Source organism: Cenococcum geophilum, assembly GCF_001692895.1.
Source record: "Cenococcum geophilum 1.58 unplaced genomic scaffold K441scaffold_52, whole genome shotgun sequence".
In the NCBI taxonomy this organism is placed as follows: domain Eukaryota; kingdom Fungi; phylum Ascomycota; class Dothideomycetes; order Gloniales; family Gloniaceae; genus Cenococcum; species Cenococcum geophilum.
The window spans coordinates 196,630-266,791 of NW_027137610.1; the positions used below are offsets into that span (position 1 = coordinate 196,630).

The 70,162-nt window shown below is 38.2% G+C and overlaps 8 protein-coding genes across 8 annotated transcripts in view; 1 reads left to right on the plus strand and 7 right to left on the minus strand.

The window, feature by feature from the left end:
- Positions 1-25,255: 25,255 nt before the first annotated feature.
- Positions 25,256-26,930, minus strand: K441DRAFT_444585 (uncharacterized protein; the record flags this gene model as incomplete). Its single annotated transcript, XM_067641679.1, has 4 exons — positions 25,256-25,386; positions 25,441-25,546; positions 25,655-26,404; positions 26,457-26,930. Coding segments are annotated over 4 exons (1,461 nt in total), but the record flags the coding sequence as incomplete, so codon positions are not given.
- Positions 26,931-29,106: 2,176 nt separating this feature from the next.
- On the minus strand, positions 29,107-30,936 carry K441DRAFT_581984 (DnaJ domain protein; the record flags this gene model as incomplete). The annotated part of the gene is made up of 6 exons (XM_067644437.1): positions 29,107-29,280; positions 29,374-30,394; positions 30,461-30,515; positions 30,566-30,659; positions 30,730-30,773; positions 30,831-30,936. 6 exons carry the CDS (start codon positions 30,934-30,936, stop codon positions 29,107-29,109), a joined length of 1,494 nt encoding a protein of 497 aa, XP_067499370.1.
- Positions 30,937-32,231: 1,295 nt separating this feature from the next.
- K441DRAFT_582138 (eukaryotic translation initiation factor 4E) lies at positions 32,232-33,144 on the minus strand (the record flags this gene model as incomplete). Its single annotated transcript, XM_067644448.1, has 3 exons — positions 32,232-32,720; positions 32,790-32,861; positions 32,920-33,144. 3 exons carry the CDS (start codon positions 33,142-33,144, stop codon positions 32,232-32,234), a joined length of 786 nt encoding a protein of 261 aa, XP_067499371.1.
- A 1,442-nt stretch (positions 33,145-34,586) lies between these two features.
- K441DRAFT_266609 (farnesyl-diphosphate farnesyltransferase) lies at positions 34,587-36,340 on the minus strand. Its single transcript, XM_067640849.1, has 3 exons — positions 36,119-36,340; positions 34,947-36,006; positions 34,587-34,885 (listed from the first exon to the last, which is right to left on the minus strand). The coding sequence occupies exons 1-3, from the start codon at positions 36,184-36,186 to the stop codon at positions 34,691-34,693; spliced, it is 1,323 nt and encodes a 440-aa protein (XP_067499372.1). The 5' UTR covers positions 36,187-36,340; the 3' UTR covers positions 34,587-34,690.
- Positions 36,341-37,709: 1,369 nt separating this feature from the next.
- K441DRAFT_266628 (uncharacterized protein) lies at positions 37,710-41,065 on the minus strand. The gene is made up of 4 exons (XM_067640850.1): positions 40,114-41,065; positions 40,040-40,054; positions 39,157-39,979; positions 37,710-39,097 (listed from the first exon to the last, which is right to left on the minus strand). The coding sequence occupies exons 1-4, from the start codon at positions 40,756-40,758 to the stop codon at positions 37,905-37,907; spliced, it is 2,676 nt and encodes an 891-aa protein (XP_067499373.1). The 5' UTR covers positions 40,759-41,065; the 3' UTR covers positions 37,710-37,904.
- An 8-nt stretch (positions 41,066-41,073) lies between these two features.
- K441DRAFT_708022 (NAD(P)-binding protein) lies at positions 41,074-50,763 on the plus strand (the record flags this gene model as incomplete). The annotated part of the gene is made up of 5 exons (XM_067653757.1): positions 41,074-41,320; positions 41,386-41,630; positions 50,025-50,052; positions 50,086-50,367; positions 50,440-50,763. The coding sequence occupies exons 1-5, from the start codon at positions 41,249-41,251 to the stop codon at positions 50,761-50,763; spliced, it is 951 nt and encodes a 316-aa protein (XP_067499374.1). The 5' UTR covers positions 41,074-41,248.
- Positions 50,764-63,691: 12,928 nt separating this feature from the next.
- K441DRAFT_582006 (DUF125-domain-containing protein) lies at positions 63,692-64,706 on the minus strand (the record flags this gene model as incomplete). The annotated part of the gene is made up of 3 exons (XM_067644439.1): positions 63,692-64,027; positions 64,227-64,494; positions 64,582-64,706. The coding sequence occupies 3 exons, from the start codon at positions 64,704-64,706 to the stop codon at positions 63,692-63,694; spliced, it is 729 nt and encodes a 242-aa protein (XP_067499375.1).
- Positions 64,707-68,330: 3,624 nt separating this feature from the next.
- The window catches only part of K441DRAFT_266698 (uncharacterized protein), a 2,183-nt gene continuing 351 nt past the window's right edge, over positions 68,331-70,162 (minus strand). The window contains exons 1-6 of the mRNA XM_067640851.1: positions 70,090-70,162; positions 69,938-70,035; positions 69,006-69,882; positions 68,722-68,791; positions 68,536-68,673; positions 68,331-68,459 (exon numbers count right to left, since the gene is read on the minus strand). The exon at positions 70,090-70,162 is cut by the window's right edge and continues 351 nt beyond it. Of these exons, the coding sequence (XP_067499376.1) occupies positions 68,598-68,673; positions 68,722-68,791; positions 69,006-69,882; positions 69,938-70,035; positions 70,090-70,162 (1,194 nt within the window). The 3' untranslated portion in view covers positions 68,331-68,459; positions 68,536-68,597. The remainder of the gene's footprint in view (positions 68,460-68,535; positions 68,674-68,721; positions 68,792-69,005; positions 69,883-69,937; positions 70,036-70,089) is intronic.

Sequence of the window (70,162 nt, forward strand, 5' to 3'; positions counted from 1 at the left end):
CGGTGAGCAATTCGAATGAGCCCCTCTCTGCCACCAGGCCTCTATCGCGACTCCCTACTTTAGTGTAGCAATAGAGCCTCCTCCTCGACCAACGCCCTCTCTGCGATCGACGTTTTCTACATCTTTGCCCGCCTCCCGTAGGAGCTGTAGTAGAGCTATAATAATGCCCGCGACGCCTTAAAACAAGCTTATCGTGATCACGAAGGCTAGAATAATAATATTATATAAGGTATATAAATGCGACGGTAGTATCGCGATTAGGGTGTTTGGAGTCGCCATATTATAAGAAGTCGTTACTTTGGCGCGTATGCGAGGGCTCCAGATTAATATGGAATATGGAACCGGAGCTCGAAGCTCCATATTGAAACGGTGCCAAGAACCTCATTACAACTACTGTATATAGTATAGCTTGCAAATTTGACGCGCTTACCGATATGGAGGAGCTCCATATTCAAAAGTCGTCAGATTTACCGAACAACACCCTCATATTCATATTTGAGCTCCATTTCCGTTACAATATGGAGCCTCCATATTGAATATGGAGCTGCAACCGAACATGCCCTTAGTCTATATTACGTTGGCAAACCTATCTTTATAACAACTATCCTCTTACTTAAAGTATACTAAAGCAAATATTTATTTATCCTACAATATTTACTTTACCTTTAATACTAAATATACGTAACCTATTACTTTTAATAGTTATCTAGTTCCCTAATTAATTTATCTTAAGGTTTTATATTTAATCTACTACTACGCGGCTAGATAGTAAACTATCTTAAGCCCTTACTAAGTTAAAACGTTCTTAGGATGCAGAATAAAAGGCCCTAGATACTTACATCGCGGTATCTACTTATTTACTCCGTCTTAAGAAGGTTTATAAGAAGGTCCGTTTTAAGAAATAGAAACTTATAAAATAGGGTCTATAGGAACTTAGTAATAAAAAAATAGATTCTCTTTTAATAGAGAAGGAAATAGATCTAAGTAGCTCGGCAACTACTCTTCTTAGGTCCCCCTTAGGTAACTTATTCTTTAGCAATCCTTTTTTATTAATACTACCTAACCTAATTTCTTCTAATACTTTTATACCTTTCCTATAGCATTTTTTAAATTCTCTAGTAGCTCTTAGGTAGTCTTAGTATAGTCTATTTACTTAACCTTATACTATATTTTATTGTTAATATCCTTATAACTAATAATCTTTAAAACTTACTATTTATCTTCTTCCTATCCTTTATACGTATCTACTTCGTAAACTAATAGCTTAATATTTTTATATACTAGCTCTGGTATTATAATATACTATATAGGGTAGATTTTTATCTTAGCTAATAAGTTTAACTTAAACGTAACTAGTAAAATCCTTTACTTAATTTTAAAAGGTCCTAGTCTAATATAGTTTAACTTCTTACTTAGTTATTAACTCTTAAAAATTTTATATAGTAGCTATACTTTATCTCCCTCCTTAAGATCTAGTCCCTTAAATCTCTTAGCATTATAATACCTTTTTATTCTTTCTTATACTTTCTTTACTAATTCTATAAGGTCTATATAAAGATTTATTAATATCTTTATTCTCTCTTTAGCTATGCTACTTATTTTCTTTACTTACTATAGTAATAACGATATTCTTAGCTTATATCCGTAATTCGCCTTAAATAGTAATATACCTATACCTTCCTATGGCGTTATATTATATATAAACTATATAACTAGTAATAGCGATACCTAATTATTCTATGCGTAATTAATATAGTATTTTAGATACTACTCTAGTGTCTAATTTAATCTTTCTATTTAACTATCTATCTGTGGATAATATATAGTAAAAGTTACTGCTCTAACTCCTTATTTCGCTAAGAATACCTTTTAAAATACTACTATAAATCTTAAATCTCTATCCAATATAATTTTACTTAGTGCTCTATATCTTACAAACACTTCTTTAATATAGATTCTAGCAATATTTTTTGCTAAGATTTCTTCTATATATACTATAAAGTATCCCCGCTTTATAAGCTTATCTACTATTACTAAAATCGTGTTATAATCTTATCCGGTAATAGGATCTTTTAATTTTAGTAATTTAATAATAAAGTCCTATAATATAACTTCCTATAGTCTCTTTAGTATTTTAATAGGTTATAGCCCTCTATATAGCTTATACCTTATTAGTTTATTTCTCTAGTAATCTAAATATTCTCTTATAACCTTTCGCGCTAAGCCCTAAATTCTATTAATAATATACTCCTTCTAGAGTCTTATTTCTAAGCCTATAGCTCTATTATATCCTTAAGTTAATTCTTTATAAAAGTTTTCTATAAATTATTCTGCTATACTTCTTAGGATATACTTTACTTCTTAATTTTTATATATATCCATTTATAGATCTTCTAGCTATACCTTTAGAATTCTTTATACCTAAAAGCTTTCTAGTATCTTATAGACTCTATCTAGTTCTTCTTAAGTTGCTATAATTTTTAAATAATTATATCTAATTAATCCGTTTATATCTTTTTATAGTAAAGACCCTAATAGCTTCTTATTATTTTATAGTTTAGCCTTTTAACTTAGAGCGTCTGCTCTTATATTATTTGTACCCTTAATATACTAAATCTTAAAATAGTATTCTATAAGCATTTTTACCTATCTAACCTATCTTTAGTTTAGTTTCTTTATTATTAGGAATCCTATTAGGTTTTTATAGTCTATCTTAACTATAAATAGTTTTTCTATACCTTATAAGAATGCTCTTTATTCCTTTAATACTATAACTATACCTAATAACTCCTTATTATAAATGTTATAGTTTAACTTTAGTAGTATTATCTTCCGACTATAGTATACTACTAGGTACTATCCGTCTTAATATCTTTATATAAAGTATACCCTTAGTATATAGTCTAATATATCTATCTCTATAACCGTCTCTAATTCTAGTTAATAGATCTTAAGAACTGGCTCTTAGGTAAATAACTCTTTAACTTATTTAAAGAGTTTTCTTTATTTCTCTCCCTATGCCTATAGTTCTTCTTTCTTCATTAATCGCGTAAATGGTTTAATATTTTTTAACTATTGTGNTATAAACCTTCTACAGTAATTATAAAACCCTAAAAATAATCTTAACTATATAACGTTCTCTAGTTCTTACCAATTTACTATAGCCTTAATCTTCTCTAGATCTATACTAAGTTAGCCTAGTTTAATAATAAATCCAATAAAATTAGTCTTTGTAAAGGCTCAGTCAAAAGAACAGAATCTATTGGTAGCCAGTGAACGAGAATTCCAAGACGAGGTCTGGAAGAAGGTCGAGGAAAGGACACGTCTATATACATGGCGCCAAGGCTCGGCCGAGCCCCTGACTAGGGTCTGTATCAGTGCCGTAACAGTCTTCTTAGTAAAGAACTTATATTTCTTAATTACTACTAGCATCTATTCTTCCTATAGTCTCTTTAAAACCCATTTAACGTATTCTCTATATTCTTCCTTAGTTATTAAGTAGATAATAATATTATTAAGGTATATTATAATAAATTTATCTAAGTATTCTTTTAATATATTATTAATACGCTTCTAGAATATTGCTAGTGCGTTTATAAGCCCGAATTATATAACTAATAGTTTATATAGTCCTTCCTTTAACCTAAAGGCTGCTTTTTATTTGTTGCCTTCCTTAATTTTAATCTAATAGTACGCCTATCTTAGATCTATCTTTATAAAGATTTGCGCATTACCTATCCTATTTTAGATTTTGCTAATTAAGGGTAAAGGATACCTATCCTTCCTAGTAATGCTATTTAACTATCTATAGTTAATACACAGCCTTAGTTTACTATTCTTTTTTGGTATAAACAGTACTAGATAACCCGCTAATGACTATAATAGTCTAATATATCCCTTTTATAGATTTTCCTAAACAAACTCTTTTAATACTCTACCTTCCTTTTTAGTAAGCTTATAGATTAGAAAGAACCTTAAACTTATTCCTAGTTCCAATTCTATCTTATAATTCTATACTATATACTCTAATAGCTTTTTACTTTTTAGTGACTATAGTTTCTTGCTATATTTTATGGTATCTCCTTAGTATATAGCTTAGTCCTTTTTCCATTTCTTTATAGGTTGCTCCTACTTAGTATTATACTAACTTAGCTTATTATCGCATTTTATAGTATTAAGTATTTCTAATATTAACCTAACCTATAATCTAATCGATCCTTAAATTATATTCCTGTAACTAAGGCATTCCTAATACTGCCTTATTATTCCCTAATAGTAATATATTAAAAGACATCTTAATTTATCTCCCTTTAATAGTTAACTAAATAGGTCCTATTTTAAGATTAATAATCCCTTCTTTATAGGCTATTAGATCTCCTAAAATTATTACTAATAGGTAAGGGTACTCCTTTTTCTTGTATGGTAACCTTATTCTTTTAACTGCTGCTAGCGAGATATAGTTCCTTATTACTCCACTATCTATTAATGCCTTAAACTATTAATCTTACCACTTAACTTATAAATTTAGGTGTCGTCCTTAAATTCCTTTAAGGGTCTAAGGCTTTACTACTGGCTCCCTCTAGTCCTATAGGCCTTTACTTTTCCTAACTATTAGCTACTTAATCCTATCTATACTTAGTCTAACTTAGGCTAATACTTAGTTCGCTTTTTGTCTTTAATATACCATAGATATATATTCTCTAGGTATTCCTACTACTATTATTTATCTAGGCATTCTTCCGTAAGGAATCTTCCTAGTTAAAGTATTAAGTCTCCTAACTTCTAAACTTCTATTAGATACCAGCCGTATATATACTTAGCATTCCTATATTATTACTTATCTATTATCCAATACATCCTTATAGGGTATTTTTAATTCTTTTTCTTTAGATTCTTATATATATTATATATATCGTCTACGCACGCAATCTATAATAGTGTGTAGTGTGCTAGATACTTTAGGTCAACTCTTAGTTTGTCTTTATCCCTAAGTTTAAACCTTTACTATATTAATCTAAACGTTATAACTTTATTTACAGGTACTAAGATACGCCTTTTACTTCTCTAGTCCTCTAATTGTTCCTCTAGATCCTTTAATATTATAATTAAGGCTCCTTTAATATAAGTTATAGCCTTCTCTATAATTAAGTGGTCCTAAATAACTTTCTTATCTAACTATATATAGAAATCTTCCTACTTGTCGTTATGCCTTTATCTATACCACTTTTGGTATAGCTACTAGAGTATATACGGCTTATCCGTAAGGAAGTATCTTTTTATTACTATATTATAACAGCCTTTTATATGTCGTTCCTTAAACCTAGTAGGAATCCCTAGATCCTCTTTTTATTCCAGTTTAGTAAGCCACTTAGCTCTTAGTGTGCCTGCCCTAGGCCTATTAGTAATTCTTTATACTAGCGCTCTATCCCTTATATATCCTAATATACTAGATTTCTTATCTAGTTTCTGTTCTTGCTATAAGGTAATTCTCGCTCTAAATTCCTTTATGGTTTCTTTCCTTTCGCGTCTTATAAGTAGATCCTTAAAGTCGTCTTACTTCTTAATCTTAGTATTAACTTTTTAATTTTTAGGCCAAACGCTATATTCTTCTAGTAAGTCCTCTAGGTCTATATATCTGTCTCCTAGTTTAGTTACTATTTATACTATAGATTCTCTAATCTATAAAGAAGCTCCTTGCTCCTTGCTTATAGGTGCCTTTATTTATACTCCAAATCTTTAGTCCCTTAGATTCTTTAATCCTAAGCCTACTTTTAACTTAAGCTTTGCTCTAGCCTTAATCTAACTAGGCTTAGGTATTCTTATCTTGTTTTAAGAGTCTTAAATCTTACTTATCTTATCTTAAGAGTCTTATACTGTAAGGCAGTATTGCTAGGGTATACGGTAGGGAGCAGGCAAGCCGAGCATAAGTCACATAGGGAGTCGATGGAAGAGGACGATATAGTAATAAGGGTAGGCAATAGCCTTGTACTAAGAGACGAACCGATGGGGGAGGAAGGAGGCTGCAAGCCCGAGGAGCTTATAAGGGGTGGCTAAGACCTAGCCGAAGGCTAGCCTTGGCAGCCCCTGAGAGCTCCCGGGATGTAGCTGAGTAAGGGACCAAAAGTACCCTTATATTGCCCCCCCCTTGGTTAGGGCTGGCCCCCAGCCCGTATCCTAATAGATTGATTCTATGTATAGAAAGGTAAGCAGTGCAGAAGCTTTGCTTATATAGGGGAATAAAGAAATAGGGGAAAAGGACCAGCTAAGCAGCCTTAATAAAAACCTTAACCTATGGCCAAAACCCAGTAGGAAAAAGGGCCTATTTTAGGTAGGAAAAGAGCGTCTGCTAGTAGGTAAGACTTGATCGTATTAGTCTTGGAGACAATCGCCTGCGATTAAGTCTTGACAGCTCTATGGCTGACAGCCAGATAGTCTCCACTTGGAGCCGGCTTAATTGTAAGAATATCCCTTATATTCCCCCCCCCTTCTTGCGGTCAACCCCCTCTATTACCTTACGGTAGCGGGAGATTATAGAGGGCTCGTCCTGGAAGGGTTCGGAGAGATGTCGGGTCTTATAAGCTTTTGAAGTAAGCTAGAGCTCTTAGAGCAACCAAAGCTTTGCTAAGAGATCGCGTAGGATCTTTATAAGACGTAGCTCTTTTTTAGAGACTTTAAATTGACGTCTTAATTACCTTCCCCCGGCCGCGTAATCAGTTTTTGTAAGGAAGTGATAGCCAAATAGCTATACGCGTGTTTCCTTCCTTCTGAATTACACTGTTATTACGGAGTAATATTGGTAATAAGAAGAGATTACGTAGGATCTAAGAGCTGCTGCCATTCTCTTGGGCAAGCTGTAGCTCTTGATGCAGGCTGGAGCTTCTTAGAGCGACTAAAGCCTTGCAGAAAGATGATCGCGTACGATCTTTGAGCTGCTGCTATATCTTTTGGGCAAGCTATAGCTCTTGATGCAAGCTGGAGCTCTTAGAGCGACCGAAGCCTTGTAGACAGATGATCGCGTACGATCTTTGAGCTGCTGCCATATCTTGGGCAAGCTGTAGCTCTTGATGCAAGCTGGAGCTCTTAGAGCGACTAAAGTCTTGTAGAGAGATCGCGTACGATCTTTGAGCCGTAGCTTGAGGACGAGCCGTAGCTCTAGGAGACAATCGCTTTCGGTTGAGTCTCGGCAGCTCTATGGCTGACAGCCGGAGTCTCCGGGTCGGGCCGTAGCCCTAAGACGAGCCGTAGCTCTAAGACGAGCCGTAGCTCTTGAGGCAAGCAGTAGCTTGCGAGACCACCTACAATCTCGATGAGCCGTAGCTCTTGAAGCTGTAGCTATGGCTTAAGGATGGCATTTAACCGCAATAGGATCTCATAAGCTGAGCTTATAACTTCAGAAGAGACAATCGCGTACGATTAAGTCTCGGCAGCCCTTTGGCTGACAGCCGGAGAGTCTCCGGGTCGGGCCGTAGCCCTAAGACGAGCCGTAGCTCTTGATGCAAGCTGGAGCTCTTGGAGCGACCAAAGCCTTGCAGAAAGATGATCGCGTACGATCTTTGAGCTGCTGCCATTCTCTTGGGCAAGCTATAGCTCTTGAAGCAAGCAGTAGCTTGCGAGATCACATAGGATCTCTGAGCCGAAGCTCTTGAGGTAAGCCGTAGCTTAATGAGACAACCGCCTACGGTTTAGTCTCGGCAGCTCTATAGCTGACAGCCGGAAAGTTTCCGGGATGGGCCCTAGCCCTTGAGCGATCGCGAACGATCTAAGAGCTATAGCTCTTTGCATCTCTTTAAGGACGTTCAACCTTCCAATCTCTGTTGGTGGGACCTCTGTCGCGAGTGAACCGCGGTTGGCCTAGAGAGCGTTACCAATCTCCTTAGGAGGTGATCGCGTCCGATCTGGTCTCCCTTCTCTAATCCGTATTCCATAACCGTTATCAGCGGACGCGATCCCAGATATCTGCTGGTGTACCTGCTTGTTGCAGTGAACTAATCGGCCTAGGTAAGAGGGAAAGGATTGAGAATTCCTTTTTTCTCCTGATCTGTATCTACCAACCGTAATATGCGGATGCGATCTGCCAGGCGTCTGCTGGTGTAGCTGCTCTGCAGCATACGCGATCGTCCTAGGTAAGGTAGAGGACTCGATCCGTATTCCAATGAACCTTTGTATGCGGATGCGATCTGCCAGGCGTCTTGCTGGTGTAGCTGCTCTGCAGCGTACGCGGTCGTCCTAGGTAAAAATGGAGGATCGTGAAATGCTCGAGGGCGAAGCCCTCGGCTTGCTGCAGGCTACCACCCGCGAGGGTGTAGGATCGGTTCGAATGTAAGGCAGTATTGCCAGGGTGTACGGTAGGGAGCAGGCAAGCCGAGCATGAGTCACATAGGGAGTCGATGGAAGAGGACGATATGGTAATGAGGGTAGGCAATAGCCTTGTACTGAGAGACGAACCGATGGGGGAGGAAGGAGGCTGCAAGCCCGAGGAGCTTATAAGGGGTGGCCAAGGCCTAGCCGAAGGCTAGCCTTGGCAGCCCCTGAGAGCTCCCGGGATGTAGCCGAGTAAGGGACCAAAAGTACCCTTACATATACCTATAGGAAACTCTATCCTAAGCTTATTTGTATATCTTTAAACTAAGCCGCTGCTCTACTCTATCGGTTATCGTCTATTATAGGTCCTTAAGCTTGCCTTATCTTGTCTTAAGAATCTTAGTTATCTCTTATCTTATCTTAAAAATCTTAAGCCTTTAGCCTTTTGCCTTTATTAAGTGCTAAAGTAGTTTATTATCCTACTTCTCTTATATCTTATAAAGCGATAGACATCGTATCTAGTGGGGTCTTAATCCCTACTAATATTCCCTATTCTGTAGTGGAATTATCCTCTGCCTTTTATATAATATCTCCGATGGCTATATATTTCTAGTAAACCGCACTTATTACCTTATCGTTATAAAATGTTTCGCCTACGTTAAAGTTATTATCCTTAATATCCGATCTGTGAACTAGTTTATTGGTTCCTTTATACTGTATAGATTTTAGCTTCTATAGCTAATAGCTTACGCTATACTTAGCGTCTTTATAAATTTAGTATGCGTTATTATAACAAAACGTAAAACTTCTAATTAAACATTTTTTTGTTCCTCGTAGTATACTATTATCCCTCTATATATGTGTGTCTTCTACTATTAGTCTAGTTCCCTTTATTATATAGTAATTCTAACTATCTTTATAATCCCTTATAAAGTAACCCTATTTTCTACAATTTATACAAGCTCTATCTTTAAACTATTAACTTTATTATAGAGTCCGCCTAAACATCTTCTACTACTAAGATCTCTAGTTTAGCCTCTGCTCCTTAGTCCTATAATTACTAGATCCTTAACCTCTAGGTTTTTATAGTTTCTTACTCTATCTCTTATAGGCTTCTTTAGTACTACTTAGGTCTATTAGCTCTGCGCCATACTATAGTTTCTAACTTAGCTTTAGTTGTTACGTATTCTACGTCTTATATAACTATAGAACTCTATCCTAACCTCTCTTAGTCTGTTCCCTTTAGCAGATCCAATTATTAATCTTAATCACTTAATCTATTAGTTCCCTTAGGGTGTCCGCATCTTCTATTAGAATAATTACGTCCTAGACTTTAGCCTTAAGTCCTTACTTATACTATACTATAAGCGCTCTATTATTCCACTTAACTTATATTGCTAACGTCTAAAACTACATTATATATTTAATTGCTAAGGTTCGCTACATAATGTCTTAGAGTTTTCTTTTTGCTATAGTTACTACCTTTAGGTCTCCAAATATTTATATAAGTCGTTCTATAAATCCATTTTAGCTTAAGAACATAAACCGTACTTTTTAGTTTATAGTTGTTATTCTATTTACCTAGATTTCTATAAGGTAAGGCTTAAACTATTTAAGTACTCTTCCTGTTAAGAACAATCCTACATACGCTATTTAATCTATAGGTATTACCAGCTTAGCTCCTTCTTGCGCGACCTTAAAGTACATTTACGTAAAAAATCCCTTAAGCTTTAATCTTTCTCCTAAAAATCTTTTAATCAATAGTAACTTAACCTTTACTACGCCTATCCCATTAATCCTAGTTTTGAGTACTACGTTATTTTCCGTTAACTAGTTAACTATCTCCTATAGTTATCTAACCGTTATAGGTTGCTATAAGTTAGTATTTACTATATTAGTGTTACCTAACCTTAAAGTAGTTGCCGCCGTTAATAGCGTTATAGTAGCTGCTTTTAGTGGCATGTTATTTAGCTTTCTATATTAATACTATAACTAGGTAGTAATTGTGTAACAAAACCTTATAGTAAGAACTACAATAGGCTCGTTATTAGGCTAGGTATATAGGAAATATAAGTACAAAAGTTAATAACGTAATAACAACTAGTGAAGTGGTTGCCTAATAGATTAACTCTAATTATATTCTAAGAATCACTATAAAAAAGGAACTATTTAGGTAGGGATTAAGGGTCCTTAAATACATAACCGTACTCCTATAAAATCCTTTTTATATATAATATACGTCTTATATATAAGGTACGTAAGTTCCTTTTATTCCTCTTATTTAATACGTAGTATGTTATATAACCTTAGTTACCATTCCTCGTTATATAGTTCTACCGGCTCTATCCTAGACCGTACCTAAATTAACTAACTAGCTTCTTCTAACTCCTCTCTAAGTAGTTATAATATTGTACTTAAAGCGTCCGTAACAGTCGTGCTCGTACTATTACTATAATATTATCTCTTAGTAAGATTATACCATCTCCGTATTCTCGCTATTTAAAAAAGGGGTTAGTTTATATTACGTTAGCGGACCTATCTTCGCAACAACTATTCTTTTATTTAAAGTATACTAAAGTAAATATTTATTCATCCTATAACGTTTACTTTACCTCTAATACTAAATATACGCGATTTATTACTCTTAATAGTTGTCTAGTTCTCTAATTAATTTATTTTAGGGTTTTATATTTAATCTACTGCTATATAGCTAGATAGTAAACCATCTTAAGCCCTTACTAAGTTAAAATGTTCCTAGGACGCGGAATAGAAGGCCCTAAATACTCGTATTATAGCGTTTACTTATTTACTTCATCTAAAAAAGGTTTATAAGAAGGTCCGTTTTAAGGAATAGAAACTTATAAAATAGAGTCTATAAGAACTTAGTAATAAAAAAACGGATTCTCTTTTAATAGAAAAGGAAATAGATCCGAGTAGCTTAGCAACTACTCTTTTTAGGTCCCCCTTAGGTGACTTATTCTTTAGCGATTCTTTTTTATTAATACTACCTAACCTAATTTCTTCTAATACTTCTATACCTTTCCTATAGCGTTCTTTAAAAATTTTAATGGTTTTTAGGTAGTTTTAATATAGCCTATCTACTTAACCTTATACTATATTTTGTTGTTAATATCCTTATAACTAATAATCCTTAAAACTTACTATTTATCTTCTTCCTATCCTCTATATATACCTGCTTTATAAACTAATAACTTAATATTCCTATATACTAGCTCTAGTATTATAATATACTATATAGGGTAGATCTTTATTTTAGCTAGTAGGTTTAACTTAAATATAACTAATAAAATTCTTTATATAATTTTAAAAGGTCNTAGNCTAANNTAGTNTAACNTNTTACTTAGTTNTNNACTNTTAAAANNTTTNTATAGTAGCTATACTTTATCTCCCTCCTTAAGATCTAGTCCCTTAAATCTCTTAGTATTATAGTACTTTTTTATTCTTTTTTATACTTTCTTTACTAATTCTATAAGGTCTATATAAAGATTTATTANTATCTTTATTCTTTCTTTAGCTATACTACTTNTNTTCTTTANTTATTATANTNATAANNATATCCTTAGCTTATATCCATAATTTACCTTAAATAGTAATATACCTATTCCTTCTTAAGGTATTGCATTATATATAAACTATATAACTGGTAATAGCGATACCTAATTATTCTATATATAATTAATATAATATCTTAGATACTATTCTAGTGTTTAATTTAATCTTTCCGTTTAACCGTCTATCTATAGATAATATATAGTAGAAGTTACTACTCTAACTTCTTATTCCGCTAAGAATACCTTTTAGAATACTGCTATAAATCTTAAATCTCTATCTAATATAATTTTACTTAGTACTCTATATCTTATAAACACTTCCTTAATATAAATTCTAGTAATATCTTCCGCTAAGATTTCTTCTATATATACTATAAAGTATCCCTACTTTATAAGCTTATCTACTATTACTAAAATTATATTATAATCTTATCCGGTAATAGGATCTCTTAATTTTAGTAACTTAATAATAAAGTCTTATAATATAACCTTCTATAGTCTCTTTAGTATTTTAATAGGTTATAGCCCTTTGTATAGCTTATACCTTATTAGTTTATTTCTTTAATAATCTAAATATTCTTTTATAACTTTTTGCGCTAAGCCTTAAATTCCGTTAATAATATACTCCTTTTGGAGTTTTAATACTAAGCCCGTAGCTCTATTATATCCTTAAGTTATTTCCTTATAAAAATCTTCCATAAATTACTCTACTATACTTTTTAGGATATACTTTACTTCTTAATTTTTATATATATCCATTTATAGATCTTCTAGCTATACCTTTAGAATTCTTTATACCTAAAAGCTTTCTAGTATCTTATAGACTCTATCTAGTTCTTCTTAAGTTGCTATAATTTTTAAATAATTATATCTAATTAATCCGTTTATATCTTTTTATAGTAAAGACCCTAATAGCTTCTTATTATTTTATAGTTTAGCCTTTTAACTTAGAGCGTCTGCTCTTATATTATTTGTACCCTTAATATACTAAATCTTAAAATAGTATTCTATAAGCATTTCTGCCTATTTAACCTATCTTTAATTAAGTTCCTTTATTATTAGGAATCCTATTAGGTTCTTATAGTTTATCTTAACTATAAATAGTTTCTCTATACCTTATAAGAATACTTTCTATTTTTTTAGTGCTATAACTATACCTAATAACTCCTTATTATAAATGTTATTGTTTAACTCTAGTAGTGTTATCTTTTAACTATAGTATGCTACTAGGTGCTATCTATTTTAATATCTTTATATAAAGTACGCCCCTAGTATATAGTCTAATATATTTATCTTTATAACCATCTCTAGTTCTAGTTAATAGATCTTAAGAACTAGCTCTTAGGTAAATAACTCTTTAACTTTTTTAAAGAGTTCCTTTTACTCCTTTCCCTATACCTATAGTTCTTCTTTCTTTATTAATTGCGTAAATAGCTTAATATCCTTTAACTATTATACTATAAACCTTCTATAGTAATTACAAAACCCTAGGAATAATTTTAACTGCGTAATATTCTCTAGTTCTTACCAATTTACTATAGCCTTAATCTTCTCTAAATCTATACTAAGTTGGCCTAGTTTAATAATAAATCTAACAAAATTAGTCTTTTTAGTAAAGAACTCGCATTTTTTAATTGCTACTAGCATCTGTTCTTCTTATAGTCTCTTTAAAACCTATTTAACGTGTTCTCTATATTCTTCCTTAGTTATTAAGTAGATAATAATATTGTTAAGGTATACTATAATAAATTTATCTAAGTGTTCTCCTAATATATTATTAATATATTTCTAAAACGTTGCTAGTATATTTATAAGCCCAAATTATATAACTAATAGTTTATATAGTCCTTCCTTTAACCTAAAGACTGCCTTCTATTTATTGCCTTCCTTAATTTTAATCTAATAGTACGCCTATCTTAGATCTATTTTTATAAAGATTTATATATTATCTATCCTATTTTAGATTTCGCTAATTAAGGGTAAAGGATACCTATCCTTTTTAGTAATGCTATTTAAAGTACTAGATAACCCGCTAATAACTATAATAGTCTAATATATCCCTTTTATAAGTTTTTCTAAATAAATTCTTTAAGTGCTCTACCTTCTTCTTTAGTAAGCTTGTAGATTAAAAAGAACCTTAGACTTATTCCTAATTCTAATTTTATTTTATAGTTCTATGCTATATAATCTAATAGCTTTTTACTTTTAGGTAACTATAGTTTCTTACTATACTTATAGTATCTCTTTAGTATATAACTTAAGCCTTACTTAGTCTCTTTATATATTATTCCGACTTAGTACTATACTAACTTAGCTTATTATTATATTTTGCGGCGTTAAGTATTTCTAATATTAACCTAACCTATAATCCAATTAATCTTTAGATTATATTTCTATAACTAAGGTATTCCTAATACTACCTTATCCCGTCCTAATAGTANGATATTAAAANATATCTTAATTNNTCTNCCTTTAATAGTTATTTAAATAGGTCCTATTTTAAGATTAATAATCCCTCCTCTATAGGCTATTAGATCTTCTAAAATTATAACTAATAAGTAAGGTTATTCCTTCTATTTATAAGATAGTTCTATTCTTTTAACTACTATTAGTAAAATATAGTTTCGTATTACTCTACTATTTATTAGCGCTTTAAACTGCTAATCTTATTACTTTATTTATAAATTTAGGTGTTGTTTTTAAATTCCTTTAAGGGTTTAAGGCTCTACTACTAGCTCCCTCTATTTCTATAGGCCTTTACTTTTCCTAACTATTAGCTACTTAATTCTATTATACTTAGCTTACTCTTTAGCTAATACCTAGTTCGCTTTTTATCTTTAATATACTATAAATATGTATTCTTTAGGTATTCCCACTACTATTATCCGTCTAAGTATTTTTCCGTAAGGAATCTTTCTAGTTAAAGTATTAAGTCTTCTAACTTCTAAACTTCTACTAGGTGCTAACTATGTATATACTTAGCGTTTCTATATTTTGCCTTATCTAATAACTAATATATCCTTACTAGGTACTTTTGGTTCTTATCTTTTAGTACTCTATATATATTATACGTATTATCTATATATATAATCTATACTAATATATAATATGCTAGGTATTTTAGGTTAACTCTTAACTTATCTTTATTTTTAAGTTTAAACCTATTTTATATTGGTTTAAGCGTTACAACTTTATTTATAGGTACTGTAATTTACCTTTTACTTCTTTAGTCCTCTAATTACTCCTTTAAATCCTTTAATATTATAATTAAGGCTCCTTTAATATAACTTATGGCCTTCTCTATAATTGGGTAGTCTTAGATAACTTTTTTATCTAACTATATATAGAAATCTTCCTACTTATTATTATATCGTTACCTATACCACTTTTAGTATAGTCCCTTAAGTATATACGGCTTATCCGTAAAGAAGTATCTTCTTATTACTATATCGTAATAGCCTTTAGTATATCGTTCTTTAAACCTAGTTAGAATCCCTAAATCCTCTTTATTTTCCAGTTTAATAAGCTACTTAGCTCTTAGTATACCTACCCTAGGCCTATTAGTAATTCTTTATATTAGCGCTTTATCCCTTATACATCCTAATATACTAAATCTCTTATCTAGTTTCTGTTTTTACTATGCGATAATTCTTTATCTAAACTCTTTTATAGTTTCTTTTGGTTTATATTTCGCAGATAGATCCTTAAAGTCTTTTTACTTCTTAATCTTAGTATTAACTTTTTAATCTTTAGGCCGAATACTGTGTTCTCCTAGTAAGTTCTCTAGGTCTATATATCCATCTCCTAGTCTAACTGCTATCTATATTATAGATTCTCTAATCTATAAAGAAGCCTCTTACCTCTTACTTATAGGTGTTTTTATTTATACTCTAAATTTCTAACCCCTTTAGATTCTTAATCCTAAGCTTACTTTAGTCTTAAGCTTTACTTTAGCCTTAGTCTAACTAGGCTTAGGTATTCTTATCTTATCTTAAGAGTCTTAAATCTTACTTATCTTATTTTAAGAATCTTATACCTATAGGAAACTCTATCTTAAGCTTATTCGTATATTTTTAAACTAAGCTATTACTCTACTCTATCGGTTATCGTCCGTTATAGGTCCTTAAGCTTACCTTATCTTATCTTAAGAATCTTAGTTATCTTATATCTTATCTTAAAAATCTTAAGCCTTTAGCCTTTTGCCTTTATTAAGTGCTAAAGTAGTTTACTACCCTACTTCTCTTACGTCTTATAAAGCAATAAACATTGTGTTTAGTAGGGTCTTAATCCCTACTAATATTCCCTATTCTATAGTGGAATTATCCTCTACCTCTAGTATAATATCTTTAAGGTCTATATACTTTTAGTAAGCCGCTTTCGTTACCTTATTATTATAAAATATTTCGCCTATATTAAAGTTATTGTCCTTAATATCCAATCTACGAACTAGTTTATTAGTTCCTTTATATTTTTTTAAATATAGCTCTTATAGCTAATAGCTTACGCTATACTTAGCGTCCTTATAAATTTAGTATACGTTATTATAATAAAACATAAAACTTTTAATTAAACATTCTTTTATTCCTTATAGTATATTATTATCCCTCTATATATATATATTATCTACTAATCTCGTTCCCTTTACTATATAGTAACTCTAACTACTTTTATAGTCTTTAATATAATAACTTTATTTTCCGTAATTTATATAAGCTCCTTTTTTAAACTATTTTTCTTATTATAGAGTCCGCCTAAATATCTTCTGCTACTAAGATCTCTAATTTAGCCTTTACTTCTTAGACCTTTAATTACTTAATCTTTATCCTCTAGGTTTCTACGGTTTCTTACTCTATCTTTTATAGGTTTCTCTAGTACTACTTAGGTCTATTAACTCTGCGCTATACTATAGTTTTTAACTTAGCTTTAGTTATTACGTGCTCTGCGCCTTATATAACTATAAAACTCTATTCTAGCCTCTCTTAGCCTGTTCCTTTTAGTAGATCCAATTATTAATTTTAATTACTTAATCTATTAGTTCCCTTAGGGTATTCGTATCTTCTATTAGGATAATTACGTCCTAGACTTTAGCCTTAAGTCCCTATTTATACTATGCTATAAGCGCCTTATTATTCTACTTTACTTATATTACTANNATCTAGAACTATGTTATATACTTAATTACTAAGGTTTATTATATAATGTCTTAGAGTTTTCTTTTTACTATAGTTATTAATTCTAGGTCTCTAAATATTTATATAAGTTACTCTATAAACCCTTTCTAGCTTAAAAACATAAATTATATATCTTAATTGGTAGTTATTATACTATTTGCTTATATCTCTATAAGGTAAAACTTAAACTATTTAAGTGCCCTTTTTAATAGGAATAGTCCTATATATACTATTCGATCTATAGGTATTAGCAGCTTACCTCCTTCTTACGTAACTTTAAAGTGTATTTAGGTAAGAAACCCCTTAAGCTTTAATCTTTCTCCTAAGTACCTTTTAATTAGTAATAACTTAATCTTTGCTGCTCTAATCCTATTAATCCTATTTTTTAATTTTCTATTATTTTTCTATTATTTTCTATTAGCTAGTTAACTATCTCTTATAGTTATTTAACCGTTATAGGTTATTATAAGTTAGTGTCTGCTATACTAGTGTCGTTACCTAACCTTAAAGTAGTTGCCGCTGTTAATAGCGTTATAGCTAGTGCTTTTAGTGGCATATTATTCGACTTTCTATATTTAATACCGTAATTAGGTAGTAATTGTGTAACGGAACCTTATAGTAAAAACTACAATAGGCTTATTATTAGGCTAGGTATGTAGGTAATATAAGTATAAAAGTTAACAAGTAATAATAACTGGTGGAGTGGTTGCCTAATAGATTAACTCTAATTGTATTCTGAGAATTACTATAAGGAAGGAACTATCTAGGTAGGGACTAAGGGTCCTTAAATACATAACCGTACTCCTATAAAATCCTTCTTATATATAATGTACGTCTTATATATAAGGTACGTAAGTTCCTCCCGTTCCTCTTGTTTAATACATAGCATATTATATAACCTTAGTTACTATTCTTCGTCACATAGCTCTATCGGCTCTATCCTAGACCGTGCCTAAATTAACTAACTAGCTTCTTCCGACTCTTCTCTAAGTAGTCGTAACATTATACTTAAAGCGTCCGTAATAGACGGATTAATTAGATATAATTATCCAAAAATTATAGTAACTTAAGAAGACGACGAACTAGAAAGAGTTTATAAGTTACTAGAGAGCTTTTAGGTATAAAGAATTTTAAAAGTATAGCTAGAAGATTTATAGATAGATATATACGAAAATTAAGAGGTAAAGTACATCCTAAGAAGTATAGTAGAATAATTTATAGAAGAATTCTATAAGGGATTGACTTGAGAACATAATGGAGCTATAGGCTTAGTATTAAGACTCTAGGAGGAGTATATTATTAATAAAATCTAGGGCTTAGCGCGAAAAGTTATTAAAGAATGTTTAGATTACTAGAGAAATAAATTAATAAGGCATAAGCTATATAGAGGGCTATAACCTATTAAAATACTAAAGAGACTATAGGAGGTTATATTATGGGACTTTATTATTAAGTTGCTAAAATTAAGAGATCTTATTACCGGATAAGATTATAACGTAATCTTAGTAATAGTAGATAAGCTTATAAAGTGGGGATACTTTATAGCGTGTATAGAAGAAATATTAGCAGAAGACGTCACTAGAATCTATATTAAAGAAGTGTTTATAAAATATAGAGTATTAAGTAAAATTATATTGGATAGGGATCTAAGATTTATAATAGTATTCTAGGAGGCATTTTTAGCGAAATAAGGAGTTAGAGTAGTAATTTTTACCGTATATTATCCGCAGACAGATAGTTAAATAGAGAGATTAAATTAGACACTAAAGTAGTATTTAAGACACTATATTAATTATACATAGAACAATTGGGTATTATTATTATTAGTTATATAGTTTATATATAATATAATACTATAAGAAGGAATAGGCATATTACTATTTAAGGCAAATTATGGATATAAGCTAAGAATATTATTATTACTATAGTAAGCGAAGAAAATAAGTAGTATAGCTAAAGAAAGAATAAAGACGTTAATAAATCTTTATATAGACCTTATGGAATTAGTAAAGAAAGTATAAAAAAGAATAAAAAAAGTACTATAATGCTAAGAGATCTAAGGGACTAGATTTTAAGGAGGGAGATAAAGTATAGCTACTATATAAAAATTTTAAGAGTTAACAACTAAGTAAGAAGTTAGACTATGTTAAACTAGGACCTTTTAAAATTAAGTAAAAAATTTTACTAGTTACGTTTAAATTAAACCTATTAGCTAAAATAAAGATCTACCCTATATAGTATATTGCAATACTAGAGCTAGTATATAGGAATATTAAGCTACTAGTTTACAAGGCAGATATATATAGAGGATAAAAAGAGGATAAATAGTAAGTTTTAAAGATTGTTAGCTATAAAGACGTTAATAATAAAATATAGTATAAGGTAAAGTAGATAGGCTATAATAAGACTACCTAGAAACTACTAGAGAACCTAAAAAATGCTATAGGAAAGGTATAGGAGTATTAGAAGAGATTAGGTTAGGCAGTATTAATAAAAAAGGATTACTAAAAAATAAGTTACCTAAGGGGGACCTAAGAAGAGCAGTTGCTGAGCTACTTAGATCTGTTTCCTTCTTGGCTAAAAGAGAATCCGTTTTTTTATTACTAAGTTCCTATAGACCCTATTCTATAAGCTTTTACTCCTTAAAACGGACCTTTTTATATACCTTTTTAAGACGGATTAACTAAGCGGACGATATAAGATAAGACTTAAGGGCCCGTTACTAAGTATCGGCAGCCTTTTATTCTGCGTTACAGAAATAGTATAACTTTGCTAAAGTAACGGATAGTTTATTATCTAGCCGCGTAGTAGTAGATTAAATATAAAACCCTAAGACAAATTAATTGGGGAACTAGATAACTATTAAGAGTAATAAATTACGTATATTTAGTATTAGAGATAGAGCGAATATTATAGGACGAACGAATATTTGCTTTAGTATACTTTAAATAAGAGGACGGTTATTATAAAGATGGACTTACTAGCGTAATATAGACTAACCCCTTTTTTAAGCAACGAGAATACGGAGACGGTATGATCTCACTAAGAGATAATATTGTAGTAATAGTGCGGGCACGACGAGCGGTCGAAGAAGAAGAAATTGCTTTAGGTATAATAAGTAATAATATTAACTAAATTAATTAGATGGATATTATACCTCTAGTAAACAACTTAGAGATATTAGGAATCTTTAAGGACGAAGATAAAAAGGAGGGAGATAGTATTACGAACGCTTTAAGTACGATATTATAACTACTTAGAAAGGAGTCAAAAGAAGCTAGTTAATTAATTTAGGTATGGTCTAGAATGGAGCTAATAGAACTATATAACGAGGAATAGTAACTAAGGTTACGTAGTATAATCTATATAATCTATAATAGAGCAGATAAAGTGTACGTTTATTATATATAAGAAGGATTTTATAAAAGTATGGTTGTGTATTTAAGGACCCTTAATCCCTACCTAGATAGTTCCTTCCTTATAGTAATTCTCAGAATATAATTAGAGTTAATCTATTAGGCAACCACTTTACCAATTATTATTACGTTGTTAACTTTAATTTACATTACCTATATACCTAGCCTAATAATAAGCCCATTATAGTACCTGCTATAAGGTTTTATTACATCTATATTAGGCCCTAGTTATAGTTAAGAGAGATATACTACTAGGGCTTTAGGTTTTCTAAAAGCCGAGCTAACTTTTCTTTATTAGCCTACTTCTAGTATTCCTTATAGCAGCTACCTATAGTCCTTTAACTTGCCTATATAGTACTAGCGTCTAAAAGGTCCCCTAAGCTATCTAGCTTTTAGGTAATCTCCCTAGGAGTTTACTTAGAAAAACGTCGCCCTTTTTAGGTTCTATTCCCTAAGCCTAAGTCTATAAAGCCTATACTATAACCGCGCTTTATACATAATAATTTACTACTGCTACTTACGCAATTTTCTGTAAGCTTTATAGTATTAAGTAATTGCTTTATACAGCGGATTTTGTTAAAGAGGTCTTTAGCGGTTCTTACCCATTAGGCGAAGTTCTAGTAGAAGAGCTCTACTTATAGGTAGGCTGGGAGATATAAAAACTAAAAGTTTACCTATTATTTAGGATTAATAAAAGGGGTATAAGGGAAGAGGTCCTCTAAGCTACGTATATAGGCTAGAAAGATATTAAACCTCTAGTTCTCCTTTATAATAGCTATATAGTATATTATAGCGTTATTAAAGCGTCTTACTATAGGGTTCCTAATCTAGTCTTAGACTATAGTCTTAAACTTATCCTATAGTAAAGGGCTCTTATTCTTAGTGCCTAACTAGTAGTAAACTAGTTAGGCAATTATCTTTTCTTTTATAAGACCTTTGATGGCCTAGCGCGTGCGTCGCTTATAGTTATAGTTAGCGTTATTAACCTCAAATTAGTTCTTAACTGTAGTAATCTACCGGTTAAAATACTGTTAAGTAGTACCGCTAATATTGGGTAGTAACTTCTTAACTAGGGCGTTAAGATTTAATCGGCGTATATATTCGCTATATAACTTATACTTTTTACTAAAGAGGTAATAAGAGGGCTTTATTAAATTAATAATGCTCTATAAGTTAGCTATTTTCTTAGCTAGCTTATCTAGCTCCTTTATATTAGCGGTATTAGGTAGGACACTAGTAACTTTACTAAGCTCCTATTAAGCCTAGGTATATAAGTTAAACTAGTCTCTAGCGTTTATAGATATTTAATCGTTTTAAGATTTAGAAAATGGCTTAGATGCTACTAGTATACTTTTAGCGGTTTCGTCTACACTAGATCCTAAGGCGTTTTATAGTTATATCGCTAGCGTATTACTATTAGGTATAGGCGTCAGTTTTCTTTTTAGAGGCATTATAGAAAAATTAAACCGGCTATCCTCCTAAGGGGATTAGTAAGGATTTAAATATAAGGTAAGAATGTAGATAGGGAGTCCAATAATAGAACAATAGGTATATTGTATAGACAGAGACGAATCCTTAAGGGAAAAGGAGGAGTCTGTATACGAGGTAGGAAGGGTTTTTCCTAGGCATGTATAGAGCACGTACCTCACGGGCGAGTTACCCCTAAGTTGCCCCTAGGGTCGCCCGTACCTTATAGCTATATAACTATTTACTTAGGTTTTACCTAATAAATATAAGGCTTTAAAATCTAATTAATATATAACCGTTATAATATTTTATCATTTAAATTGCTAAGCACCTTATAAAGCACAAGCTTATTAATTTTATAGTTAAAGCCTATATCGCCTTAGGCGTAAAACTTCTTCTTATCCTTTTCTTAAGGCTCTCCCCTATCTTAGATATAGTTATAGCAGTACCTCTTACTAGGTCTCCTTATAATCTAAAGCTTTTATTAAAGGCCTAGCCTAAAGTATACTTTATTTAAAAATTATATATTAAACTAGTCCTCCTCCTTTAGCTATATAGCTCTCTATTTTTAACACTAAATATATCTTTTATAATAAATATTATTAGATACCTAAGCCTTATTATAAGTAATATATTTATAATAATCTAAAGCTCCTATTACTCTTTATATAGTATATAAACGGATATCTATTTAAACGCCAGCTTAGTAAGTAAAATTCTCCTAAGTTATAGCACGTTATTTAATATCTACGTACTCTAAATAGCTTTCTATTTGTTATAGCTGGTTGTAAGAAAGCTCTAGGGGGCGGCTATAAGGATTGTAAGCTTTGGGTTCGTTTTAAAGTTGTTAATCTATTTAGCTACTCTTACCTGCGAGAACGCGATAGCCAGATCGTTTGTTAACGCAGTAGTATTTAAATACTTAATTATTAAGGCCATGCGGGCCAATATAACGATTAAACTTAATAGCTCCAGTCATACAAGCCTTTTACAGCGTAGTGTACTGCTTGTAATACTCGTGCGGCTTATAGTAATTTAATTTGGTTATCATTTTGAGTAGTATATGGGCGAGACATAGTAGCATCTCGCGTATTTTCGCAGTGCCAACTTTTTTGTCCACAGCGTGCCTAGTAAAAACTAGCGTGGTTTTCAATAAGCGAAATTCTAGCCAATAAAATATTTGCATTTGTCAATATTTGCAGTATTAATATTAAATATTGGCAATAGTTTGGGTAAAATTATTAAAGTAAAATAAACTTATTTTAAAAATAAAGATTATATAAATTATTGGCATAGATTGCCAGTTTTATAATATAATTAGGCTTGGGCCCTTTGCGAGGACCTTCGCGGACAAGCTTAGGAGTAAGCTGTGTACGGAGCTGTGCACAAAGCTCTGCACGAAGCTCTACTCGAAGCTCTACTCGGAGCTCTACTTCAAGCTCTACTCGAAGCCCTATATAGAGCTCTAAAGCTCTACTAATACGCAGCACTAATATACTAGGAAGGTTCTATAATCGGCCGTACGAACGCCTATATAATTAATTAATCGATTAATTAATCAAACGTCTATATAATTGTCCATACAATCGTCTATACAAACGTCTCTACAAACGTCTCTATAAATGTCTATGCGAACGCCTGCATGAACACCTATATAAAGCTCTGCTTAAAGCTCTAGGCCTTTAAAAACAAGCCTAAATAAAGGTCTATATAGAGAAGCTCTATTAAAGCTCTACTTAAAGCTCTAACCAAGCTCTGCCCGAGGCTCTGCTCAAAGCTCTGTTCGAAGCTCTACTCAAAGCTCTATCAAAACTCTGCTCGAAGCTCTATCGAAGCTCTGCTCAAAGCTCTGCACGAGGCTCTACTCAAAGCCCTATCAAAGCTCCACTTAAAGCTCTGCTCGGAGCTCTATCAGGGCTCTACACGGAGCTCTACTCAAGCTCTGCTCAAAAGCTCTACGCGAAGCTCTGCTCGAAACTCCGCACGACACTCCACTCTAAGCTCTACTAACACGCAGCACTGATATACTAGGAAGACTCTATAATCGTCTATACGAACGGCTCTACAATCAATCGATTTATCAATTAATTGCCTACACAAACGCCTATACGAACGTCCATATAAACGCCCGTACGAACGTCTGCACGTCTAGACATCTATACGTCTATACGCCTGCACGCCGCACGTGGTTCCGTATAAGGCTCTGCGCGAACCTCTGTACGAAGCTCTACTAAAGCTCTACACGAGGCTCTGCCTAAAGCTTACCCCCCGCTGCGAAGCAGCCCCCGCAGCGCAGCACGACGGAGGGATAGGATTTGCGAAGTAAATCCCTACCAACTAGTATCTATAGGTTAAAAGTCTTTTTTTACTAGCAGTTAAACAACTCCTCTATATTAAAAAGTAATAAATCTGCTTTAGAAGCCATAATATTTAATAATTTATCCGTACGATGCTGAAGTTAAAAATTTAAATGGGTGCTAAGAAGATCTGCAAATATTACAAATATCGCCAATACTCGCCAATATTAATTAGTAACAATATTGATCAATCTGATTGGCAATATTGATATTAAAAACCACGCTGGTAAAAACTCTGTAGTGACAATAGCGGACATATAATAGTCTCTAAGCGTTACGAAGACATAGAGCGGCATTTACACAAGCACTGACTAGATCGCCTATGTATTATCATTATATGCCTATTGGCACTAGACTGTAAGGCCTAGGTTGTACTTGTAGTGCTATTTACAGAGGAAATATTACCACTCATTAATATCTTAAACCCTCTTAAAAACCTCCTCATATGCATTACCGAGCTTCTAAACAGCTAGGATGTACAGATTGACAGCGCTGCAGGCGGTGGGGAAACTGTAACCCTGTTTGTAGCCGAAGAAATGCAGCCCAGTTCCTGCGTTGCCATTTCCACTTGCCGCGGTGCTGAGACAGAAGTTATAGTAGTTTCCGGCAGCCACATCCTTCATCGTTACCTGCGCACGTCCGTTCGAGTCGACCCGACCAACGCTGAAAATGGGCATAGCGGTAGCCTTGGTTCGTGTCCAGTACAGCAAAGTGGATGTGGTGGTACCGGTGATGTAGTAGTATGAGTCATTGGTAACGCTATAGAGGTAACCGTCGGCGGTCACGATGAAAGTCTCGCGCTTAGACTTCTGGTAGTAGTTGTCGGTCATGTGAGTCGCGTCGTCTGACAGACAATAGTTGGCACCAGCATTGATTTCTGGAGAGAATGTCATATAACCGATGGCGCCTGTAGGGGCGCTGCTGGCGACTTGAATTGTGGTTGTAGAGACGACGGTCGTCGTTTCCGAGACTGTGCTGGTGGCAAGGACGGTGGTGGTATGAACCTCACCGGAGGTGTATGTTGCAGCGGTAGTGGTATAGACACTTGAAACAGTGGTTACGGGTGTAGCTTGAAGGCTGCAAGCGGAGCTGATGACAGAGGCTGAATAGGTTTGACTTATTAGTGGGTTAAATACATCCAACTAGGTTTACTTACCTGGAAAGCCGGAAAGTCCTGCAGGAGCAGCGCCACGTCGGACCGCAGCAGGAGTGGTCTCGTTGGTCATGATGATGACATCGACGAACTTCCCGGAGTCATCCGTCTCAAGGGGTGTAAGCTCTTCCCGGCGATCAATGCTACGATTGAAAGAGTGGTCGTGGGTGCATGACGTTGTAGGCTCGCTGAGATCACGCTTCTTGATTTGGGTTACTGCTACAAGCGAAGTCGTCGTAATGGTAGTTGTAGTAAGTGGAATGCTTGTATCCACAACTGTGGTTGAAGGAACAGCAGTGGACTTTGTCGACACGATAGTTGTTACGGGGGTGGTATATCCAAGCAGCGAAGAACAGTATGGTTGCAGAGTCTGAGCCTTGATAACAGAGGTTGCGGATGCGACGGGGCATGGAATTGCTGGCTTCCCAGGGTCGGTGGAGTTGACGAAAGAGTAGCTATAAGCAATTGTATACTTATCGGTACCCCTATACTGACCAGTGTTGGTTGCCCAGGTAGAGTTCCATGCTTCGGTATACATAGCGCAGTATTGGCCAACACTGACGCCATTCTTCAGGAGGAGATAGGTGTTGAAAAATTGGCAAGTGGAAGGGCTTCCAGCCGCGGGAGGATGGCGGAGGTTATACTGGCTTTGAGCGGTGCATGCGGCACTGCAGAGACCTGCATCAAATGGACCAGAAGTGAAAACCTTCGAACCCATGAATGTATCGCCTCCCGCACAATCTAGTGGAGCATTGATAGCTGCATTGCCAAGATACGTAGGTCCAGTATAACCGTCCTGAGGGGCGATGCTCTTGTTGACGTATCCATTTGACCCAGCAATGACTACTTGGAACTGATTCCTCCACTGTCCGCTGTTCTTCGCATTGTCCTTGCTGACAGGGCCGCCCCAGAAAACACATTTGATCACAGTGGTACTTGGAGGGTTGGTGCATCCCGCAGCGGGTTCCTAATATGGATCCGTAAATATGAGCGCTCTTGAAAGGAAGAAATAAACTTACCAGAGTAGGATCTCTTTCGAAGTAGAGATTGAACGCTGAGCATCCAGTGATAGCATCGCATTTCGCAGCACATGCAGGACTATCATATGAACCGAGAGTGCTGAACCCCAAGTAACCATAGGCATTGTTTGAAGCTTGCAAGTTGGTAAAGGTATTCGTATAGCCAGACGGAGTCGGGGCAGCAGAAGCTGCAGCAGCAAAATCCGGAAAGCTTAGAAAGTTACTTGCAGTATCTGGACTAGGGACCGTTCCGGCTCCAGTTGGCTGTGGAGCACAGGCAGTACGCTTCTCAATCCCTCGCTTTACTGGCTGGGACAATTGAGGTAGTGGAGCGGCGGATATTTCGGCGGCGGCCGACGAAGCAGCAAGATCAGGATCATATGAGACGGTCTGAGCTGCAGCCCCTATAGGAACTGAGGCAGAGGGAGGAGCCGGAGCCCCATCAACAGCACTCCACTGGATTTCTTGCGGAAGAGCTCTTCCAATGCCTGCAAGGGCGCCGAGGATAAGGAATGACTTCATTTTGGAGGGGACAATCACTGAAAGGGAAATCTAGAAGAGAGTGGAAGAGCCTGACAAGGCAGAAAAGTTTCACGAAACTGTGCTCAAGAGGATGGTCTGAAAGAGAATGGTTTGATGATCCTGTATTGGGAGGGTAAACATGGAATTTATACAAAGCTACGAGACTGCTCTTGAAATCATAGCGGCGCCAGCCTGCCTGGGTACTTCCCCCCGGAGCTCACGGTCTCAAAGCTCCTCAGCCCCTTCAGGCCGCATTGAGGCTAATCGAGAGAAGCGAAACGGCCTGGATGCATCTTGAGACTAGAACTAACTAGAAAATGTATGTTTCTGGATTGGGATAGAAACGCGGAACGATGCCCAAAAATGGTAATCAGATGAATTGGTGCGTAAGTCTCGCCAAACCTTGAATTTGGGCTCTGACGAGGAATTCGATAGTTACGGTACAGCCTTCCGAGAAGGAGCTGAAGTGAATGGAGAAAAATCTTGCTAAGGGGGCTCTAGGTCTTGCAAAGACTTTAGATGGTGGTCCGTGACATTTTAGAGAGAATCAGGGGAGCGCGTCGATCCACAGCGCCTTGGCAAGTGGCATACACGTGGAACTTGTGGCTGGAAGTGCGACTCTTAGCGGTGAGGGTGGGAATACTTCTAGATCACATTGAGTCAGACCCAGCTCACACCAGCTCAGCCCGCTTGCATGCCTTGGCAAATACAAGCATCAAGTGACATCCGTCAAGAGACGTCGGTAAAACTTGTCAATAGATGGGTACCCCCAAGCCAGCCACGTGGAATTCTTACAGCTGAGGTATTTCATCGACTCTCAGAGCTCCAGCCATAAATGAACTCTAGTCTTGAACTGTGGTGAGCCGAGCCGCTCATTGTAGAAAGTGGACGTAGACACCATTGTATTTGGCAAGCTTGCGCGACTGGGGTTTGAAGGTTTTCATATTTAGACAGTAGGATATCTCATCAGTAGCAACAGTAGAGTACCGAAAGTCGTTGCTTGAGGGGTAAGGAGCTGGTTAGAAGCCTGTGGTAGAGTCACTGGTGTAGGCTGGAACAGTAGGTTGACTGGGGCCACCATCGTAGTCCTTGCAACTTCCAGCGAAGGCTGGACGGGACTGTAGTGAGAGGGGGGAGACATGGAAAAGCATCACCCGGCATGCTAGTGAAAATCCCCGGCCCGAGGCGACGCAAGGGTTCACTAATTACCTACTTGGGGACTGCCAAGATGTTAGCCAAGCACTACGGCAAGCCCGACATCGCCGCTATTGACAATAAATTTATCGACGCCTCCAAGCGACATCTTTCTTTCTCTTTCTCCCTATCTCTCTCTTTATCGCAATGGCATCGCGTACTAAATCTCCATCATACTTGGGCACCATCCGAATCCGGTATTTCTTTCCAGGCGCAAGAACTTCTTCATACAGGAAGGCTAGTGTTGATACTCACTGCCCTGTAGGCAATTCAAGAAATGCGCTTTATAAGTTTAGAAACAAGTGCTCCAGCTTATCAAAATTCAGAGTAGTATAGAATATATTGTTTTGTGTGGCGATCGGGAAAACATGCTGTGATAACTTCAAGAGGTACCGTGCAGGTTTACGGTGATAAAACTTCATCCTCTCTTATGACTTTAGTGTGGGATTCATATTGCCTCTCGTGTCCTCGACTTACAGAGGATTCCCCGTAATAACGATCCCCAATAAGAATCGATACTTTAGTAATGCACCTAGACCATGACATTCCCAGGTTGTTGTCGAGCTCTATCACATTCCGAATTCTGGCAGTTGCACCGATCTGTCAAACATAGCATATTTAAAATTTACACTGACTTAAACAAGCTCGTTCAAAGTCAGCTTGCTGAACAAATGCTATGCTCTTGGATCCGTTGTGAGGACGAGAAGATAGGGGGAGGTGACATTATTTATCCATATCCACATACTACGCGATAAACGCGCAACAAAACCTCTCGACAGTCTATCGTACCCAAGTATATCAAACGCTCACGCTGCTAGAGAAACACCCTACACATCGATGCTGTGACTGTGCTTCGTATTGGAGCTTGTCAGCTCCTGGTCTCCAGGTCCTGCCGATCTCGCATACTTCGATCACATCAATGGAGAGCGTTTGGTTATGCCATCTCCTTGAAAGGTGACGTGTCTGCTTTCACAGCTTTGTCCCTCTCCTTTTCCTTCTCCTTCTTGCCTGGCTTCTTTTCGTGCTTGTGCTCTTTCTTTGCAGCTGCTTCAGCCATAAGCTGCTCGAAGGCCATGTAGTCACCTTCTTCATCAGGATCTCTTGCAGCCTGTGATACACGCGGTTAGCCAAAATCCCCAAAAAGTAATAACTCACACCATTCACACAAGGCTGGTCGTGGGCTGAGAATACGCAAACTCACCTTCTGAAACATTTCTCCAATAATCACAAGTGCCTCCGCTCGCTCAATCCTCTTCTCAAGCCTGACCCTCTTCTCATTGAGTACCCGATCGCAAACTTCACGCAGCACACTCTGAATCTCAAACTTGCTACCCCTCCATGCCGCCGCAAGGATTTTACCTGTGACGCGCTTCTCATACTCAGCCTTCCTTTCGTCCGTCCACTCTTCTCCACCTCTCTCCTCCATTTTAGCCATCTCCTCCATCGTCATTTGCGCATCTATAGCCGTAGAAATAGTACTCCACGTCTCCTTTGCAAGAGTGCCCTTATCCTTCAGACGTGAGAAAAAGCCCGAAATGCCGAGGAACTTCTGTGACTTGAGGAAGGACGTCGCTTTCTGGAGGTACGTTGCCCCAATGGCATGCAAGATTTCAAGGCCAAAGGATTCCATCTTTAAGTTCTCAATCTCAAGCTGATTCTTGTCTTTGAAGGCGGTCGTGACGTCTGCGCCCTTATCCGTCTCGGTCCAGATAGAGATGCGGTCGATAAGCTTCTTCGAGAGCGTCGAGACGCGCTCTTCCCGTATCTTCTTCCGCTCCAGCTCGTATGCTGCAAGTTCTTCGCGCTGCTCTCTTGTCAAACCGCCCTTCTTCTTCTCCTTTGCGCGCAACTCTTTCTCCGCGTCGGTTATACCAGCTGCTTCTAGCCGTGCATCTTCTTCAGATCTATCCATTATAGCCGGGCGAGTGGGAATACCTCGGCCGCTGCGGGGAGTACTAGTACCTGAAGCAGAAGGATGGCTGGGGGGGGCGTAAGCTGTTTCTGAGGGTGTATCGGCGGATACAGAAGCGGGTGGGGGAGCTGCGAAGCGTGGGCCGGTTGCTGGAGGAGGTGGTGATCCCGTTGGCGAAGCGGACGCTTCTCCAGGCTTCTCAGAGGAAGAGTGCTCCACAGTAGCCTTTGCTGCATCTTCTTCTTCCATCTCTCGCATCGTAATGTCCATTGTTTTGGATAAGTCTTTCATTAGTGATATCTCGCCGATCCTGCGGTGTCATATTGTCAGCAATTTACGTGCCACGATATTGGTAGGTTGAGGAAGGTGTATATACCAGTCTACAAACGCATCGCCTCCAAATATCATGCCAAAGAACTCGGCGGGGTCCTCTGGTGCCAGGCATCAGTATACGGTATAACGATGAGGTGAAAATACGCACCGAACCCACTGCTAGGCACGGCACTTTCTTTGCCATACTTGTCATACTGTTTCCGCAGCTGCTCATCACTAAGGACTTGATATGCTTCTCCTATCTAATTGCGCCATGAGCAAAGTTTCGTCTGTTATAGGAAAAAGTGAAAGGTGCAACAGGGCCGGGCATACAGCTTGGAATTTCTGGTGGGCAGTCGCATCATCGGGATTCTTATCTACAGCATTGCTTTAGCGCCCATATCCAAAAAGACGCGGTGTTGGTCTAAATTTACCGGGGTGAAGCTTTATCGCGAGTTTGCGGTAGGCTTTCTTGATTTCGAGTTCGGTAGCTGTTGGAGGCACCTGCAGTGCGTCGTAGTAAGCGGTATCTACTACCATGACTGCAGGAATATGTAGAATGGATATTCTAGTGGTATTGGGAGAGAGTGTGGTTTCACGGGAAGGAGAAGGCTGGTGGCATGGTGGTTTGTACGCGGCTGCAGGGCTGAGTCGATTTTCCTTCGCCAAAGACCGTGCACATGTCCGGCCACCTCGGTGACGTCTGTGTCCAGGCTTCATCTGACATTAGACAGAACATGCCTAGTCTCGCATGTCTTTAAAGTATTGTAACCTAGCTTAATTTCATGAATGAATTAGCATACGTAGGCCCCGAATACTTTAGGCGCAGGATGGTACTTAAGAAATTTTTACCGCGAACTTGGTTTATATTCCTAAAAGATAGTCTTTCACCTCGCCTACTGTTATATTCTCTCACTTATGGTTCCTTATTTGAGAAATCCGCAATAAAGAGGCCTAGAAATATTTCGGGCATTGCCAAATCACGGACTGTGATTAATTAGAATGAAACGAATAAGATGCCAGAGATTATATTAGCTCGTACCATAAGTGCCAATTAAACTGCGAGATACCGATAGAATCCGGTTAGAAACTGTGAAGGATATAAAAGTGGCATCGATTTCGGTTATTGGAAGCTGTTAGGGCTTCCGCATATATTAAACCGTGGCTCTGAAATGCCCCTTTCTCGAGTCATTTCCTAGCATTTAAATACTTGACCCTTGATCAGTTCAGCAGCATTACTACCACAATTTCGAACAGCCCTGAAATTATAGTATGAGTATAGCCAATCATGCTATCCCGATTCCATATTGACAAAAATCTATCAACTAAAGAATCAACCACGACCACATCCGGACATCTCCTACCCGTTCGTCAAACCATCCCATAATTCGCACCCTGCTAGTAAAGTGCAACTCAGTCCAGAGCATATCCTAACTGTCCCATGTAAACGCCATGCTAATCCTCGTTGTGTAAACCCATTTTGATATCCCCGCCCCAGTCACAGAAGCAATCAAGAGAGGGCCACATGTTCAACCTCTCGAAAGTGATGCCCGTAAATGGAAGAGAAAGAAATGTAACGCCGTGAAATATCCGTCCAAAGGTTTGAATCCAGCCACCTAAACAGACGGGGAACAGAAAAAGGTGAAGCAAAGAAAATGACTAACAGTGAAAGTAGCCGACACGCTCGAATTGACGGACCAGAGTGAGATAATTCGGCGCCGAGAAACGTAATGCCGGCATTGCAAGTGAACCAAGGACGCTGGATCAAATGCCGAGGACTTTCCCCATGCCTAAACCGCTCACACACGGTTAGTTAAGCCCCGCACAAAGACCCTTTACACGGTGAACTTGGCTTTCGCGCGGGTACTTCCAGCGTGGGCACTATCCGTATGTCCGGAGAACTCCACCATCTCGTTCTCTTTCAAGCCCAATGCTTCCTTGAACCGCTTGCCGACCTTCAATAATACCTCCTTGCCTTGCTCGAAGGTCCTGCCCTTGCCCCCCGCATTGTTGCCGTCCCCGCCACCAGGAAGCGGCTTGCCAACTGTCCGAGTCCAGAGGCCAATACGGTAGAAACCTTTCCGCACGTTGACCACAACACCCATGACTTCGCCATCATTATCATCTTCAAGTGTCTCTCCAATTGCGGCAAGCATAACGTGCAGCCAGAGAGCATCTATGTTGATGGCCTTCTTTTCTTTGAATTGGAAAGCCCATTTGCCGCCATGCTTGTTCTGTGGGTCTTCCCATTCGGGGCGGACGCCTTTCTTGAAAAGGTGGTAGTCGGATTTTAGGGCGAGTTCCGAAGTAGGTGTGATGTTGTTCTTTGCGGAAAGATGTGATGTTAGTAGAAGCTTCTGAGAACGGAGGGCACGCGGGAAAGCCAGACTCACATAGATGCCCCAGAACTCTTCCACAGAGTCAAAGGAAATGACTTCCTTTAGCAGCTCATTCCAGTTATCGCCCTTTGCTCATGTCAATAAAGTAGACACATGGATCCGCGCCAATAAATATTGAGCCTACCTTTCCGCTCGGCGGCTTCGTGAACCACAACGTCCAGGCATTCATGAGCGGATGCTTTACGTTGAAGTTCTCAGGGTCGTGGAAAACTGTGACAGGGGAGTCGTCCGTATCGGCTCCTAGAGAGGAATCGGTTGTCTCATTAGACTTGCTATCGGCAGGCGATATTGGAATGGTGTCGAGCGGTACTGGCTGCTGCGAGTTCGTAGCGGTTGCAAGATCCGCCATGATGGGATGGAGAAAAGAAATGAACAAGATGTAGCGAAAATCTAGACAAGCGTTCTAGTCGAAAGGAGAAATAAGGCTTAGTGATCTAGAGCACGAGAAGAGGCTCGTTCAAGCCCAACAGAACTAGTTAGTGAGTGAAGATGATACGACAGAGCAAGTTTTCAAGCTTGCACGGGGCTGGCAATCAAGATAGAGGCGGTCGCAAGGGACGTGGTTTAAAGGAAGAAAGGTTGGTAGTGGTGGAAAGTAGGTAGATATTCGTTGGTGGTCGTTCGCGGTGTCTCTGAATGGGCGGAAATGAGCTTGCGATGAGGCTTTTGCGCACAACCCGATACCGCTTATGTCATGTTCCATTTTTCCTTTTTCGGACTGAGGACTTGTTTTGATTCAGTGAATCACCCTCGGTGCTCTCTTTACTTGTACACACCCTTAAGCTTCTGTTCTATTGCTCCATAGAGATTCTTATTTTAATCTTTCTCTAGAATTTACAATTCTGGGATTTTAATTTTCGTGAACCTCCAGAGCCCTTTTGGGTTTCTTGGCATTATCTCTTACAATGTTAATTTGGGTCTTCAGGTTATCGATAAGGACCAGCCAATTAGATTAGATAAATTCGGCGCCTACACTTAGATATACAAGGCCGGTGATATTTATAAAATACTATATAAAACTAATATATAAGCTTAATATTTGGACTTAAGTCAAGACCTCTAGCAAGTGGTCCTTCTTGTAGAACGGTATTTTATATATACTGCTGCTAAAATGAGTCCTTAGAAGACGCGCAACGCCCCCCTGTTTGAAAACGGTGTTCCCGCACGGACCATTTGCTCTGAGGACCCTGACGTTGTAAGGGATAATGTGGTGCAACAACCCCCCACTGGGCTAGAGTTGCACAACACAACCCAGGAATAAAACGGATCCACTCTTCGCTCCCTTTGCCCCTCTAAAATTCGAGCTTCCACTGCTTTATGTAGATTCTTTTTGAAAGTTCAACTCGATTATATATATTTGTGGACTCATATATGAAATAAGAATAATCACATTCTAAAACCACAAGCGTTTTCAAAACATATCCCCACCACCGTCTTAGGTAAAACCCACGGTACTTAAGCTTCCCGGAGGCGGCCTCGTCGCCGAGCAAGGTGGGTTTTTATATAAGCACATCTTCGGCACAACCACAGCTATGAAAAAAGCTGGATTGCAATTTGACATCCGTGCTAACCACTGAACTCCATCACAGCATAAAACTCTCCTTCCGCGCCATTGATCCATAAGCTCTAAAAGTACAGGTAGAAAATTTGCATGACCAAAGATGATAAACAAGGTAAGGACTATCATTACAAGTGAAAATTGGTATTAATATGCTTCACTACAGCTCACCATGATCATGATTGCGTAGGAGCTTTCCGGTATCTAGTGAGTCAGGCGATCCTGAGCCGAAGAGAGTATTCCGAATTTGGTCGAACGCAATATCGAATCTTGCGCCAGCAAACCAAGCAATTCCAACCTAGGCGTAACTGTTAATATTAGGTTGTCCCATAAGATATCAAATACTCACCATAAATGCAGAAATGATGAACAAAGTTAAGAACACAGCAATGCCCATATAGATCATGTCCCACTTAGCCTCCTCCCTCTCTGCCCTTTCCTTAGCTTCTTGCTCTGGGCTGACGATCTTTCCGCTGACAACACCACCCTTTGCTGTTTGAGAGGGGAATATTGATTCAATGAACTGTTCAATCTAGAAGGCATTGTCAATTCATCGTCGTCGGTGAGCTGCAGTTGCAGGTTTGATTACATACCTTGCCACAAGCGATACTAATTTTGAGGAAATTCGGGTCCTTGGGGTTGTTCTTCTTGTGAATCTTACGAACATACCCCTTGAAGACGTCACAGACCATTTGGAGATTCTGAGTAGACTCTACCATCAACTGGCAGGCCTGGCCCTTGGAGATCTTGACATTCTTCTTGAAAACATCGGGATTCCGGAAGCATACTTCTAGCGTCGCAATAGCCATTGATTGGGGAATTGCGCAGAAGTTGAAGACACTCTGATCTTTGATTCCCGCAAGATAGTAGAGGCACTCGTCAGCCCGATTGAGTGCCGTTAGGATCATCTCAGAACTACAGCTCAAGGCGAGCTCTTGGTTTTCTGGCCTGAAGAGATCCTCAAATTTGCTGACATACTGTGACCAAATCTCCTTCGGCCAGAACCGTCGCTTATCATCCAGGTCCTCTCGAATATCTCTGATGATGTTGACTTGCTGAAGGAATTGACCCATGGATTCCATCAGCTCGGGACGCTGGAGAAGGGCAGGGTTGGCTAGACCACCCTCTACAAACAAGCGTGTCAGGCCTTCTCCCACAAGTCCGGCAACGTAGTGGCAGTAGAGTTCGTAATCTTTGACGGTGTTCACTCCGTTGATATTGTGCTCCGCGTTGTTTGCATAGTCAGCCATGCCATCGCCCATCTTCTTTGTAATGTCCTTGATTATCGTCCTATAGGCCGGCTTGATCTTCTTGAGCTCCTCAATGACAACGTTGAATTGAACCAACAGCTCCCTATCCTTCTCATTGGGCCCATTTTCCGTGAAAGTCCATCCGTCCTTTTCCAGTACGTTTTGGAAGTTTCGTAGCAGAGGTTCCTTCTTTTCGAGAGGTATTGTCATGTCATCTTCGACGGTGTCCAAACCCCGCAAGATAAGGTAGAAAAGACATATCGGGACGAGGAGTTCGGGGTGGAGCTCTTTGATGACTGCGCTAAAGCTGCGGCTAGTCTTGTCGAGGAAGTAGAAGCATTTCTTGAGAGACTCGGGCTCCTTGGATTCATCTCGCTCATGGACGGGATTGTGCCACACTTTCCTGGGTCTTATTAGCGGTGCTTCGAACAGGGGCTTCAAGCCATCCCCAACGACAGCTCTGAATGCGACAGGGCCTGTAGTTGTGAATGGTGCATCCTATTACAAGCTCTTACCATTGTATAATCGACCTCAACTCCTGAACATGGACGAGATAGTACAAGTAGCCTAATAATTTGGGCATGATGAAGATGTCTTTAATGGTCAATTGACGACGTTGAGGGTTTTCTGGAAGGGTAGATTTGCGTGAGCACTATCAACTTGTCAGTATCTCACAATGAGCGCCCCAGCAGTGTTGAAAAGGAGTTTGCACAAGCCGAATGCTTGCGGGCGCTGACAGGTGTTATTCAAAGTCCGGACGGAGAGCAGTTGATGCTTTCTCCGCAGAATGTTTTCTGAGGTTAGCGCTGATCGGTTATTTTCCGTAATCTCGCTGTCTCGCTCATGATTAACGCGACTACTATGCAAAGACGGGAAATCCGGTGGATGAATAATGAAGAAGCGCTTCTCAGGGTCAGCCGTGAATCGTGAGCGGATTTCACGACCGCGGGATGAAAGGTTTTGTGCCACCGGCATTGGTTCTTTCTCCGTGTCAAACCTCCGCTATTACCGGACCTGCATGCCTAATGACCGGCCTTCTTCCTCACTTCATCTCCAAGGCCAAGCCACCTCGGGTTATTTAGGTGGGTATACTTTCATCTCTCCATAGATTTGTCGGTTCTCATTCCGTTCATCAGAGCCTACAACTTAGTTTCATCGTCGCGTGTTGATTTTTATGTCGCACGTTCCAACTTCTAAAAGTGGCTGAGTCGTGGCCATCTCTAAAGACTCCCTTCCGGATAAATACAAAGATACATATAACATCTCTCCAAAGTCTGCCTTCGGAAATCGAATGGATCGCCCACTCACTTCAGCACTTCCTTTCCTGCAAATCAGTTTAATCCAACTAACTCATCAGTTTAAACCGCAACCTCGTAGAGAGTTCCAAATTCATTCCTAAACTTAACGAACCCGATGCTGCCTATCGTCTATAAGCAAAACCCTAAAACCCTCGGCCGAATCACTCCCAACGAAGCATTAGCTGCTATAAAAGCGCTTTGCGCCTTTTCCCAAACCTTCGCGTTGACAATGGTCGATCCGTTTCCCTCCATCCGCAAGACCGATGCCAGCTCTAGCGAGCGTTGAGGGATTCTTCTGCTATGTCTAAAGTTGGCCGGGGATCAAAGTGCGCTTGCCAAGGCGGAGTGTCATCGTCTCCTAATCGTTGAACGAGAAATTTATTCCAGTGCCACTGGCGAAATGAAGCTCAATATGACATGGTGTGTCTATAATGTTACAGCAACAAATCATTTGCCCTGTAACCAAATCGAGGTCGGTCTCGCCGCTGTTTCTGGAATCCGCTGGCTGCATTTCCTGTGCGAGCTGCATTACTGCTTCGACGAAGACGTCAACATATCTGACGGAAATACATTCTCCAGATATGGTAGCAATTCTAACTCCCTGAATGTCTAGGCCAAGTATTGGACCTCCTGGCACCAGCGTTAGCAGCTCTGCACTAGGCCTTCACATTCTTTCTGTAAATAGGTCACAGCACGCTAGCGTATCAAGCAGCATTCAGAATATACAGTGATACATGTCATTTTGGAGTGGTGCGGCCACGATGAATATTGACAAGTTCAAAAGCTCATTGAGCACGAAATATTCCTGTCTTCAAGATTTTTAATACTGTGGCTCTGTTCCCGCGCTCCTTCTGCGTCATAATAGCAAGGTCCCAAAAAGCTGAGAATCTACACATTAAAAAAAGGACGTAGCGGACTAATCGACGTGAAGAGGATGAAATCTTTCCTAAGATGATCAAAGAATAGCTTCCCGCATCCAGTCAATTTCGTAAGAGAAGCGCGTTTACACTAAATTATAAATAGTCATGGGACTACGCATAAATTTCCACATCCCGCGCACCATCCTTTTGCTCTTTAGTGTCTCGGATATTTTCCGGCCGTGAGCTTCTTCGTTTTCGGCATCATTTTGTTGAAAAATTGGCTCTACCACCCAAGATATGCTCATGCTCCGGGTTTCAGAACGGGGTATCGTTTCGCAATGTTGATTAAATGGTGTAAGGACAAGTTCCTGTCCGGAAGCATCTCCATCGATGTCAAAAATAGCGCGCTGGTGCCCTGAGGGCTCATCAGAAGTCTCTGGGCGGGAACAGAGTTCAGCAAAATACGCAAAAGCCTCTGGCGTGATACCACTGGAGCCACCGTTGACTTCGTCCCCTTTGTTAACGTTAGCATCGTTTTCTCTGGATTGGATATTTTCAACCGCAAGTCGTATCAAAGAAGCCACTAATTGTTGGTCTAAGTGACTCTGCGTTCTTGACTCTGCATCAATAGAACTCCGCTTATCCTCGACCTTCTCTTTGGCTCCGGAACACCGAGTAGTAGGCATATTGTATTCGTTCTCAGAGGAGGTCTGCACCAGCCGGCCAAGCCAGAGACCTCCTTGATCCATAACCCTATCAATGAACCAATAATGATAGAAGACTCCATCTCTGCCTCGTCCGAGATCAAACATGTTTTGGCACTCTTCGACTCCCAGTCCCTCTGGGAAGTCGAGGACCGATTCAATCATATCATCGGAAAGTCCTTTTCCAGTCGGTCTCCAGTGACTGTAGAGTATGGATTGCCATATGGCATCTGCAATCTCTATCTGCCTGCTGGCTTGAAGCTCGATCAAGATGTCGAAAGAGATGTGGGTCATAGCGAGCCATTGCTCCCTCGTACTCTCCTTTGATACGTTGTTGAACCGGCCCTCTTTTGCCAACTTTGGCCCTCCATCCGTACAAACTTTACTCATATGCTTCAGCCTAGACCAGGCCTCTCCATAGTTTTCTTTAATTGTATTTAAATCAATAAACTCGTCGATTTTCCACAAGAGACCTGGAAATGAGAAGCCCCGATTTGAGATCTGGTACGATACTGTGTTGTTCTGGCCTACCGTTACCCCGGTAGGATTTAAAACGTCGGCTGCAATGTTATTGAGCCATTTGACGTTGCCAGGAACCCAGCTAAAGTCCAAACTCTCATAAATGCGTGCTGCTTCTAATTAGTCAGTCATGATACTCAATATGCCGGATAACACATGCAGGCTGACCTACCAGGATCTAATTCCTGAGGCAGACGATACACCTCCGGTAAGAGCAGTGAGAAATCTCCATTGATTAGGGAAAGCATCAAAACGCAGGTGCTCAGGCGATGCTGAGTTTTCTCAAGCTTGACCGTATCGAGCCGCAAGCGGTAGTTGCATAAGTTAGCAATGATTGCCAATCTATCCGCTGTGAGACTATTATTCCGGCCTTTCAAGAAAGACAAGGCTACGGCAGCATTGCAAGTCCGTCTCGGCTTGAAGTCTTCAACGCCGAAGTTGACAATCGTTGATGGCCTCATTCTTGGGTGAAACCATGGAAGTCGGTCCAAAGTTAACTCCCAGTCTTTAAGCTTAATAGCTGGGTATTCTTGTGGCCTTTCGTTAAAGAAGGCTACAGACTCTGAAATACATCTGTCCAGAAGGTCCAATCGGATTGCAACGTCTGTGAAAGACATGTTATGGCAGATCAGACTCCAACCTTCGGTGGCTACATCTTTGGCTCGGGGGAAAAGTAGAATCATATTGCCACTCGAGGCAAAGGCTTCTTGTAGCACCCATGCGCGTGTGTTCCAGCGATCATTTGTAATCATGCTCAGGACTTCAGCAAGACTTTTCAAGTGCATAACTCCGAACGTCTTCAAAGGCCTTGGGCCATGGGCCCGTAAAGAATCTCCGACACGCCATTCGAAGAATAGTGACAGGGCGTCTAAATGGCGTTGTTGATCGAAGATAGTTCGGAACAATCCAATAGATGTATGTGCTCTGAGGTATACCACGTCCATAGCTTGAACGCCAAGTTCCTTCTCCTCCTCGTTATCCTGTTCGATACACTCCTTTGGGGTCCATTAGTAGACTTAAAATCATGGGATTAGCTCATTGAACAGAATCTATACCTGATCAATCCATATCTAAAGGAACAGAGTTAATAGCTCGCTCTATAAATAAGATATCACGGCGACTGACTGACCATTCGAAATCCGTTTTGGACAGCAAAATCCACTGCTCGATCAATAATATCCTTCGGACCTCTGATCGGTCTGATAGTCAAATCTTCCTCGAGGACAAGATAGGGTGGATCCTCTGAACTGCCCTTAGCTTGAGCATCTTCGTTAGGCCAGCAATAAGACACTGCAACAAAATGCGTGCATGTAGATAGATCTGATGGTTTCGTGGTCTTGGGTTGAAGCCTCCTCATCCGGAATCTCGTGACTTTGCCTTGATTAGGAAAAAGAGGTATGTGCAAACATTCCTTGCAAGAGCGCGCTTCGACGTGGACACAAGGGCGTGAACTCCCCTGAAGTTGGTTTTCTCTAGCTTCTAAGGAGGATGGGAATTTGGAAAGATGGGAGGCATACAGCTGCTCATCCGCAGGCGGAATCCGCAAGTCGCACCGACTGCATTGTTCTTTCACCGATAATCCTCCACTATCAGACTCAACTATATCCCCATGCCAAGCTGCATCTCGGCCATCATCAAAGGTGAGAAATCGGGAGTTTCTTGCCCATTGAGTAGCATGTGTTCGAGTGGTACGGTATTGAAGTATCGATTCCGCATGTAAAGAGAGCTTAAAATGGCTCGAGCCGGACCAGTCCCCTTTGAGATCATCTATCATGGTAACAACGGAATATTGCACGACTGAAGATGCATCGGGGATTCTAAGTGGATAGAAGTGTAACTAGAAGCAGTGAACGATCACTATTAACTCCATGAACTACTTCTAAATGCAGTAAAGGTATCATATGTCAAAATGTGTACGGAAGAGCTCCTGACTATCGGCATGATGAACCTGCCAAACCTATGCCAAGAGGCCTAGTGGTGCGCTGTATCTCTTGTCTCAGACGTGCAGATCAATTTGCCAATAGGACGAGAGGAGTTTGAATTTAGCCTCACCAAAGGCCTAGCCACGAGATTGAAAAGAAAATATCGAGCCGATTTCAAGGTTTGTCCCGCATTTGACAGGCGCACAAGATGACAAAGCGTATCACTAAGCAAGGAAGACGAACATTCCTGTATTTCCGACTGCTACATATTTTTTTCTGATTCTTATCAATTATTTCTTTAGAACCTAAGTAACCCACCAGAAAATATCCTCAGTATCAAACATGTCTCCAAAGGTCTTTTTGACGGGTGCAAATGGCTTTGTTGCGTCTCATGTGCTCTCTGGACTAGTCGGAGTATGTCATGCTCTTAGTTACAATACTCTCTACGAGCTCTACCATCCCTGGCTTACATGGCATAGCGGGACTATCAAGTAGTCGCTAGTGTAAGGTCTGAACAAAAAGCCCAAGAAGTCTTGAATCTTCACCCCTCTTGGAAATCGAATGTGTCATTCATCTATATTCCAGATGTTGCTGCACATGATGCTTTCAATAAGGTTTTTGAGAACCAGGAAAGCGGATTTGACTACGTCATACATACTGCATCTCCTGTTAATTTTAGCGTGAAAGATCTTCAAACGGAGCTGATAGATCCTGCGGTGCACGGGTATTTCTGCTAGTTCACCACCCCACTTATAGACATATGACTGATAATCTTTCTAGAACCACCAACCTCATCTGGGAGGCAATAGCATAAAGCGCTTCGTATTACTCGGCAGCGCAGTGGCTGTTCTAAACTCGTTCGAAGATCTTAGTCGAGCTGGCAAAGATTATACGGAAGAGGACTGGAACCCGGTATCCCTTAACCCGTCGGGGTCCTACGAGTAGGTGGTCTGTGCGCGAACACCAGACTCAAGACTACGCGTGCTCTATCCCTTGCAACGGTAGCGTCCTACGAGAATTGGACCGTGCGCGGAACACCAAAAACCAGAACCGAAAGTACGCGTATTTTCCATCAAGGAGCCTTGATGGAAAATACGCGTACTTTCGGTTCTGGTTTTTGGTGTTCCGCGCACGGTCCAATTCTCGTAGGACGCTACCGTTGCAAGGGATAGGTGTCTAAATCCTTCTAGTAATCCTTAATGCATAATTCTATGGTAATGCCTATATGAATAAGCACACCAAAGTACGCGTACAGTTTCTCCTTATATGTTGGCTGCCATAGGCGCGCATGCTCCGTTTCCTTATACGACAGATAAAGCTCCGTGTGCTTATTTATCCACTCCACAAGCTTATTTATAATATCCTCTATAAAGAATAAGCTAAATAGCTTATAAGGATCATGCTGATCAACGTCTGAGGGGAGGTTTAGTGAGCCATGGTCGTCCCAATTATTAATATGGAGAGGTTCGAAATGGGGCAGCGGCCAGGGCTTTAGGGGGGGTGTTTTCGCCGTCTTATTTAGTNGAACGTTATACTAAGTCTTCTGAACAAGGTCGGCATTAATTCTAGCGCGATTGCGAGGCATGGTGGTGGTGTAATTAATGGTTAAATTCTATAGCACGGAGCATATTATTAAAAAGTACATTACTACTATAGCCAAAGGATAATATAGCACCTAAATCTACATTTAATCGAGTTAACAAGCTTACTGAACATATTCGGCTAACCTATAGAAAGCTTTACACGCCTAGAACACACCTTACCGTCAACAAGACAATTCAACGCTTTATAGGCCGTGTACCTAAGATTATCAATATTCCATCTAAACCTGCACTAGAAGGCTTTAAGATATGGATTTTAGCGAATAAGGGCTATATATTGGACTTTATGTAGCACGCCAAAGGTAATAAGAAGGGCCTAGTTAATTTAGATGAGTCTTTTATTAATAAAGGCTTTTTAAAGACGCAGGCGGTAGTTCTTAATTTACTTTTATAAAAAGACACCAAAATAGACAAACGCCTCTACCTACCCGGAAAGCACGTTGTTTGGCTTAATAATCTATTTATAAGCGTTAAGCTTCTTAGACGACTATAAGGCCTTAATATTAGAGGCGTAGGAACCGTTTAAACAACTAAAACATAACGTAAGGAGCAGGGGGACCTTAAAGGCGATATTAAGATAGTTGCAACTATAAAAGAAAAAAAGAAAAAGAAGGTGTCTATTAAGCAAATTAGCCAGAGGCTTGCAGAGCTTAAATTAACCCATACGGCTTAAATTCCATAGGGAGAATTATATAGCGAGCTTTCTAAAGACGGCTAGGTAATGGAGTTTGCTTAAAAAGATGCCAATGTGGTGCTTTTTATAAGTACTGTTAACGACGGTAAGCTAAACGCCTCTATAATAAGGCTTAAAAGCTAATAACGTTATATATCGCCAGGTTAATAGAAGATTAAGGACTTACGAAAATAACTTACCTGTTACGGCATTGGCAGAACTTGGTAGAACTTCGCGGTTACGTGACTAGAGGACTGTATAAAAGAACCCTACTTCAACCGGCGCTGCTCTTCTTCTCCTTTCCTTTCTCTAGCTTTAGATCCTCGTTTATAAACTACTAATCATACAGGCTTACGCGTCCCTCTTGCCGTACTCGTGCCTTAATTAACTAAGTCGCTAACATTATCTAAAGCTTAACTACCCTTTCTTCCTAAGAAGGAACTTAAATATATTTATAGACCATAAACTAGAATAGAACATAGAATTAAACCTAAAGAATATTACTAGAACTAGAAGAATAGAAAAGAATAATAAGACCTATAGAATACGCACAGACTAAAACCCCTGCAGAATCCTACTGGAGGTTACCCTAACAACTATACTACAATGCTAAGAAATATAGCAGCTGGCAAAGCAGCCGTAGGACCCTTAAATACCTCCGATAGTGAAATAGCAACTAACTTAAACTTCTAAGTAGAGCTTATAGTAGCTAATGCCGAAATTAAACGACTTTAAGAGCTGCTTAAAGCTAGAGAACCCCCTACGCCTAGTAAGGAATTATTAGACACCTAAAGACTTACTACGGTCTTTAAGGCTCTAGCCTAACGTACAGCATTAGCATTATCGCGGTCCATAAAGGTTGTGGACCCCCCGTTGCTTACAGATAAAACTAACCCTATATTTAATAATTAGAAGCTTTAATTATAGAATAAGCTCGAAGTTAATGCAGACTACTTCCCTACTACTTAGGCTAAAATAGCCTACGTCTTTAGCCGTACCGGTGGGGATATATAGACGTACCTATGTCCGCGGTACGTATAGGACTTAGTAAAGCCCTTCCTCTCTAAAAAAGAGATAATTATCTACCTATCTTCTATTTATAAGAACCCCTTTAAAGTATAGAACGCCCGACTTAATTATAAAAGCCTAAATATAAAAACGACAGAGACCTTCTTAGCCTTTTAGACCCGCTTTCTGCACCTAGCCAGCCAGGCTTAAATTCCTTAGGAAGATTTAATATTAGACCTATTTAACAAGCTTACCCTAGACCTACAGCGAGCCGTACTGCTAGTTTTTACTACTGTATAGACGCTAAAGGAACTTATAGACTAGTGCTTAGCTATTAACTAAGGCCTTTACCGAATTAAGGTATATGCCGAACGGTATAAAGCTAGAAACCCTTTAAATTAGACTATAAGCAATATAAAAACGGCCCGTAATACCCCGGCATAATTAGCAACCCCTATAGCACTACCTGTATAGCCTACCGCCAATTTAGCAGCTAGCCGTGCGGCTAGCCCTACTATAGGTCTGGCAAATGCTCGGCCTATATATAGCAACCCCTATATATAGGCCCTTAGTAATTAAGGAGCTTACTTCTCTTATAAACAGAAAGGTTATTATATAAAGGATTACCTAATAAACGCGAAAGTGGACGAGGTTCTATTAATCTAGAAGAATAGCGCGGAGTTAGAAAAAGAGGAACCTTAAAGGAAAACTCCTCTTTAGGGTTAAAAGGGATTAACATATCAGATATTAATTTGGGTTAGCTAGTTAGTAAAAAAAGCTATACTATCCCTTATACTTTATTCCGCAATAAATACTAAGTTTTAACCTCTGCTTTAGCTAACTCTAGAGTAAATGCCTTTACTTTAATAGACACCTAGTATACCGTAAAGCTAGCTAACTTTCTAAATATACCTATTAAAGAACTACCTAAACTAATTCCTATCTGTGGGTATAATAGGCGGATAGGACTACCTATTACAACTATCTTGCGGATTTACCTCTGTGTTAACGGATAAAGGTAGTATAACGCCCCCTTCTTTATTACGGACCTAGGTAGCTATAATATAATCTTAGGGCAAAAATAGCTAGCCTATTTAGGCTTATAGCTTAATATACGGAGTAAACGGCTTACCTAGCCTAAAACCCTACCCCTAACCCCTTCCTTTATAAAAGAAATCAGCATTATAATAGAAAACCTTATACGGCCCTAGATTAATACTATTTACTAGGCCGATGCTATACGTAGGGACTAGGCCTTTAAGAAAGATATATAGCTTAATTTATAATGGATCCGTATACTATATCGCCCCTAAACTACCTATATTACACCACCCGCATTAAAAACCTAGAAAGTTAATAGTAACCTAAAAAAGCCCCCTATAGAGAGCTTAGGCCCTATACAGCTACAAAGAACAATAAGGGATGTTAAATATTATACTAAACTAATAAATTGGAGGGATAACCTATAAAAGATAGAATAGGAGCTAAGAAAGATTATAAACCCTAAACTATAAAATACGGTCCGGAAAACGGCTATAAGAAAACTAGCGGACCTCCTACTAGTTAATATCTACTGTATTAGTGCTATAGGATTCTACCAGAACTTAGTTTAGCTTAATACCATCGCCTTTATAACAAGCTTATACAAAATTAATTAAATAATTAAGGAAAAGGGAAATAAGCTTAGTGGATAAGAAAGCGAGCTTATAGATAAGAAACTAGTAAAATAAAAGCTACCCTATTAATACTAGAAATTTAAGGATATATTCTCTAAAGCAGCGTTTAATATACTTTTACCTTACTAACTATATAATTATAAGATTAAGATTAAGTAGGGCAAAGAAAATACCCTTAGCTTTAGCCCCCTCTATAAGCAGTCTATTACCAAATTATAGGCTATAAAGTAGTATCTTATCAATAACCTAAATAAGGGCTTTATTAAGCCTAGCTAAGCCCCTTTTATCTTACCTATTCTCTTTATTAAAAAGCTAAATAGAGGACTCCGCTTCTATATTAACTACTATAAGCTAAATAATATAACCCGCGAGGATCGCTATCTGCTACCCCTACTTAATAAAACTCTAACCTAAATAAGTAGAGCTAAGGTCTTTATAAAGCTTAATATCCGCTAGGCCTTCTACCAAATTAGAATAAACCCTAGGTTTAAAATTTTTACTATATTTCGGACCTATTACGGAACGTATAAATATAAAGTGCTCCCTTTTAGACTAACTAACGGACTAGCTATATACCAGCGGTATATAAACAATATACTCTTTAACTACCTTAACAATTTCTATACGGCCTATTTAGATAATATTATAATCTACTCTAAAAACAAGCTAGAATATAAGGAGCATATCTATAAAGTCCTATAACGGCTTTACAAGGCTAGTCTCTAGGTTAACATTAAGAGGTTAAAGTTTAGTATTAAGCGTATAAAGTACCTAGGTTTTATTATTAGTATAGACGGAATTAAAACCGACCTAGAGAAAACGGCTATAATTAACCAGTAGGCACCCCTACGGACCGTAAAGGGGGTATAATCCTTTTTAGGGTTTTATAACTTCTACTGACGCTTTATTAAGAACTATAGTAAGATCGCCCAGCCTCTTAACCGTCTTACTAGAAAAGACCAGCCCTTCTACTTTAACGCCATATATAGGTAGGCCTTTAATAAGCTTAAGAAACGGCTAGTATCGGCTCCCCTACTTGCCTATTTTAACCCGGAATAGCCCTTAATGCTAGAAACTAATATCTTAAAACGGCGTAATAGCTGGTATTTTTTCCCAGAAGCAACCGGACGGAGAGTAGCACCCTATTATATACTATTTAAAGACTATAATAGATGCCGAGCTAAATTAACACATCTATAATAAAGAAATGCTGGCTATTATCTCTAGCTTTTAGCACTGGCGTATATAGCTAGAGGGGACCCCTAAGCCGATTAAGGTAGTTTCAGATTATAAGGCCCTAGAATACTTTATAATAACTAAGGCCCTTACAGCCCGGCAGGCACGCTAAGCAGATACCCTATCTTAGTTTAACTTCTTAATTATATATAGACTAGGCGCTATAAACCATGCGGATGCTCTTATAAGGCGTAAGCAAGACCTAGATAACTAGACGGCTGTAAAGATCTTACTATAGACCTAGACGCTACTATAATTAAAACACCTTAACCCTTAGATACGGGCAGAACTAAGTATAGACTCCTTAGGCGCCGAGATATGTCCTATTAACTCCTCTAAATTTAACCTTATTAATAAACTACTACAAGCCAACCAAATGACCCCCTCTCTATAGGAATACCGTAAAAAGGCAAAGAATGTTACTAGCCTATAGTCCCTTAAAAACGGACTACTTAAGCACTAGGAACGGCTAGTAGTAGCTAAGGAACAGAACTTATAAACCTAGCTTATTGCCGAAGCTTATACCTAGGTCTCTATAGCCTACCCTAAAAAAAATAAGACCTGTAAGATTATTGGTAACCGCTACTACTAGCCCGGAATAGTTATAGATATTAACCGTTATATACGGAACTGCGACAGCTGCTGTAGATCTATAATTCCATAAGATAAGACCCTAGAACTATTAAAACCTCTCCCGATACCCAACCGACCCTAGCAGTATATCTCTATAGACTTCTATAAGCTACTAATAGACCGCGATAAATATAATATGGTTATAATTCTAGTTAACCGCTTTAACAAGCGCCCGTTTTTAATTCCCTATTATAAGAATATTAATGCTAAGGAGGCGGCCTAATTATATATCTACTATATCTACCGCATTTACGGATTACTAGATACTATTATATCCAATTACGGCCTATAATTTATATTAGCCTTCTAGAACAAGTTTACCTAAATTCTAGGTATTAGGCTAAAGCTCTCTATAGTATACTACCCCCAGATAAACGGCCAGACGGAGATTATAAATCAATATTTAGATTAGAGACTCTAGCCTTTTATTAACTACTTTTAGGATAACTAGGGCGAACTGCTACCCCTAATAGACTACGCCCAGGCAACCCTACCCTATAACTTTACAGGATTTGCACCTATTTAACTAGAAATAGGGTATTTACCCTAAATAAGCTTTAACTGGGATAGACTAAAAGGACTACAGACTATATACAAGAAACTGTCTTATAAGGAAGCCTAGTAGTACGCTAAGCGCTTAGAGGAAGCCTAAACGGTAGCCCATATAAATCTAGAAAAGGCCTAAAAATTAATAGAATAGCAGGCAAATAAGCATAGGCGCGAACCTAACTTTACTATAGGTAATATAGTCTAGATTATAATAAAGAACTAGAAGACGGAACGGCCTAGCTATAAGCTAGACTATTAAATAGCGGGACCGTATAAGGTTCTTAAGAAGATAGGTAACTTATATAAAGTAAAGCTCCCAGATTCGATTAAGGTTTACCCCGTTTTCTTACCGGATAAGCTACGGAAAGCTATAAATGACCCATTACCTAAATAAAAAAATAAACCTCCCCTACCGATTTAAGTTAATGGCGATAATAAATGGGAAATTGAAGAAGTACTAGCCTATAAACTAGTAAGGAAAACGCTAAAGTACCGCGTTAGTTGGAAAGGCTATGACCTAGATCCTACCTAGTACCCTACATAGAACTTTATTAGCAGTCCCTATAAGCTTTAAGAATTCTATAACCGCTACCCTAATAAACTAGGACCCCTAAAGTACCTAGACGAGTAAATGGAGTGTTAATATAGTAAAGACAATAAGCTACCGGAAGAATATAAAGATAAGAACACCTTATAAGCATAATACGGACTATAAAGCCTAAGGGCAGGCTTTTATAGAGGGGGGGGTAATGTTACGGCACTGGTAGAACTTAGCAGAACTTCGCGGTCACGTGACTAGAGGACCGCATAAAAGAACCCTACTTCGACCGGCGCTGCTCTTCTTCTTCTTTCCTTTCTCTAGCTTTAGATCCTTGTTTATAGACTACTAATCGTACAGGCTTGCGCGTCCCTCTTGCCGTGCTTGTACCTCGATTGACTAAGTCGCTAACACTACCCTTACCTCTAGCGGCGCCAAACAGACTCAGAAGGTCTTTGGTAATAAGGTACAAAAGTAGTTACTTATTCCTACCTTTATTTTCTACTACAATTACTATATATGCGGTGTAGATATTACAGATTAATTATAACAGTATTTTATAACGTAGAGGATCCATAGGCAGACTTGGAAGCCTTTATTATACTTCCTGCTCAATATAGTAATTAGAAATTACTTCCTACTATCTTCCTACCGTCCTACCGATCGTCGCGAAGGCCGTTACGACGGCTATAAGCAGTTTCGAATTAATCTACACAACGCCTTATTCGAACGCTCGATTCGGAAGCAAAAGGCTCCTATATACAAACACGAACACCTTCCTTAACGCTCTATAGACGATATTATATAGGTTCCTACGCAGCTACACGAGCTAATCAAGATATCTCACAAACCTGTTCACTGCTTGGCTTGCGCAACGGCTAGCAGATATACTTAGGTAGAGCATATAGGATGTCGAAAAGCTCTATTAGAGCTTTCACCAAATACTATAAGGAAGCCTCGCGATAGTAAGGAATGGGATAGGCGCAGGCGTCTTCTAAGGACGCTTTTTGGCTGCAATATCTGCAAAATACCGTTCTGCAGGAACAACGACTATTAAAGGCCTTATATCGAGCGACTTAACTCTAAAGAATAAACTTATATATCAATTTTATATAAGAATTAAGTAATATCACTAACTTCGTATTCCTAAGCACGGGTCTTAATTCTATTAATTTAATTGGCTGGCCCTTATCGATAACCGTAGGACCCAAATCAACGGGTTAAGGGATAATGTGCTTAACGCGTAAAGCAACCACCACTGATAGTTATCCAAGGTAACGGCCGCTTACGCTATTGAAAATAAAGATGCAGTTGCGGCCTATAACGCTTCGAAGAAGCTAGCCGAGCAAGCTGCATGGCAGTTTATGGAGAGTGCAAAACCTGTCTTCGATCTGACGGTGATCAACCCGGACATCATTATTGGGCCAATAATCCAGCCTGTACCTAAGCCACAATCCGTGAATGAGACAAATGATTTCGCAGTGTATAGTTTCTTCAATGAAAAATACAAGCAAATTAAGGGCTTAACATTTCCGTTCTATCACTTTGTACGCCATCTCACCCTTCATATTTCATATAGCGTATTGGCGATAACTTACTTTGCAAAAACCGTTTACCAGGTCGATGTTCGAGACGTTGCTCTAGCTCATATACTCGCATTAACCAGCCCCGCTGCGTCTAACAAGCGCATCATTCTCGTGTCCGGATTGATCACGCCTCAGCTTGTCATAAACACCATTCGGGAGAACTTCCCTAACCTCACGTCAAGAGTAATGGAAGGGGAACCAAGCCAAATTTTCCCTAAAGGTGTACATCCAACAGGTTGGAACACAACACGAAGCTTCGAGATTTTAGGTCCGGATTGGAGCTATGTTGGTTTAGAGAAGAGTCTATTAGATACTGTCCACTCAATCTTGGTCCTTGAGAAGCAATGGAAATTGTAGCTCACCGTAGTTTTTACAACAATAAGAAGGGGTTAATACAAAATCCACCCCCTGACCCTGTTAAACTAGCAGTGATCTAATTGGAGTGGGGTCTATTTGGAGCTCTAGTGTGGATTCAGGTTCGATGTGGATTTGGATTAAGCCTTCTGATTGGTGGGTTAGAGTGGATCTTGGTTAATGTGACTCCTGGAGCTCCGGATCTATACCTAATTCGAACTGCGGCTGAGGAGGAATAGAGCGCTAAGGAGTTAGTATACAATATAAAGCTAATCGGCAACTCTCTTAATTCTATTAACGTGCTACCCTCCTAAGCGAGATATACGCAACCAGATACATTTATATTAATAATTAAATCAACAACGCCTATATTCTAGATCCAAATAGCCCAAATTAAAGCGACTACGCTTCTTATTACAGAAGAAAACGGCTTAGAAGTTTCTGGGTACGTTATGGCGTGATATTATACCTAGCGTTGGCCAATTAGATGACTTACCACCACACTCTTCTAAAGCTCCCTTCTAGATCACCCTATCACCAAAATCCTCTATAGGCTGCTGAGGATTATACCGAAAGACGTATGTAAAGGTTGCCCAATCTTAATTACATTCGCTAGGGTTTAATACCGATCTAGTATACAAAGCAACGTTAAGCTCTGGTAGAGAGGTTCCTTCCTTATACTCCTTTTAAGCTAACTTCTAGGCAGTAAGCTTTTGTTTTTCCAGATCCTCTGCCTTAAGTCTATCAACATCTTCCTAGGTAAGGACTCTGCCCTTACTTAGGAGTCTCCTACTACCTTTTTTATCTATTTTAAATACTTAAAACTTCTTATTCTCTTCTCTTTATATATACGCATTAATCGCAAAGCCTATAGTAGCTTTAAATAGCTTTTTAAGACGTTGTTAAACGGGGGATTTAAGCATACCGTCTAGTCGCTCGGTAGTTAATTCAGCAATCTAATTTCGTAGAGATTAAAAGTCCTGTACCGTTTTAGGTGTCCTTAGCGTTTAAGGATTTATATTCGTAATTAATTAATTTGTTTCTAGGCTTACGGAGGGCCCTATACGTAGTAGGGTCTTTAAAATAGCTGTAGGATTGTATAGTAGAAGACCTATGGCTTTCTAAGCGTTACAAATCGTCTTATAGGTGAACGCCTTTACGCGCGCGGCTGGGTAGAGCTTTATAAAATACTCTTTATTCACCCCTATATAGCTATATTAACAGAAGTCGTCTACTTCTACTCTGTAGTGGTGTTAAAGGGGTCCAAAACAGCCTATATCTAGCGGCTAAAGCTTATGCGTTAAATAAGGCGGGAGAGCCACCAAGACGATCTTGTGCGATAGTGTATACTAAATAAACTGCCAAGTAAGATAGCTTAAATAGTTATCCATTAAAAGCATACAGTAGCTTTAAATATTACCCTTATTATCCTCCATAAGTTATCTTATATATTTATTATAGTGTTTAATATAATATAGGCCTAACGAGTTGTCTGTCTAGCCATTGGTTAAGGTCATATAGGTATATCTATAAAGGCGCTTATCTTGCTTAGTAATTTAATACTAAGTCTTTTGGTGTTGCTACCCCTTCCAAATTAAGAACGGAGGTAGGTAAGAGATATTGGCGGTAATTGTCTCTATAATAGAGACTAACTCTTATAATCATGGTTATTAAACAGTCCAGTTCTTTAACCTCTCCCTACTATCCTTGCTAGAGATAATTATTCGAGCTATTACTGCATAGCCTAGCATAACCCCTTTCTCATTAAATTTGTGTATAAATTTTAAGTGCTTAATTAAATATTTATCTCGTACGCTTTAAAAGAACTTAAACTAGTTATAGATAATAACTAGATTATTATTCTAGGCCCTCTGGCAATCTAATTAACGACTTATAATAGTATAGAGCCCGTAACGTTGTATAAATCCCCCCCCCCTAATATTTACCTATTACCCTACCTTCTGCCAAGAACAAGCTCGCCATTATAGGAAGTATATTAACCCTTATTGCAAGGCCCTAGGACTAACATTTATGTATCTATTTAATAATTTAATCTTCCTAATAAGGATATAATAGCGTTTTATAAGCTAGGTGTTAAGGGAGACGCCTAGTAAGGTAATGCGAAACGGTAGAATGGGGTAATACGCGAACGCCAGAGGCTTTACAAATTGATAGCTTAACGCCCGATTTAACGTCTTATATAGCTTTTTATATAGAGACTTCGGCTTTATAAGAACTTAATTTGGGAAGGGATATATTAATTTGTACAAGGAATTTCGGGTTTAGGTGTAATTTGGTAGGGAAGAAGAAGAGCGCGTATAGACGCGTATATCTCGCTTAGGGGGGTGGCACGTTACTGACTTATTATCTAATAAGTAGTGTATTATTAGCTATAAAATTTAGGACACCTAGTTATTCTACCCCCACTGCTGTCGCCTCTGCCGTTACGGCTTTGTATCTACACTTAGTATTATTTTAACTTTCCTACCTCGTAATAGAACGATTTCTCTTAGTACGCCCACCTCTACTATCTAACGATGTTATCCTTGCCCTAAAATTATTTAATTTAAAAGGCAATAGCAGATGCTGTAGCGGGGCACCTCCGAGGGAGCTAGTAGGCCGGGGGAGCTAGGTGGGCCGTGTGAGCCAGTGGTTATAGAGTTACGATAGGGGCGTATATACTGCCTTTAACCAGGCGATTAAGGTAGAAGATTATGAAGCTTTGTAGTTTAAGGTTAATTTAGTACGTACTTCCTTCCTTACCTTTTCCTTACCTTATGTTAAGACTTACTATTTATGGTATGTATTTGATCTGGAGCCATATTGGAGTCCTGGAGCTCCACCGCCTTCTCAGCGTATGGAGTGGATTTGGGGGTCAAATCCACTCCAGCCTAGTCCAATAAGATCACTGTAAACTAGCTTCTACTCCTTTAAACAAACCTTCTTACGGACCTTCTTAAGACATAGAAGACGCGTATAGGCGGAGGCGCGCGCCTTAAGGCCACGACGCTCCTCCTTACGTACTCGCTCGGCACGAGCGTGGTCTTCGTTTTAAAGATAGTAAATTTCGGTAAGGGCGCTTAATAGCTTACTATTAAGCTTCATAGCGGTAGATTAGGCCTAGAACCCTAAGAGTAATTAACAAGGGTACTTAGTAACTATTAAGAACGATATAACGTGTATATTTAGTATTAGATATAGAGTGAACGTTATAGGACGACCGTATATTCGCTTTTAGATATTTAGAATAAGAGGAAGGTTAACAACCGGAAGGAGCCGCGATTATAACGTAAACTAACCCCTCTTTTATATGATAAGAATACGGAGTAGATATTATCTTATTAAGTAATGGTATAGTAGCAATAGTGCGTATACATCGTTAAGTAGGTAATGAAGGAGTTACTTTAGGTATAATAAGTAATATAGAAAACAAAATTTAATAAAGGGATGCTATACCTTTAATTAATAACCTAGAGATATAGGATATCTTTAAAGATAAAGATAAAAAGGAGGGGGATAGTATATAGTATAGGCTATAATAGAACTAGTAGATCTATATAATAAGTAGTAAGCAATATTATATAATAAGGTTTATAAGGTCTATCTTATATACCTTATATATAAAGGGATTTCTTAAGAGTTAGGTTATATATTTAAAGGAGTTCCTACCTAGATAGTTCTCTTTTTATAGTAAATCTTAGAACATAATTAGAGTTAATCTATTTATAACGGAACCTTATAGCAAGAACTACGATGGGCTCGTTATTGGGCTAGGTATATAGGTGATATAAGTTAAAATTAATAAAGTAATATTAACTGGTGGAGTGGTTACCTAATAGATTAACTCTAATTATATTCTAAGAATTACTATAAGGAAGGAACTATCTAGGTAGGGATTAAGGGTCCTTAAATATATAACCGTACTCCTATAAAATCCATCTTATATATAATATACGCTTTATATATAAGGTATATAAGTTTCTCTTATTCCTCTTATCTAATATATAGCACATTATATAACCTTAGCTACCCTTCCTTATTATATAGTTTTATTAGTTCCATTCTAGACTATACCTAAATTAACTAACTAGCTTTTTCTAACTCCTCTCTAAGTAGTTATAATATTGTACTTAAAGCGTCCGTAATACTATCTCCCTCCTTTTTATCTTTGTTCTTAAATATTCCTAATATCTCTAAGTTGTTTATTAGAGGTGTAATATCTATCTAATTAATTTAGTTAATATTATTACTTATTATACCTAAAGCAATTTCTTCTTTACAAACCTAACGTCGTGCTCGCACCGTTGCTGCGATATTATCTCTTAGTAAGATTATACTATCTCCGTATTCTCGTTGTTTAAAAAAGGGGTTAGTTTATATTATATTGGCGAGTCCTTTTTCGCAACAACCGTCCTCTTATTTAAAGTGCACTAAAGTAAATATTTATTCGTCCTGTAACGTTCGCTCTACTTTTAATGCTAAATATATATAACCTACTACTCTTAATAGTCGTCTGGTTCCCTAATTAATTTATTTTAGGGTCTCGTATTTAATCTACTACTGCGCGGCTAGATGGTAAACTATTTTAAGCCCTTACTAAGTTAAAACGTTCTTGCGATGCGGAATAGAAGGCCCTAAATGCTTATATTGCGGTATCTACTCACCCACTTCGTCTTAAAAAGGGTTATAAGAAGGTCCATTTTAAAGAGTAGAAACTTATAGAATAGGGTCTATAGGAGCTTAGTAATAAAAGAACGGATTCTCTTTTAGCTAAGAAGGAAATAAATCTAAGTAGTTTAGCAACTACTCTTCTTAGGTCCCCCTTAGGTGACTTATTTTTTAGCAATCCTTCTTTATTAATGCTGCCTAACCTAATCTCTTTTAATACTCCTATACCTTTCCTATAACATTCTTTAAATTTTCTAGTAGTTCCTAGGTAGTCTTAGTGTAGCCTATCTACTTAACCTTATACTATATTTTATTGTTAACGTCCTTATAACTAACGATCTTTAAAACTTACTATTTGTCTTCTTCCTATCCTCTATACGTGTCTGCCTTATAAACTAGTAGCTTAACATTCCTATATACTGGCTCTAGCATTATAATATACTATATAGGGTAGATCTTTATCTTAGCTAGTAGGTTTAACTTAAATATAACTAGTAAAATTCTTTACTTAATTTTAAAAGGTCCTAGTCTAACATAGTCTAACTTCTTACTTAGTTGTTAACTTTTGAAATTTTTATATAGTAGCCATACTTTATCTCCCTTCTTAAGATCTGGTCCCTTAGATCTCCTAGCATTATAGTATATTTTTATTCTCTTTTATACCCTTTTTACTAATTCTATAAGGTCTATATAAAGATTTATTAACGTCTTTATTCTTTCTTTAGCTATACTACTTATTTTCTTCACTTATTATAGTAACAACGATATTTTTAGCTTATATCCGTAATTTGCCTTAAATAGTAATATGCCTATTCCTTCTTAAGGTGTTACATTATATATAAACTATATAACTAGTAATAATAATACCTAATTATTCTATATATAATTAATATAGTGTCTTAGATACTATTCTAGTGTCTAATTTAATCTTTCCATTTAACCGTCTGTCTATAGGTAATATACGGTAAAAGTTACTACTTAAACTCCTTACTCCGCTAAGAATACTTTCTAGAATACTACTATAAATCTTAAATCTCTGTCTAATATAATCTTATTTAGTGCTCCGTGCCTTATAAACACTTTTTTAATATAGATTCTAGTAATATCTTCTGCTAATATTTCTTCTATATACGCTATAAAGTATTCCCACTTTATAAGCTTATCTACTATTACTAAGATTGCGTTATAATTTTATCCGGTAATAAAATCTTTTAATTTTAGTAACTTAATAATAAAGTCCCATAATATAACCTCCCATAGTCTCTCTGGTATTTTAATAGGTTATAGCCCTCCATATAGCTTATGCCTTATTAGTTTATTTCTTTAGTAATTTAAATATTTCTTTATAACCTTTTACGCTAAGCCCTAGATTCCATTAATAATATACTCCTCTTAGAGTCTTAACACTAAGCCCGTAGCTCCGTTATATCCTTAAGTTAATTCCCTATAGAATTTCTCTATAAATTGCTCTACTATGCTTCTTAGGATATACTTTACTTCTTAATTTTTATATATATCCGTCTGTAGATCTTCTAGCTATGCCTCTAGAATTCTTTATATCTAAAAGCTTTCTGGTAACTTATAAACTCTATCTAGTTCTTCTTAAATTGCTATAATTTTCGGGTAATTATATCTAATTAATCCGTCTACATCTTTTCGCAGTAAAGCCCCTAATGGCTTTTTATTATTCTATAGTTTAGCTTTTTAACTTAGAGTATCTGCTCGTGTATTATCTATACCCTTAGTATACTAAATCTTAAAATAGTATTCTATAAGCATCTTTACCTATCTAACTTATTTCTAGTTAAGTTCCTTTATTATTAGGAATCCCGTTAGGTTCTTATAATCTATTTTAACTATAAATAGTTTCTTTATGCCTTATAAGAATGCTCTCTATTTTTTTAATACTATAACTATACCTAATAACTCCTTGTTATAGATGTTGTAGTTTAACTCTAGTAGTATTATCTTTTAACTATAATACGCCACTAGGTGCTATCTATCTTAATATTTCTATATAAAGTATACCCCTAGTATAAAGTCTAATATATTTATCTCTATAACCGTTTTTAGTCCTAGTTAATAGATCTTAAGAACTGGCTCCTAGGTAAATAACCTCTTAACTTCTTTAAATAATTCCTACTATTCCTTTCCCTATACCTATAGTTCTTCTTTCTTTATTAATCGCGTAAATAGTTTAATATCTTTTAACTACTACGCTATAAACCTTCTATAGTAATTGCAAACCCCTAAAAACAATCTTAATTACGTAACGTTCTCTAGTTCTTACTAATTTACTATAGCCTTAATCTTTTTTAGATCTATATTAAGTTGGCCTAGTTTAATAATAAATTTAACGAAATCGGTCTTCCTAGTAAAGAACTCGTATTTCTTAATTGCTACTAGTATCTGTTTCTCTTATAGTCTCCTTAAAACCTATTTAACGTATTCTTTGTATTCTTTCTTAGTTATTAAGTAGATAATAATATCGTTAAGATATACCATAATAAATTTATTTAAGTATTCTCCTAATATATTGTTAATACGCTTCTAGAACGTTACTAGTATATTTATAAGCCTAAATTGTATAACTAATGGTTTATACAGTCCTTCCTTTAATTTAAAGGCTGCCTTTTATTTATCGCCTTCCTTAATTCTAATCTAATAGTATACCTATCTTAGATCTATCTTCGTGAAGATTTACGCGTTGCCTATCCTATTTTAGATTTTGCTAATTAAGGGTAAAGGATACCTATCCTTCCTAGCAATGCTGTTTAACTGTCTATAGTTAATATACAGCCTTAGTTTACTATTCTTCTTTAGTATAAATAGTACTGGATAACCCGCTAATAACTACGATGGTCTAATATATCCCTTTTATAGGTTTTCCTAGATAAACTCTTTTAATGCTCTACCTTCTTCTTTAGTAAGCTTATAGATTAGAAAGAACCTTAGGCTTATTCCTAGTTCTAATTCTATCTTATAGTCCCATACTATATATTTTAATAGCTTCTTACTTTCTAGTGACTATAGTTTCTTGCTATACTTATAGTATCTTTTTAGTACATAACTTATATGACGGCTCAAACCATCAAACAAATGTCTCGACAGAGACTTAAACAAATACTTGCAAGATCAAGCGAACGAATGCTGTATTACGAAGATATTAAGCTAAGGAGCAAGAGAAGGTGGTGAGGCGACGTCTATATACACATGCCAAGTCTTACGCAAACCCCTGACTAGGTGACGCGCTCCAGCGCCGTCACAACTTAAGCCTTACTTAGTCTCTTTGTACGTCGCTCTAACTTAGTACTATACTAACTTAGTTTATTATCGCATCTTACGGCGTTAAGTATCTTTAATATCGACCTAACTTATAATCTAATTAATCCTTAAATTGTATTCCTATAACTAAGGTATTCCTAGCACTACCTTATTGTTTCCTAATAGTAATATATTAAAAGACATCTCGATTTATCTTCCTTTAATGGTTATCTAAATCGGTCCTATTTTAAGATTAATAATACCTCCTCCGTAGGCTATTAGATCTCCTAAAATTATAACTAATAGGTAAGGACATTCCTTTTTCTTATATAGTAACCCCATTCTTTTAACTACTATTAATGAGATATAATTTCTTATTACTCCACTATCTATTAATGCTTCGAACTACTGATCTTACTATTTAACTTATAAATTTAGGTGTTATCCTTAAATTCCCTTAAGGGTCTAAGGCTCTACTACTAGTTCCCTCTAGTTCTGTAGGCCTCCACTTTTCCTAACTATTAGCTGCTTAATCCTATTTATACTTAGTCTACTTTTAGCTAATACTTAGTTCGCTTTTTGTCTTTAATATACTATAGATACGTATTCTCTAGGTATTCCCACCACTATTATCTATCTAGGCACTCTTCTATAAGGAATCTTCCTGGCTAAAGTATTAAGTCCCCTTAGCTTTATACTTCTATTAGGTGCTAACTATATATATACTTAGTATTTCGATATTTCGCCTTATCTAATAACTAGTATATCCTCGCTAGGTACTTCCGGTTTTTATCTTTAGGTGCTCTATACATATTATATGTATTATCCACGCACGTAATCTATACCAATGTGTAATATACTTAGTGTTTTAGGTTAACTCTTAGCTTATCTTTGTCCTTAAGTTTAAACCTTTCTTATATTAATCTAAGCGTTACAACTTCATTTATAGGTACTATAATTTGCCTCTTACTTCTCTAGTCCTCTAATTACTCCTCTAGATCTTTTAATATTATAATTAAGGCTCCTTTAATATAACTTATAGCCTTTTCTGTAATTAGGTGGTTTTAGATAACTTTCTTATCTAACTATATATAGAAATCTTCCCACTTATTATTATGTCGTTGCCTATACTACTTTTAGTATAGCTACTAGAGTGTATACGGCTTATCCATAAGGAAGTATCTTTTTATTACTATATTATAATAGCCCTTTATATATTATTTCTTAAACCTAGTTAGAATCCCTAGATCCTCTTCTTACTCTAATTTAGTAAGCTATTTAGCTTTTAGTATGCCTACTCTAGGCCTATTAGTAATTCTTTATATAGGTACTCTATCCCTTATATATCCTAGTATGCTAAATCTCTTATCTAGTTTCTATTCTTACTATAAGGTAATTCTCGCTCTAAATTCCTCTATGGTTTCTTTCCTTTCGCGTCTTATAAGTAGATCCTTAAAGTCACTTTACTTCCTAATCTTAGTATTAACATTTTAATCTTTAGGCCGAACACTGTATTCCCCTAATAAGTCTTCTAAGTCTATATATCTGTCTCCCAGTCTAACTGCTATTTATATTGCAGATTCTCTAATCTATAAAGAAGCCTCTTACCTCTTATTTACGAGTGCCCTTATTCATACTCCAAATTTTTAGTCCCTTAGATTCTTTAATCCTAAGCTTACTCCTAACTTAAGCTTTACTCCTGCCTTAGTCTAACTAAGCTTAGGTATTCTTATCTTGTCTTAAGAGTCTTATACCTATAGGAAACTCTATCCCGAGCTTATTTATATATCTTTAAACTAAGCTACTGCTCTACTCTATTGGTTATTATCTGTTATAGGTCCTTAAGCTTGCCTTATCTCGTCTTAAGAGTTTTAGTTACCTCGCATCTTATCTTAAGAATCTTAAGTCTTTAGCCTTTTGCCTTTATTAAGTGCTAAAGTGGCTTACTATCCTACTTCTCTTACGTCTTATAAAGCGATAGACATTGTATCTAGTGGGGTCTTAATCCCTACTAATGTTCCCTACTCTATAGTGGAATTATCCTCTACTTCTTATATAATATCTTTAATGGCTATATATTCCTAGTAAACCGCTTCTATTACCTTATTATTACAAAATGTTTTACCTTTATTAAATTTATTGTCCTTAATATCTAATCTATGAACTGGTTTGTTGGTTCCTCTATATTCTAAGGATTTTAGCTCCTATAGCCAATAGCTTATGCTATACTTAGCGTCTTTATAAATTTGGCATGCGTTATTATAACAAAACGCAAAACTTCTAATTAAACACTCTTTTATTCCTTATAGTATACTATTATCCCTCTATATATATATGTCTTCTACTATTAGTCTAGTTCCCTTTATTATATAATATCTCTAACTATCTTTATAATCCCTTATAAAGTAACCTTATTTTCCGCAATTTATATAAGCTCTATCTTTAAACTATTAACTTTNNTATANAGTCCGCCTAAACGTCTTNTACTNNTAANATCCCTAGTTTAGCCTCNNCTNNTTAGTCCTATAATTACTAGATCCTTAACCTCTAGGTTTTTATAGTTTCTTACTCCATCTCTTATAGGCTTCTTTAGTATTACTTAGGTCTATTAGCTCTGCGCCATTCTATAGTTTCTAACTTAGTTTCGGTTGTTGCGTACTTTACGTCTTATATAACTATAAAACTCTATCCTAGCCTCTTTTAGCCTAGTCCCTTTAGTAGATCCAATTATTAATCTTAATCGCTTAATCTATTAATTCCCTTAGGGTGTCCACATCTTCTATTAGAATAATTACGTCCTAGACTTTAGCCTTAAGTCCCTGCTTATACTATGCCATAAGCGCCCTATTATTCCACTTAACTTATATAGCTAGCGTCTAAAACTGTGTTATATACTTAATTGCTAAGGTTTATTACGTAATATCTTAGAGTTTTCTTTCTACCGTGGTTACTGCCTCTAGGTCTCTAAATATTTATATAAGTCTCTCTATAAACCCTTCCTAGCTTAAGAATATAAACCGCACCTCTTAATTGGTGGTTATTATTCCATTTGCCTATATTTCTATAAGGTAAGACTTAAACCACTTAAGTGCTTTCCCTAATAGGAATAGTCCCGTATAGGCTATTTGATCTATAGGTGTTAGTAGCTTTACCCCTTCTTATATAACTTTAAAGTATATTTAGGTAAGAAACCCCTTAAGCTTTAATCTTTCTCCTAAGTACCTCTTAATTAATAGTAACTTAATCTTTACTACTCTAATCCCATTAACCCTTTCTTCTAATGCTGCATTGTTTATTATTAACTAGTTAACTATCTCTTATAGTTATCCAACCGTTATAGGTTGCTGCGAGTTAGTATCTGCTATACTAGTGTCGCCTAACCTTAAAGTAGTTGCCGCCGTCAATAGCGTTATAGTAGCTGCTTTTGGTGGCATATTATTTGACTTTTTATACTTAATACTATAACTAGGTAGTAATTATATAACGGAACCTTATAGCAAGAACTACGATAGGCTCGTTATTAGGCTAGGTATATAGGTGATATAAGTTAAAGTTAATAAAGTAATATTAACTGGTGGAGTGGTTGCCTAACAGATTAACTCTAATTATATTCTAAGAATTACTATAAGGAAGGAACTATCTAGGTAGGGACTAAGGGTCCTTAAATATACAACCGTACTCCTATAAAATCCTTCTTATATATAATATACGCTTTATATATAAGGTACGTAAGTTCCTCTTATTCCTCTCGTCTAATACGTAGCATATTATGTGACCTTAGCTACCCTTCCTCGTTATATAGTTCTATTGGTTCCATCCTAGACTGTGCCTAAATTAACTAACTAGCTTCTTCCGACTCCTTTCTAAGTAGTTATAACATCGTACTTAAAGCGTCCGTGACACTATTAGGCACTTACTCTACTAGTTAGATCTTATTATTATTATTGACCTATATACTTAGCCTATTAATAAGTCTACCGTAGTATCTACTATAAGACTTTATTATAATTATCCAATTCTTATATACTCCTAAGTCCACTTAGCTCGGGTTCTTATAGCTAATAGCTTACGCTATACTTAGCGTCTTTATAAATTTAATAGGTATTATTATAATAGAAAGTAAAGTACTTAATCGAATACTTTCTTATTCCTTATAGTATACTTACGTTTTCTTATATACTACTATTTTTTACTATATTAATGCCCTTTACTATATAGTTACTGTCAACTTATAAAATACGCCCTATTTGGCTTCGCTAATAGGACCGGTCTTTTTGAGCCAATAGGGCGTTCAACAGTTACTCTAACCCCCTCTATAGTCTTTATAACGGCACTTTTACGCATTACCTAGCTATAGTGCCTAATTAGGGGTCGGCTAAGGGCTTAGCTCTATGTATATAGACGCGTCCTTTCTTCCACCTTCTGCCCCTTATCTTGATATCTGAGTCCATAGACTACCAATTGTATAGGTGTGCACGCGTTATATTACCGTGCCAGAGTCTCGATTAACTGAGTCGCCGTGACAGTCTTTAGCGTAATATCCTTATTTACCGTAATTTATATAAGCTCCTTCTTTAAACCACTTATCTTGCTATAAAGTTCGCCTAAACATCTTCTATTATTAAGATCCCTAGTTTGGCCTATACTCCTTAGTCCTTTAATTATTTAATCCTTAACCTTTAGGTTTTTATAATTTTCTTCTTAACCCTCGCGTTCCGCTAAGGTCTATTAGCTCTACGCTATACTATAGTTTAGATACCTACTAATATATCTTCTTTATATACGTCGGTCCCTATTATCCTTTACTTAATTTTTTACTTTAGTAGAGCTAGTTATCTATCTAATAGCCTATTCGATTAATTCTTTTATATCATATTCTATACGTTTATCAATTTAATTCAACCCGCCTAAACACTTGATTTAATTTGAATTAGCTTGGCAGAGGACCTCGATTTGAATTGATGAGAAAGTTTGCTGGCACCCCTGTCTCTGATCCATCCTATATATCAATCGGATCTATCGAGTTGACCCCTCTGACAATTCCGTAACTACTCCCCGCCGCAAGCACCCCCACGCAAAGTGTCTGGACTGCACTCCCAAGTGCGCTCAGATACCCCGTACCAGTGACTCGCGCCTTCACATACCCGAATGCTACTAGGATGATGATGGTAATGCCGATGGAGGTGAAGAGGGCGTCATTAACATTATTCATCGCGAAGTAAGGGATCATGGGGATTAGACCACCAAGGAAGTAGGACAGGCCCATTACGAGGGCTGAGATCCAGGCGCGTGAGACATTGGGACGCTCTAGGTGGAGCTCAAAATCCATCATGAACTGGAAGGAGTCGTCAGGTTTATTTTCTTTGGCAAGTCCGGTCTTGCCGAAGGATGCGTGTCAAGGTGTCACGTTACGTTATGCCACTATTGGATGGGAGCCAGGGGAATAAAGGAAAATATGCTTCGATAAAGAACAAGTGGCGGTATGTTTGAGAGTGATGGAGATGGGGATGGAAATTGAAAACGAAACAACATACCTTCACCCACATCTCTTTGTCAGCTTTTAAGGATTCAACAACGGGGAGGATTGTAGCACGGCTCATATTGTATGCAGCAAATATCTCGTAGATCTCGTCCTCTTCTGCTTCTGGTTCTTCTTCAACTTCGCGGGTCTCTCGTGCTTCTTCGACTTCATAGTGCTTGCGTTCCGTTACAGCTGCTAGATAGCCACCAAGACCCATAGAGATAGCGCCGGCGAAGAGCTCGGCGAGACCGCCGACGATGACAAGGCGGGATGAGCCAATGCTAAGGGGATCATAAGCTAGAGTACCAATGAACTTGACATATTTGGCCAGAGGAGATATATTCAGAGATAAATTAGAAGGAACCAACCTTGATAGCCCAGCAGTCAGTGCAAATGGCACTGTCAACCCATCTGCAAAGCCGATGATGGTGTCGCGGACTACTGGTCCGTGCTTGGCATGCTTCTCAGCATGCGGATACGCGTGAAAGGTCATTGTTTTGCGTTCAGATGCATCGCTGGTGGGTAGGGTATTCGAGCGGGCGATCTCGTTACCATCTTTCGAATTAGAAGACATTTCGGGCTTAGCGGGACGAAAAGGATAACTGAAACAAGAAGAATTTCTAGGATATTAAAGGAAGATGGCGGCTTCAGCGGACGATGATTACTCTCAGTACTTTATAATTGAGATGGACTTGTGGCTTTGTTGCCAAGCTTTCTACTGGTAAGAGCAGTACCGTCCTTCTTCCAGTGCTCCGGAGCCTATGCGTCGTAGATAGAAGGCTTTGGTGGCGCGAACGGCGAGATTCGTCAGCTCCGTCTGGTTTCCGTTGTTTTGCGAGCTCTTCTAACTATGGGCAGTGTTTGCTTCCAGTAGGTTGCATAAAGGTAAAACTCTCCGGCTAGATATGTAGAAGGAGCTGGCGAGTTAAAACAAGTATTTGGTAGTTGAAGTCATTAAAAGGAGTCAAAATGACACTGTGGTATTTTATAACACGACGCATTGCGCAGTATTCGATGTCAGATTCCTCGTTCGTTGGATATCTGATCAAATATTGACCAATGGGAGCCAATGCATTTCAAAGCAAGCTTGGCAACGTCTTTTGCATCGTGAAAGCCGTGGGCTGGAATCATGCCATCAGATATGTGCAGTTTCTCTGCGTTTCAAACAGTCGCCTCGCAGGCCGTAACGAATGAGCAGGCATTATGTGTGAATTGACGCATAATAGCTTGCAGATCATCAAATACGCGTACTTGGATATTCGGGTTCTGGCTCTGGGTAGGACAAGATGGAAGTGCGACTGTCAATGGCCCGAATATCCCAATGGACACGGGTTAACGAGCCTTATGTTTAGGTATGAAAAGAATAGCAATGCGCTTTGTTGGCTGGGTTGGAGGAGGATTGTAGGGCTAAACATCAAGTCAAGGCCGGAGTCTTTCCGTTTCATTATCGGCTCTTGGCATGACCCCCATCGCGTCTTGGCAACGATATCCTATACAAAGGCTGGGGCCCACCATCATCAGTTGGATTAGTGCTTGAGAGTGAGTGTATTGCTCAAGGGGACTTAAGAGTTCTTTGATTCGCTTGGCACAACATCATAATTAGGTATCTTACCTGAGCATCCTGATGAATAGGTTGTATATATGAATATATTACTCCATACTCTATGAGCACAGCTACACAGACGCCCTGGGGGTCTTTCTACTCGGAAGAGCGCATTTTTGGCTCATTTACACGACAGCCGATACCACAATGTCTGAACCCACTCAAGAGGCGCGACGGGCACGGTTAAAAGGCCACAACAATACATCTATAACATTCGCTGGAGGTCCCAACGTGCCGTTGGTCCCAAACGCTCCTAGGCGTCCTTCAACGCTCTTCAATCTGACGTATCCACTCATAAATTCTTTGAAAGGAGTATTGTTCTGCTCGTGCCATTTAATCTCGTTCTTCTCCTCCATTGCATTAGCTCCAGGAGGCGAATCTTCAACCGCACATGGACGATTGAGGGACTGGGATGACGGCTTACTTCGTAAATGATCCCCTGAAGGGAGAGAGCGCCTGGTACGATTTGAACTCGGTATTGATGAGCTGGGTGGAGGCTGTGCCCATGGTAAAGAGCGTCGAGAACGCTTTGGACTTCTTACTGTGGCCGGAAAGTTCGGCTGTCGTCTCGCAGGAATGGAAGAGGAGGGCGTTGGGTGTAAAACTGCTGGTGAGGCTGAATATTGGTCCAAAGCGCTTTTCAATATCCCAGGTTCCATAATGCGCTTTGTGTAGGCCGGCTCATCAATTTGGTCATGGTAGAACTTGATATAAGGAACCGGATCATTCCCTTCTTCGCTACATCTGACAATGTATTTACCATAACTAGTCTTGTGCCTAATTATGAAGTCATCCCATAGAGACTTGTGCTCCATCTTTTCAGCCTTTTGCAGATTGTCGATCATACGACATAGCCCCACAAAGTGTTTCTCGTCACCAGTGTAATCTGGATAGGCTTCAGTAAATTTTGAGTAGAGGGCGTTAATTCCTAAAGATTTTGAGGACTGCTTAAGCGTGGCTGAAATCTGGGTATTTGGTTGAAGTGACGGAAATGTCGATCCGGAGGGTGGCTGTGTATCCTTTAACTTAGAGATGCGATCTTCACGCGATATTCGTTCCTGGCCAGGTGACCAATGATCGCGTGCCGTGGAGGGAATCTTAGGGGACGCCTTTGCCATTGTGGCTCTCCATCCTTCAACGACTTCATGTTCCCCAGGTGAGCTGTGCAAACCAGAAACACGCTGAATTGGTCTTTTCTGATTTGAAAAGCTCCGGTGCCTGGACTGAGGTGACCCAGATTCCGCCTCACCATCTTGAGCAGAACGGTGCAGATATAATTCAGGAGTCTTGTCGATTGTATGATGTGACTTGGTATTTTCATTTGCGGGGATAGTTTCCCTCATCTTAGCTGACAGTGATATCTCTGACTGACCCTCGCTTCTGTCCAAGTTCATGAAAAATTCCCGTCGACTCTCTCTGGCTCGTGTTGCCACATCTTGGGATGAATGTTCTTCTTGACTAAAACCGTAATCTGTCTTAAGCTTTTTTGGTTGCCTTGGTATCTCAGCTGATGGATTCTCAGCTCTACGTTTAGACAAACGGGCCTTTGTTTGGTTCACAATGTGAGGTATCAGCTTCGAAGAATGACTGCGTTCAAGACGATTAGTGGGTGAACTTTCGGGAAGTACAGTAAAAGCATTCTGGGCTGCGACTGAACGATCCGAGGATATTTTGAAGAGTGGGGAGGGCTGACGCTGAGGTGCAGCTTTCACCTCTTCTTGAATCTGCTGGTCTACCACGGCTTCCTCGCCCTCTAGTAATGGATTTGCTTCCTTCCGACTATCTATAGCGCTACTGTTGTACTCTCTTGTGGGAGATGGTTTCTGAATATCCTTGCATGAACTGGGAATTACTGAAGTGGAAGACGTCGTATCTTTCGAACAACTAGTTAGGTTTGGCCGGCCGGGTGACCGTGGTGAATAAAGCCTCCCGTGATCCATGCGAATTTTGGTACGGCCAAGAGAGTAAGGCGTTTCTTTAACCTGTACCTTAGGGATTCGCCGGGTAATGCCAGATTGTGGTTGAAGAGATTTATTCCTGCTTTGAAGGGGAGAGGCAGACGCACTTCCAATGCCTCTAATTTGATCAAGAGCTCGTGGTACAGACATCTCTATATCTTCTTCTTCTTCTTCCGAACTACCGATCTCTACCATCACAACGCCCTTGCCCGCTGTCGGCGGAGAAGAATGGAGCGATATTGGACTTGAATGTGGAGGTGTGTTAGCTGGAAGATCTGGCATATCGAAATTCTCCGACTTTCTAGTGCCCTCTTGGACCAAGTAATCCAAATTGATTGAATCTCCCGGATATAGGCCATCACCATGGGGTCTCGATTTCATTTTTCTTGCAGTATTTCCACGAGGGGTTGTCGACAACGTCCTGGAAACCGATTTTACTTGGCTTCTTGAGCTTGGAGATGTAGGGGGGGCTTCAACACCCTTAGGCGTTGTGACTGCAAAAGCACCTTCGTTATTAAAACTACTGTCTGGGGGTAGAATCATGTCATTACGGTGCGGGGGCCCCAGAGAGGGGGACCGCGACCACGACACAGCTGAAGACGGCGAGGTTTCTGGTTCAGAAGTATCTTGAGCTTGCATATTGACGTCGGATTTTGGCATAGGTTTGAACCTCGTGGGGATGTCACTATCGGAGTTGGAATCTTGGTTTTTATCAAGACGTATGGATTCGGATGAGCTCTTTTGAGATTCAGGGGTTTCACCATTTTGTTCACTGTCATTCGTAGTACCCGAGTATTCATGGCTTGCCTGTCTTTCCGCCAAACTATTTAAGCAGCTTAGGACTTTGATGGGTATATTTGCTCCTGGGAAGGACATGCCCGGCTGAGATGGAAGCCATGCTGAAAAACATCAGAAATTGTATCTTTTGCGAGGATATAAATACTCACCTTCGGGTCGGCAAAGAATTGCCTGCTGCTCTGAGGATATATCGCACATGTGACGTGTGATTGGATTGATCTATTATCGTTAGTGCTGCAGAAGGGGCTAGGGGGGTTCAAGAGGTTGAGACTGACCATCCAAGAACACCCCAGGGGTTTAATTTCAACATCAGGAACCTTGCGCATTGGCTCCTTCGATCGCGCGCGTCGCGGACTCGAGTCCGTAATATCGGTTATTGCATTGGATATATGAGAGTCCCATTGAACATCCGCAAGCTTGGGCTTGAGCTTACCTTGGTTATCGCGGTCTTGATGGTCTGTTTCTGCTAATGTCTTCAGATCACTTTCTGGAATTTGACGGTTTTTCGTCTGTAGTAGCGCAGGTACAAGCTTAGGGCTGTCTGGCTGATTTACTATTTTATTCATATTGGATGCCGGCTGCGGCGCTGGTTGAAGATGCAGGTGTCTCCCAATTCCTAGGGTTTCCTTTTCAACAGGTTTTTTGGTCAGTAGGCTCAATACTGCCGCTCTCGGATCACCCAAATTTGAGGGCCTCGAAACATTACATTTCGCTGTACGATGAAAATGTCCTGGTTGGGTGGGTCGGCTGACGTTAGAACCACCAATGATTTCTACTGAATCTGCTCTGGAACGTCTGGCAGGACACGAGACTTGAGTAGCAAGTGGCGTTTGCGTACACAACATCGACTCACTCTCGTTGTCAGATTCCATGCCCTCAGCTGCCTGACTGGAGTACTTCATGGGGATGTTCTCTGGTAGCTCTGTGTCCCGCCGAGAATGGTGTGGGGTTTGGGAACGACTGTGCCTTGGTGTGGAAAGCTTATTGAGGAGGGGCTCGACCTTATCAAGGAGGGTGTCGACTACCCCTCGTTCTCGAACTGGTTGGGGGTTTCCAAATGAGGGCGAACCATCGGACCCTTGCCAATCCAGTTTTTTAATCAAAAGGGACACCTGCCAACGACGTGGACCATATGGAGTTGCAACAATCTCGAATTCGGTTATTGCGATAATACCGCCTCTTGTCCTTTGGGTAATACGCTTGCGGTATTGCTCTTGGAAAGCTTCGATCGATATGGAGGAAAACCTTGCTGGGACAGAGGTGAACCCATCCGACAGCAACACGCGGATGTTAGGTTCAGTTTCTTCAAACTGAGCACGGTTGAGTTATACTTCTAGTAGTACTGACATGGGAGTGTAAAAGTACCTCGACAAGCTGTACACAACTTCTTTCGCCTATGCCGCGGTCAACATTGACACGGACATTGCTGCCATCATTCTCATAGAGGCGCTGGTATTCTGGACCTAGAAACCGTCTCGCATTAACAGCCCGCTCTGTAATAGAACTTTCACCCTCACCGTCTCCACGACCCTCCTCCTTGATTAACACTTCTCTCTCGGCCTCTTCTTTGCATATGCTGAGCCATTCGAC

What these genes read in the sequence shown, in the direction of transcription:
- K441DRAFT_266628 (XM_067640850.1), bottom strand. Translation starts at nt 40,758, where the DNA reads ATGATAGATGATCTCAAAGGGGACTGGTCCGGCTCGAGCCATTTTAAG. An exon ending in GCCTCAGGAATTAGATCCTG is followed by an intron (nt 39,098 to 39,156) that starts GTAGGTCAGCCT and finishes ACTAATTAGAAG; the next exon opens with CAGCACGCATTTATGAGAGT.
- K441DRAFT_266609 (XM_067640849.1), bottom strand. Translation starts at nt 36,186, where the DNA reads ATGCCCAAATTATTAGGCTACTTGTACTATCTCGTCCATGTTCAGGAG. An exon ending in TTGAGGTCGATTATACAATG is followed by an intron (nt 36,007 to 36,118) that starts GTAAGAGCTTGT and finishes AATAAGACCCAG; the next exon opens with GAAAGTGTGGCACAATCCCG. An exon ending in TTAGTATCGCTTGTGGCAAG is followed by an intron (nt 34,886 to 34,946) that starts GTATGTAATCAA and finishes AATGCCTTCTAG; the next exon opens with ATTGAACAGTTCATTGAATC.